At 36.6% G+C, this 72089-nt stretch overlaps 1 long non-coding RNA gene across 1 annotated transcript; it reads left to right on the top strand.

Annotated features, from left to right (window-relative positions):
- Positions 1-37194: 37194 nt before the first annotated feature.
- On the top strand, positions 37195-61937 carry LOC128854354 (uncharacterized). Its single transcript, XR_008453391.1, has 4 exons — positions 37195-37247; positions 42048-42174; positions 56285-56414; positions 61866-61937. It is a non-coding gene; the product is annotated as an uncharacterized LOC128854354 (long non-coding RNA).
- Positions 61938-72089: the final 10152 nt, after the last annotated feature.

The raw sequence follows: 72089 nt of genomic DNA, 5'->3' as shown, positions 1-72089 counted from the left end.
GACTACATGGGAGGAGCAATGCTGCTGTCCATCACCACAATTTCTGTGCCAGAGGATGTGGAATGTCTAAATGGCTTGACCAAGCAGTGTGTGAAAACTCTTTCCCTTTATTCCATGCTTTTTTCAATGTTTTTTTTTCTTCTTATAACAAACTGTAGTTACTCATGTACAAGACAGAGTAACGATTTAAAAGGTCAGAAAGGTCCATGAGCAGATGTCAGTCCTAACAAAGCAGGCAGTGATTTGAAGAACTTCTGAGAACTGCAGTGTTTGCAGGTGAGCATTTTCATGCCAGCCTGTGTTTTGGGGTCTGCATGCTACTGTAAATTGAAAGTAGGTTTCCTTGGCACCGGGAGTATTAACAGGTCTGACATAAAAGTCTGTTATTCTCTTTCACAATGTTCAGAATAGGAAACATATTACTTGGGCAGCTGAAATGTCTCCATAGCAGCCTACCATTACATTAAGTAGGTAGGGAGTCTAATTTACTTCTCCCTTTATGCCATCTCCCAGTTATAAAGACAGGAGATATTTTTGCATCCATAATGCTTCTACCTGCAGCATAAAGTACTGATGCTTATCTAAACTTACAGAATGGATAATATATTTCATATTTAGTATAGATGCTTTATAGGTAGATGCTCCTGCATGAGTATTGGAGAAACAAACAGTATGTAAGGAAATTGATTCGTTGATTTAGTAAATTGATTTATACAAATTCAAAAAAAGAAGTGTGATATCCTCAATTCCGGTCATAACAGTTAAAGCAAGTAATAATAAATTCCAACCATTAGTCAATCTTTTTATGTAAATTATGTTACAAGTACAATGATTTACATGCCTAACTTTCTTAAAAAAATGTAATTTCATGTTTTAGATATTTTATATGGTTACATTAAAAAAAGAAAGGAAAGGTGATGAAAATAAGGAAGGGAAAAGTGGAGAATATTACTGAACAGAACTTTGTACATTCAGACAATGACATTTGAAAAGGATGGATAGTCTCTAATTTCTTCTCTACACCAGAAAAATGTTAAGCAGATGTATTCATTAGGTGGCAAAGTGTTTGTTCTATATATACATTATTTCTTTCTGTAACAGATACCACCTTTTTATTAGAATTTAGTGTTATGATCTAAGAATACAGTATTATTAAACATTACAAATGCAAGAATGATTTTTCAAAGAAAATTCATAACATAATGTGACAAAACTGTATTAGTTTTTTTTTAAAAAATAGAGTTCTTTAAAGAGGGAAAAAACCAGGGAGAAAGATAAAACCTCTTTTCTAGTTGTCAAAGTCACTTCACTTTCTTAACTTCTTAAATGTGGATTGCTATTTGAAAAATATCCCTGTAACTTCGGCTGAATATAGTCAGATCTACTGATCTATATTCAATTTTGTGCAGCAGATGTTGGTCTACGAAAAAGGTTGGAATGTAGTTTGGCATTTATGAAGGAGAGAAACAATGGTCTTGATTTTTAGGAAAAAATCTTATCTGAATCTAAGCTATGGAAGCTGAAATGCAATGTTCAATTTATGATCAATTTTTAGTAACAATATATCACTTTCTGTAACAGTGTCAGATGCACACACATATATATGTAATTTTGCAGGAAGGCAACAAAACAAATACTCTAATATTTCTCTATGTTATAGCAGTTTAAGGAACAAAGCACAAGAATATCTTTCACCTCTGTAAGTTACTGGGTTCTGGCAGGAGGAGGAACCTCCTAGGCTGTAGATATGGGCTTAGCGGGAGTAGTGCAGTACATGCTATTTCAGCAAAGGGAATGTTGTAATATGTATTGTGAAAGTGTATTATTCTTCAAACTGTCATTCTGACATGTTGTGCAAATACATTGATGATACAGAGTAGTGGAGTCATTCCTCAGACTGCTGCATGGGAATGTTAACTTTTACAGTGTCATAGAAGAGGAAGACTAGATCATTCACTAACTCATCATGAGACTGAATTGATGCCTTTTTTCTTCTTTACTTGATGTTTGATTCAAACTTATTGGCAACAGAATGTCTTTAAAATGTAAGAAAAGGACACAGTTAAAAACTCAGAAAGCAGTAATTGAAGGAATTTACCATATTTTTGTTCAAGAAGGGGAAAACAAAAAGCTGGAAACTTCATTTATTACAGTCATGAGCTATAGAGCTGGGTTTCACACAAGCTGCAATTTGGAGACTACTCAAAATATCTGAGCCATTGTAAAATTTATTTTGAAAATCAATTAGGGTCAGTAACTTGCCAGCTAATTAAAACAGAACCAGTTTTAATCCAACCCAGTGAGGGTGAGGAAAGGGAAAAAACCATCAAAAATCAATAAATATCTAATTTTGCACACTTAGAAAAGGGGCCAAGTTATTTTCTTAAAGGAAGAAAGCAAATTTAAGAAGTCCCAAAGTAATACTAGCAGTGCTGAAGTTTGTATGCCAACATTTTACTTCTGAGTTTTTGCAGCCAGGTGCGGAGAGGTGGGCCTGTGTGAAACTCATGAGGTTCAACAAGTCCAAGTGCAAGGTCCTACACCAGGGTTGGGGTAATCCACAGTTTCAATATAGGCTGAGGGATGATGTGATTGAGAGCAGCCCTGCAGAGAAGGATTTAGGGCTGCTCATTGATGAGAAGCTCAACATGAGCCGGCAATATGTGCTTGCAATCCGGAAGGTCAACCATATCCTGGGCTGCATCAAAAGAATTGTTGCCAGCAGGTTGAGGGAGGTGATTCTCCCCTTCTCTTCTGCTCTTTTGAGACTCCACCTGTAGTACTGTGTCCAGTTCTGGGATCCCCAACATAAGAAGGATATGGAACTGTTGGAACAAGTCCAGAGGAGGGCCATGAAGATGATCAGAGGGCTGGAGCAACAGGCAGATTTGGGGTGGTTCAGTTAGAAGAAGAGAAAGCTTTGGAGAGACCTTATAGCAGCCTTCCAGCACCTGAAGGGGGCCTACGAGAAAGCTGGGGCGGGGGGAACAGGACTTTTTAAAATGACATTTAGTGATAGGACAAGAAAGAATGATTTTAAATTGTAAGCAGGAAGATTTAGATTACACATTAGGAAGGCATTCTTCATGATGAGGTTGGTGAAACACTGGCACAGGTTGCCCGGGGAATTTGTGGATGGCCCCCTCCTTGGAAGTGTTCAAGGTCAGGTTGGATGTGGTCTTGAGCAGCCTGATCTAGTGAAGGTGTTCATACCTGTGTCGGGGGTGGCTGGAACTAGATGATCTTTAAGGTCCCTTCTAACACAAACCATTCTATAATTCTATGAAGAAACAAGGTTTGTTACAAATACTTTACCTTTCAGATGAAGAAAAACACAATAACAACAACATCCCATGAAATTTCTCTTTGTTCGTTGTATTCCCCATGCTTCAAGAGCAGTGCTCTCTTTCTATCACTTGCATAGCTCTTACTTTTGGTAAGGGCTTCCCTTTTCAAAATATTTGTTAAGATAGTTTGGATAGCTAAGATGCAACGGGTCAATTTTTTTTCTGTTATCCTAGTAGCTTTATACTGATGTGTTGAGTCAGAGCACCAAAGCAGAAAGAAGGTGTGTTCACTGGCTTAAAACCTCTTATTGCTGATTTTTTTTTAATGTTTTTAATAGTATCAAAGTAAATGCTCCTGGTCAGCTGAGTTATATTACTCCAGCTAGTCCTGCTGCATGGTGAGGGTTAAGGATTGCGAAGCATGTGATTCACTTAATCTTTTCCAATTAATTAATATTAAACCTCCTTAGATCTGAAGGTTATGTGGATGACAAGAACAAGGTTATGCAGACATGCAGAGTCTTTGTCTCCAAGAAACCTGGAGGCTGCCTAAAATAAAAATTCATTTTGACCTTGCTTCAATAAGATGACAATAAATGATTTTTGATTCAAACTTGCTAAGTTCATTGTATTTTTCTAGCTAATGGATACTTGATGTCTGTGTGATCATAAATGCCTATATAAAACTCATTAACACCCTGAGTCAAATATTGATTATTACTTAAACTGAATAATAAAGGAAAGTTTTCTATAACTTCTAAAATATTAACAATAGACATTTATGTGTATTTATATCTTCAGGTAAATGCCTTCTATCACAGCTAAACACCTTTGAATTAGTGATGATTGACATAACATTATATTGCAATGTAAAAATCAAGGTTCTAACTCAAGGTGTCATAGCTAAGGAAGCGCAGGTCCTTTCTTGGTCGTGGTTGTGCCTTTACTGACCAGATCCAAAACTCCAAGAAAGGAAATGAAATGGTGAAATTACATGCCCTGAAATCAGAACAAAATTACTTCCTTACTCTCCTCAAAAAATAGCTGTATTAAAACTCTGGATTGAACATTTCTTGTTAGCTTTTCTGTACACACTACTGTCAGATGCATGTAAATTGGTACCCAATCATTTTCAGGGACTGAAAACTTTTAACATGTCAGTTTCTTTGCCTGAAAAAATATTGTTGGTAATAATCTTTCCTTAATTCAGAACAAGTACATTATGAAGCCAAATTTTTATTTTGATATGTGCTTTGGGATGCCTGGATAATGTAACAGAACTGCAAGATCATATAATACCAGAGTCAAAATTAAGTTTATTGCTACCACACACTAACTTGTGCCCCACTAGAAGACTATTCAATTTAGTAACCGAAAATGTAGCAATTTCATGACCTGTAAAAAAATCTACAAAACCTTTAGAAAATTAAATCATTAAATCATCACTCCAAAGAAGCAGATTCAACTCAAACCCATAGTTAGGACTTCTTGAGGAACAATAACAGAACGCTACAGCTTCTAATAATAGTATTGTTGGAAGTACATATATGGATGGGTTTTCTTTCTCATTTAAGGAAGAAAATACAGATATGTGGGTAGGCCAAGTATATATGCCATGGATATACTGAATTTTGCACAGAATTACTTTTGAGGTGTTACTTACTCTAAATTCCTGGTCAATAGTGGTGAAACAAACTAGCATAAACACAACAATGGAAAGTGTTGATAACATTTTCTAGGGTGGGAAAGATCATAAGTGCTGTGATAGATATTGACCTATGACCATAATAGACAGTTTTTCATAGTCTGCTTTTAAAGATCAACATGTATGGATTATATTAGTTGACAGCGAAGAAATATATCCCAAATCAAATGAAACTCCATGGGAAAAGTTCTGCTTTCTTTGATCTGACATTTTAGTTCACATATCAGCGGCAAAACCTGTCTTTCATTTTAAAAGAGCAAGGTGTCTGGTCTATCTCTATAGTTATACCTATGACAGTGTGGTAGAATAAGAAAAAAGTGATACATACACTGGAATTACTTTTTTTCTCCTCATTTTCTGTTTTCTTTCTAAAAGCTTAATAAATTAGTAATATAGAACCCAAGAGCCTGGAGTACCATTACCTTTTCTTTGTTCATTTTCTTAAATCAGTATAGATGATTCCAAGTGAACAAATTATGAAGAACGGAGATTAAAATTTGTCTGTGTTGTGAGCTTCAATGCAAGTGACTTCCAGATCATCTGAGCTCTCTTAACAGAAAGAAAGTGGCATATAAAATGAGGTTCAGGCTCTTTGAAGGGCCCTGTTTACAGATGAATTATAGGTAAAGTATTTTCTCCATTTGCTATCTTGAATGCTTGATGTATGATTTATGCAAGACTAATGTCAATGTTCATTATGTTTCTCAAAGACAGTGAAGAGAAACAGTATGACTATAGTCATTCAGGTTTTTATTTATAAATATTAGGTTGCATTTTCCATTATTATGGAGTAGGATTTCCTCTTTTTGCTTTTACTCATTCAGAATATTTTTATTATCACAGATTTATCAAGGTTGCAATGTAAATATTTAAATAAATTCACCCTCCTGCAAGTTTTTTTCATGACACAAGTTATGCCTTAAAATTTATATCTCTCTCAAGAAAGAACTTAGCTAAAATGTCTCACAGAAAGCAATAAATAGAAACAACTGCCAAGGACAAAACATTAGAACACTATTAATGATGAGTATTTAAGTGGAACAGTTGAATAACAAGGAACACAGCCCTAGGATTTATCCAGCTATGGCAGATATGCAAAATTTGATTGGTCTTTTCTCATTCCTAAAGTTTAATCTGTTATTCTGTCAGCAGCAGTGTTCTTTAATCATCTTTAAGCCTATTGTTGGACCTTGAATATTTTCAGACAAACTTTTTCAAATCATGAGCTTGATAGATGATATAGATCATATTAAATATAATGTCTCATAATTTTGGATGTCTGTTCTAAGGTGATGCTGTTTTGTGTGTGTTGTAACAAAAAAGTGTGGCTTCTGTGAGAAGATACTGGAAGCTAAAGATGTCACTGACCCTTTAAAACCTACAAGGTGACTGATAGTGTGTGATGGCTAACCACAAAACTACAGACAGAAGGTTAGCATTGCTAAAGTTTATCAAACAGTAATAGTGATCAAGACAGTTGCTAAGATCAAGTACATAACAAGAACCAAAATTCTGACCCAAGGTAAAAGACTGAAAAAGCCCAAATTTCATATTGATATTTACAGCTTGGAGAATGCAGACTGGAAACAGGAGTGGCAAGGACTGAGTCTGAAAGAGTCCCACTTAGTGGATAAGGGAAAACCTGTGGATGTTGTCTACCTAGACCTTAGTAAAGTCTTTGACACCATTTCCCACAGTATTCTCCTGGAATAAAATGGCTGCTTGTGGCTTGGGTGGGCATAATTTTCACTGGGTGAAAAACTGGCTAGATGGCCAAGCCCAGAGAGTTGTGGTGAATGGAGTTAAATCCAGTTGGTGACCTGTCACAAGTGGTGTTCCTCAGGGTTCAGTGTTGGGATCAGTTCTGTTTAATACCTTTATGAGTCATTGGGATGAGAGGATCAAGAAAGTTTGCAGACACCACCAAGTTGGGCAGGAGTATTGATCTGCTTGAGGGCTGGAAGGCACAACAGAGGGACCTAGACTGGATCAATGGACCAAGGCCAACTATTTGGGACTCAAGAAGGCCAAGTGTTGGATTCTGCACTTGGGCCACAATAGCTCCATGAAATATAACAGGCTTGGGGATGAAGAGCTGGAAAGCTGCCTGGTGCTACATGACCTGGGGATATTGGGCCATAGCTGGCTGAATATGAGTCAGCTGTGTGTCCGGGTTGCAAAAAGGCCAGTATGTGGCAGTGAAGGCAAAGACACCCCTCATGGTGCAAAGAAAATCAGTTTATTGTGTGCAACTAAAAGCTTATATACCCTTGTCTACCCCGTTAATAGCTACCCCAGTAAAATTCCACTGCTAAAGTCTCCATGGTTACAGAGATAATGTACAAGGACTAGTGCTGGAGATGTACCCTTTATCTTCTTATTTGTCTTTGGTCCTTGGACTTACACATTCCTTTAATGATTCCAAGGTCTTAAGCCAGCCAGCAAGCTCTGTGCTTGCTGCTAATATCGCAGGCATGCCAAGGCATCGGCTGCTTGCATTGGCATACACAAGGCAGTGGAATGCTTTATGCCGGTACTGATTCAGAGACACAGTCTTCTCTTGTCAAGTTCAAATCCATGCATGCTTTCTCCCATACCAGTAGCAGTGGCTTGTATCAGAAATAGTGTGGGCAGCAGGACTAGGGAAGTAATCATCCCCATGTACTCTGTGCTGGTGAGCCTGCAAGTCAAATCGTATGTTCAGTCTTGGGCCCCTCACTACAACAAAGACACTGAGTTGCTGGATCATGTGCAAAAAAGGGCAACAAAGCTGGTGAAGGGTGTAGAGGATAAATCTTATGTGCAGTGGCAGAGGGAACTGGAGTTGTTTAGTCTGGAGAAGAAGAGGCTGAGGGGAGACCTTATCACTCTCTAAAACTGCCTGAAAGGAGGTTGTAGTGAGGCAGGTGTTGGTCTCTTCTCCCAACAGAATGACAAGAAATGGCCTCAAGCTGCACCAGGAGAGGTTTAAACTGGATACTAGGAAATATTACTTCACTGAAAGGGTTGTCAAGCCCTGTAACAGAAAAGTGGTTGAGTCACCATCCTTGGAAGTATTTAAAGTCATGTAGATGTGGTACTCAGTGACATGGTTTAGTGGTAGACTTGGCCATGTTAGGTTTATGGTTGGACTCAATGATCTTAAAGGTCCTTTCCAACCTAAAGGATTCAGAGATCTATTATCAGAACAAGTGGATGGGATATTTGTTATAGTGGCTAATGGAGGGTGTCTGTGGCTGTAAATGGATGGATTTTGCAAAATGTATCCTTGTGTCTCTGGGCAGCCCTTCAGACACACTGAGTTGTCTTATTTCTGAATCCTTGAAATAATCTGGTTCTATTTTAGAATTTTTTTCTGAAAATCTTATTATGAATTTCGTAGACTTAGGAGAACTTCATTTCACATAGTCTTTGTAAAAGTGGCCAGCTCTAAAGTAAACTATGTCTTTGAAATAAACATTAAAGATTTTTCAGCACTGCAGTTTGAATGTAATTCAAGCCTTTCAGAAAAGCAAATTAGAGAAGGGAGAAAGCTTAAATCTGTTTATTCATCATAACATTAATACTTAGGTTAGGAAAGGAATTTGCCAGTAGACATCTATTTAAGTATTTTTATTAAGACTGTATGAAAACACAAAGAGAAAAATACGATTCTTCATATGATGATGGGCATTAATCCATATTCGTCATCAGTTTAGAGCCTATTATATACAGAAATGGAAGTGTTCTATTCAGCTTGGGTTGAGTTGTTCATAATTCTTTTAAGAAACTAATTAAATGTCTTCTATACAGCAAGTAATAGGGCTTGCTGCCTCTGAAAAATGGAGCTTTGGCCAAAACCTATCAAGTTCTTTAAAAAAGTCTGAAGAATAGCAACACTACAATATATTGTATAGAAACCTTAAATCTAGTGTTTGGGAGGGAAAAAAAAAGAAAACTTTCTTTGATGAATTTATGAAGGGAAAGATATATTACAGGATGAAAATCTGGCTTTCTGAATTCTACTTTGCAGAATCTGTGATGTGGGGAAAATATATTTCCTTGCTAAGAGCATTAGTTCTGTTTTAAACAATATGTTTAAATGGAAGGTCAATGACCCTTACAAAACTTCAGAAAAATCCATTTTCAAAAAGTAAACTAGTTTCTAAGGAAGGGTTTGATTCCACCTTTTCCTCAGAAACCTCAGGATCAAATTATGTTAGCCCATTGTACAGAAATCTCTTCATGCGCACTGTAGAATTGCAGCTAATTGTGTTTCAGTGGTGCAATTAACAATTTGGAATGAAAAGTATCCGGCATTTGATCTCAAAATATGAGCCAGAGTTCACAATCCAGAGAAAATCTTGCATATTTAGACATGTATTTTGTATTGTTTCAGCCTCCAGTTAATTAACAAGGTTTGTCAAGCCTCTTTTACTATATGTGATACTTTTCAGAAGACAAACTAGACACTTTCTTCCTTAAGATCTGATAGACTTCATTGGATAATATAGGGCCTGTCATATCGAGGGAAGCCTCACAACCTGCTTAATTTTGCATCATTTTTGCAGAGCTGCCAAAGAGAATGGTAGAAAATACATTTTTTAAAATCTGTTGAGAGTGCTTGAACCTAGTGTTCACTTTGGCCATTAGTCTCTTATCCTTAGTTTTTTGCCTGGAAGGTATTACATGAGTTTTAAAGGTCATACAGGAAAGCATAAAATGTAAAAATTAAACCTGAAACAATAATCTGTAGTGCTGTAAATGTTTCTTTCTTTAATTACTGTACCATTTATTGGAGCTGCTGAGATTAGTGGCTCAGGACTGTATAGTCAAACAAATGCTTGTACCATCCATCTGTGTCATCCAAGCAAAAATAACCAAGATAGAAGAAATGTGAGTCTTTCATTGACATACAAGTCCACATGCCTTCTAGGAACGCCAGCCTTTATCTGTCTCTCTCCCTCCTTGCTTTTCATCAAGAGGCATTTTTCTGTGTTGTTTCATAAACGGGAAGAGCTTAGAAAACTCATTTTACTTTCATACAACACAAAGAAGCAAAACACGTTTTTTAGAAGTGCAGCATGATTCCTTTTATGATCTGAATTTTTTTTTAAAAAACCTTCTCTGGACCCTACTATGGTATCTTTACCATTATAGCTCATAAATTAAGGTAAAACAGAGGGTCTACAACTAGATGACTAGTGGGTGAATCAGATAGAGATGAGTATGGTAACAATGTGCAGTGTCAGTACAGAAGTGAATCCATTTTGTTTAATTTTAAAAAATCATTTTATTGAAGATTTCACAATTCCATATAGCAGATACTTTCCTGCAGATGTGAAGAATAATGAGATTAAAAACACAGAACACAAAACAAAATTATATGTAGGAAGGTGTTTTATGTTATGCACAGCTCAATAACTGTGGACCTTATTTGTTCAGAACTACTTCAGGTATTCTGAGGCAATATCAGTGAAAGAAAATCAAAAAAGCTACAGGACTACTCACAGGGACAGTGAGTGTATAGTAAACGCAATCCACCTTTCTAAAAGTGGCTATTTTCCTATGTAACATACCTGCTGTACTTAAATCTTGCTCTGAATATGTGACGGTCATTTAAGTCATTCATGTTTGTGCTTTGCTTTATTCCGTTCAAAGAACGAGTCAGGAAATGTTTGCATTTTACTATGACAGTGGCCCAGATCAAAAGGATTTGTGTGTACCTTGAGTTGTCTACCTGGGCAAACAAATTACACCCCAAATTTCACCTCAGTCCTTTTGCCCCTACCCTCTTTTAATGGGAAAAGAGGAATCAATGCACATCAATGCTTTCCCAGACCTAGTAGTTTTTTGTTATCTGGCTTGACCATTGGAGGAATTAAATCAGTATTCCCTCATAATGACATCAGCATTTGTGTAAGGAGTTGCAGCCTTGTTGAGTTTAACTAAAACAGGAACAGATTTCTCTCTAATTGCCTCAGTATCAGGAACAAAAGAGATTGCCAGATAATTTGTGGTGTATTCTATTTACTATAAGGTCTCTGGCATTTCTTGCATAATATAGTACTCTGCAATTCTTCAGATAGAAATCTTAGTATTTTGCTGCCTATTTTTTCTATAATTTTACATAAGTGTGACTTTTTTAGAGCCAGACACATCCTGTCTAGAGGAAGAAGAACTGAGACATCAGGTTTTTAGTCCTCTCTACACCATTCTAGAGATACAACTATTTTTCTGCACGGAATGATTCTACGCTATTCACCCTGCTTTCAAAAAAATGTCTCTAAACAGTAGCTGCCAAAGAAGAAAGAGGCCTTGCCTAATTATGCCTTTTTATGTGCAAGAACTTAGAGTTTAATTTGTACTACTTAAATGTTAATATTGTTAATGGGCAATATTTTTTTTATTTTCTTTTTAGGGAAAAAAGAAGTGAAATGAGAAAAATTGTTAACAAACCATTGCTACTACACAGGGAAAATCATGAACCCACAGTAGTGAGGTAGAAATTCCGGCAATCATTTTTCCAAAATCTTGATACATTGTTTTCTGTTTTTTCTATAGAACTTGTTCTTTAGTGTAGTTAGAACTGTAGAACATACAGTAGAAAATATCTGAAAAACAGCTTAAAGGAGTTTGAATTGATGCTGAATCTTGGTTTTTTTTCATTTCCTCCCCTTTAATATGGCATAAACATTCTGAAACTATTGTTTCACAAACAAATTTTTTTGTAGTAAATGTTTGGTAACAGTTGAAGTCTTCATAATCAAACTGTTGAGTGTATTTTGGCAAGTTAAAGCAACCTTATTGTCACTTAAAGATACTCTCACTTGCAGAAAATACTGCTCAAGTATTCTCCCCTAAACAGACAGAAAAATCGCTCAAAAGAACAAAGACTTCCTGAAGATTTTCCTGTCAGTCCTGGGATGATGTGATTTTGCTTTTCAGCATCCACTATCATGCTTTCCTACATCAGAAAATTAACACAATATGAACCAGTTGGAAGACATGCAAAATTCAGAAGCAGTTTTTTGTCTAGAAAATAAAGCAAAACCAAACCCCACCCCTCAAATTCTCAGCTGGCAGAACAGCTATTGGATGTAGCTTAGGCTATTCTTAGTTATGGTGAGATAAAGTATGTATGTTAGTCATATTGTGTGGTTGCATTGTCAGCCTGATCACATCTAAAAATCAGATCTGGCCTTTCAAGACGTAATAAACCACTAAAGGAAGGCATTTCTGTGCCTGGATACTGCCCTTCCCACCACTACAAGCACTTTTCCTTTGCTGTTTCCGGTCGTGAAGTGGCTTTCTGCTATGTACTGCTTATGTCTCATCTGATTCCCATCCAGACTCTTTCTTCTTTCTCAGCTTCATTTCCTTGCAGCTATCAAAACTGTCTGCTTGCATGGTAGGCTGCCAGGGTATTTGTAACAGGACTCTGGTACACTTACTCCCTATTAGTGATGCTCTCAACAAGGTTTTTACAGCACCATCCTTTTCTTACCATGGCTCAATTCTAGAGAAACTCAGTTTTGCATCTCCTTAGCTATAACTTACAAATAGGTCAATAGTAGTCCCACCATTGCTTGCATTCCATTAGCAAGCAAATACCTGAGTAAATTTTTGCGTGGACTTAAGCTTCTTCCTTAAAATTCTGTGGACTTGAGCCTTATTTGTCATGGAGTGTATGAAAGGCTATATATTAAAAGACAACTGTAATGAAGCACAAACTGTTTTGCAAATACTGTACTTTAAAAGCTTTAAATTGTGTGATCAGTAATTTTATTACGAATCTCTGCCTATCATCTGTTTTTACTTGCTGTTAGGTAACTCTTGGTCTCCAGGACTTGAATTTTAAAATCTTCTGAACAATTTGATATTCCATTAATGTTTTAAAATGAGTCTGAAAGAGAAACACTATGTCCAATGCTGCCCAGTTGTTCCTTCACAGAACTCTAACTTCTCAGGCATGGAATGGACTCCTCACTGTGTAAAGTAAATGAATCTGCTGATGAATTGTGGTAGAACAATGACAGCTTCAATGAAACTGAACTGAAACTATCTGTGAAAAACAGTTGGTTTCAATGAAACTCTAGACTTAAAAACTTTTTTATTTTAATAAATACTTGAAATGTTGATGTGATTAACTGACATTTCAAGGGGAGAAGATATAGTTGAAAACACTTTCTTTTAAAACTTTAGTTCACTATTTTTTAAAAAAGATCAAACAAAATTGGTATGGAGTGAAGCATGAAAAAAAATAGACCTAGTCATCCATAGTTATACCTGTTTTGAAAATTGAATATTCATGGAATCATAGAATCACTTGGTTGGAAAAGACCTTCAAGATCTTTGAGTCCAAATGTATCTGTCCACTACTAAACCATGTCCCTGTGCACTTCATCTACCCATCTTTTAAATACCTCCAAGGGTGGTGACTCAGCCACTTCCCTGGGCAGCCTGTTCCAGTGCCTGATAACCCTTTTGGTGAAGAAATTTTTCCTGTTGTCCAATCTGAACCTCTCTTGGTGCAACTTGAGGTTATTATCTCTTACCCTGTCACCTATCACATGGGAGAAGAGATCAATATCCACCTCACTAAAACCTCCTTTCAGGTAACTATAGATAGTGATAAAGTTTCCCCTCAGCCTCCTTTTCTCAAGGCTAAACAACCCCAGTTCCTTCAGTCGCTGTTCATAAGACTTGCTCTCCAGCCCCTTCACCAGGTTTGTTGTCCTTCTCTGGACATGCTCCAGGACCTCAATGTCTTTCTTGTAGTGAGGGGCCCAGAACTGAAAGCTGTATTCGTGGTGTGGCCTCACCAATGCCACATACAGGGGCACAATCACTTCCCTGGTCCTGCTGGCCAGTTTCTGATACAGGCCGCCTGAGCAGACTACTGAATCATATTCATCTGGCTGTCAACCAACATCCCCAGGTCCTTTGCTGCCAGGCATCTTCCTAGCTGCTCTTCCCCAAGCCTGTTTGGGTTTTTTTGTGTCCCAGGTGCAGGACTCCGCACTTGGCCTTTTTGAACCTGATAATGTTGGTCTCAGCCCACGATTCAGCCTTTTCCCTCTGTAGACCCTCCCTACCCTCAAGCATATTAACCCTCCTGCCCAGCATAGTGTCATCTGCAGTCTTATTAAGGGTATGCTCAATCCCCTAATCCAGATCATCAATAAAGATATTGAACAGAACTGGACCAAACACTGAGTCTTGGGGAACACCACTTGTGACTGGCCTCTAACTAGATTCAACTCCATTTACCACGACTCTTCGGACTCAGCTACCCAGCCAGATTTTTACTCAGCAGAAAGTATGCCTGTCCAGGCCAGCAGTAGCCAGTTTCTCATGCAGAATTCCATGAGAAACAGTGTCAAAGGCTTTACTGAAGTCCAAGTACACTACAACCACAGCCTTTCCCTCATCCATTAAGCGGGTTACCTTGTCATAGAAGGAGATCAGGTTAGTTTGGCAGGACCTCTCTTTCATAAACCCATGCTGACTGGGCCTGATCATCCACTTTTATTGCACATGCTGCGTGATAACACTCAAGATGACCTACTCCATGACCTTCCCCAGCACCGAGGTCAGATTGACAGGCCTGTAGTTTCTCTGGATCCCCTCTTCAAACATATAATTGATTATAACATCAGCCAGCCTCCAGTCAAGTGGAACTCCCCCAGTGAGCCAGGACTGCTCGTAGATGATGGAAAGGGTTTTGTCAAGGGCCTCCACCAACTCCCTTAATACCCTTGGGTGGATCCCATCTGGCCCAATAAACTTGTGAATATCAAATTGGCTGAGCATATCTCTAACCCCTTCCTCATAGATCATTGGAGCTTTGTTCTGTTCCCCCTCCCTGTCTTCTGGCTCGGGAGACTGAGTACCCAGAAAACCTCTTACTTTACTATTAAATACTGAGGCAAAGAAGGTATTAAGTAACTCAGCTTTATCCTATCTTTTGCCACTATTATCTCCCTGCATCAAGTAAAGGATGGAGATTCTCCGTTGCCCTCCTTTTGTTGTTAATGTATTTGTAGAAATATTTTTTTATTATCTTTCACAGAATTGGCCCATTTAAGTTCTAGTTGGGCTTTAGCTTCTTCTGATTCTTCTGATTTTCTCTCTGCATAATCTCACTTCACCCCTGTAGTCCTCCTGAGATGCCTGTCCTTCTCCCAAAGCTCATAGACTTTCCTCTTTTTTTTTTTTCTGAGATCCACACAAAGCTTTTTGCTCAAGTAAGCTGGTTTTCTTCCCCACTGGCTCATTTTTCAGCACATAGGGATGGCCTGCTCTTGCACCACCAGGATTTCCTTCTTGAAGAGTGTCCAGCCCTCTTGGGCTCCTTTGCCCTTTAGGACTGCCTCCCAAGGAACCTTATCAAACAGCCTTCTGAACACTCCAAAGTCTGCCCTCCGGAAGTCCAAGGTGGCAGTTCTGCTGACTGCCCTCCTTACTTATACTAGAACTGAGAGTTCTGTCATCTCGCGATTGTTGTTCCCTAGGTGTCCTCCACCCGTAACATCTCCCCAAAGGCCTTCTCTGTTCACAAGCAATAGGTCTAGCAGGGCACCTTCCCTAGTCAGTTCATTCACCAGCTGTGTCAAGAAGCTGTCTTCCACACACAGTCCTGGAAACTCCCAGACTGTTTCCTCTCTGCTGTATTATACTTCCAGCAGACATCCGGTATATTGGAGTCTCCCACAAGACCAAGGGCTAGTGATTATGAGACTTCTCCCCGTTGCTTGTAGAATATCTCATCAGTCTCTTCTTCCCTACTGCGTGGTCTGTAGCAGACTCCTATCATGATATTTGCCTATTGTGTATTCCACTGATTTTTACACATAGTCACTCAACTCTGTCATCACCATCATTGAGTTCAAGGCAATCAAAGCACTCTCTAATATAGACGACTACCCCACTGCCTCTCTTTCCTTGCCTATTCGTCCTGAAGAGCTTGTAGCCAATCATATCAGCACTCCAGTTATGCAAGTCATCGTGTTGTGGGTATGTTCACTATTAGTTTTACGGCCTAATATTGGATCTAACCCAAACTTTTCTGGTCATGGAAAAGTTTGCAACATTAATATTTATTTCCTTGGTTTTTGAAAGACTAGATATAGGAAAATTTGAATAAAGATTAAATACAGTCACTAGCAGAGAGGTTTTAAGTGAGATTGAGGGAGAACTTGGGTGTTGGTGTAGCTGTTGACCTTGCACATCTACTACCATGTATATTTGGAGTGCATTTGTAGAAATATACATCTATAACCATAGGGCTTTGAAAGTGCTACGAAGATACATGAAATAGCACAAACTCTGAAGTTAAATTTGTATATTATTTTAAATCATCATAATTTGTTACTAGCATGTTCTGCAAATGCTGCATCCATACACACATGTATTTCAATGATCATAGGCATTTTGCCAATGAGAATTTGAGTAGATTAAAAATTACTATTTAGTGAGAGCATGGATTATTTTTTAACCGCTCGTAAACTTAGAAGTACTAAAATAGCTTCATTTTTAGACTGGAACTCTATGAACAGTTGGGATGAATAATTCATTTAACCAATTAATGTTATTTTACTCTTAATGAGTTATCTATGAGCAGCAGAAAACTTTCTTGATTTTAATCATTTTTCAAAATCATTTTAGACCAAATTCTGCTGGTAAGTTCCTGGCTTCCAGGTGGTTTATTAAGAATACAGGTATTTTACTAAGAGTATTAAACAGATATATTTTTTGAAAACTGAATGTTCTTTTTGACTGCAAACAAAATTTCCACTGGTGCTAAATCTCTTCAAAGCAGAATGGTTTGACTCAAGTGAGACCCTTAAATGTTGTGGGCTCAAAATTCATTTCCAGTACAGTTATTTACATTGAAGTGGTTTCACTGGGTAACTTGGGGTTTTTTTTGGATGCCAGTAGAGAGTAAATTAGTATTTTATTGAGTCTGACTAAGAAATTTATTGGTCTTTTACAGCATTAGAAATCTTGAATTTAAACATTTCTAGGGAACCACTTCATGTATTTCAGGGGCTCCCAGCTTTCCAGCTGAAGTGCCATTAATACACTATGTATAACAATAGCAACCTCGATACCCTGGAATTGGTAAGTATCTTGTTTGTATTAAAGAAAGGTGATGAGTCTTAAGGGAATAGACTTTCACCACAATGATCATTGTTGACAGTGCACTAACCAAAGTCTTGGAATATCCATTCCTCTTACGAGGCTAAACTTTCTTGAAATCTTAATATTTTTCTGTTTATTTCAATAAGTTATCACTAAATATGAATTCTATCCTCCCAGTGCTCTTCAGTTAAATATCATAGAAAACAAGTCTTGAAGGAATCTTGCATATGTGTATCTTTTCTGTGCACAGTATTTTGGAACTTCCCTTCAAAGAACGAACTTACTTGAGAAATTTTCCTTTAAGCAAGCCTTTCTTTAAAGCTGTGAAGTACTTGACAGAGAATAATTTTGAGGAAGACAATTTGGTTAAGGAAATGACATAAATGAAGTATTCCTGCTGTTGCCACTTTGTGAGCACCCTGAATTGCCAAGTATGGATGCAATGTAATACCTCCTGTCGTGCTCCACAGCCTCTGTAGTGACGAATTTAAGTAAACTATTTCTAATGAGTACTTTTTATAGGCATTTAAATAAAAGCTTGTCATCATCTCTTCTTCCATTTGCAAGTAAAGCTTGATGAACTGTTTGCTAGAAGCAATATTGCTAACTAGTCTGTCCAAATAAAGACGGTACAAGGTCAATAACAAATTCTTTGGTGTTGTTCTCATCATTGGCCAAGTACTGCATAGGCAAAAAAAAAAAAAAAGTATTAATTCTAAAATTGCTGTATAACTTGTCATTTTGGAAAATGATATTAACTTTTTCCTATATAGTGGAACATATTTTTTTTGTGTGTGTACACACACAGACAATACAAAGTCAATGACTCCTTCAGTTTTTCCACTGGGAATGTTGTATTTTCTGCAGACTGAAGTGTTTATAGAGTGAAGTTGATAATTTGTCTTTGTTATACTGTTCTGTTTCCTAGATCAAAGATGAAAATATGGCAATGACTCTGCCTGTCATACCTTGCACTGCTACCATAATTTTGTTTATAGTAAATATTTATTTGTTTCTCTAACTCCCTCTCTTGCCTTCCTGACAATGTGCACTGCATCCTAGGTGGCTATATGTGTTCAATAATTTATTCAGTCTACTCACTGTGTCTTATTAAAATTTAAAACCACTCTGTTGTAAGGATTTTTGTGTATGTGCAGTTTTGGTAAGCATTTAGCCCAGAAGTAGAAGTGAACGATCAAATCTTATACTGTGGTTTTGTACATGCTGTATAGTGGTACTGATGAGCAGCAAGCTGAACGAATGCATGGGTTTTATATAGGACATGAATGAAACACTGACTTTGAGAACCCCTAGTTTGTTTCTGTGGAATTCAAGTAGATATTTTGTCTCTGTGCATCTCTTCTTTCTAAAGTTTCTAAAACCAAAACCAAACACACAAAAAATCCTCACCCCTAAAATCAAACTTGATATATAAAGTAAAAACTTAGAATCAGCATGAAATGTGTCCCTTTGCTTTGACACCCTGAGCAGAGTCATGCAGTTGCAATAGTTAAGCAGCAGTTAAGATAGTATCGTACTGACTACCTTGAGTACTGATGAGTGCTGAATCATAGCAGGAAAAGCTTTTGCAACTCTTACCTTATCCAAGAAAGCAGGAAATGATACGAGGGAGGTACCTTGCACCGAAGCAGATCTTCCTATAAGTCAATAGTTAAAACGTTGCATTCAAATTCTACTAGTGCAAAAAGGAACATACTATACATGTGAAGCCAAGAAGTTACCTTTAGCCCAATTAATATTCTAACAGTTTAATTGTGCAAATTATGAATCCAGTTACAATGACAAACTTGTATATAATAATCCAAATTAATACAGAAAGGCCTCAATACTGCTCCACCTGATAATAATTTATAATTGCTATATAGGAAAACTAATAGCCATCTTTTCCTTGGGTGTGGTATTCACCCTTCCAATGTCCCTCTGCATCCTAAGGATAACAGTGTCTGTATTTCTTCATTTTCCTCATGAAACGTTTATTCATATCTATTACAACAGAGATAGCTTCTTTGGTATGACGGAATCTCTGTGCCTATATATGCAAGCATTGTGTGACTAAATACTATGCCAGATATCCTTTCAATACATTTTAGTTACTTGATGTTTTCTGATTTCTATCCTTCCTTTAGGTCCAGCTTCTCTTTCTGCTTCAGGTAACCTGAATTCTAACTGAAGTTCTTAGAATTTCTGTAACAGTGATGCAGGAGATCCCTTCTCATTCTGTATTCTTCATGAATCAGAAAGAGAATTTTGATCAAGGAGTGAGAAACTTTAAGGAAATAGCTTTGCTTTGGAATTGGCTTAGCAAATGAGAACAGAATGTTCTTTAGGACAGCAAGCAAGAAGACAAAGATCTTACATCTGTTATTGCCACATCTTGCTCAGAGCAAGCAGTGTTTCTGTTGCTGCCACGTGCAACACGTAACGGAGAGCTGTGCATAGAGATCAGAAGAAACTAAGAGCCCACCTCTTCCATCTTGTCAGATCGTGCAGCAGAGAAAATGCAAGTGGGGAAGAAAAGCAGTCCTGTTGTCCCTCAGTAATTCAACAGGGATTAAGGTGTGTCCTGGTGACATGGAAAGACACTGTCGTTGTGATTGACATTAAAATGTCACTCTTCTGTCCAGACCCTCTCACCCTCACTACCCCCAGTGGTAGTTCTAACATTTGTGTACAACACCTCATGTGCCCTAACAGTACCAACTCTACAATCAATTGTTCTTGATCAGACTGCAACTTGAAACAGCTATGAAGAGGTGATGCAAGTACTCATAGTTTCATCTCAGCAGAGTACTTGATTTCCACTGCCTAAGAGCTAAAATAACAATGTTCTTTTGTTGCCACTCAAGATAAAGCATTTCAGTACTACTGATAGGCCCATTTCCACTTCTTCCTGCAGCAGGCTTGGCCCTCATGGCTTAGTTCTCAGCCTTTCTCATAGTCTTGATCTCGGTGCTTAGATAGAAGATTTTACTCTCTGTCTTTGTTCCAGAAATCAAGATATCTAGCTTCAAATCTGTGAGAAAAGAGAACGCACATCTGTCTTCCATGAGGCCTCAACCGCTTTATAGAAGGGTATAATTTAAACTATCAATGTATTAATTAACTAACTTAATTTTTTATACTTGTGGTCCTATGCCTATAAAGATCCAAGAATTTGGCTAAATCAATTTAATGCATTCTTAAGTAGAATGCATTATTTCCCTATTCTTCCATTATTTGGATCAGCCAACATGTCACAAAAAATCCATTCTTTTAAGGATTGCTAATGACACAAATTAAGTGATCCTGAAAGATTAAATAGTTGGTGTGCTTTTCATTGATTTCAGAAAAACATTTAATCTGGAATCTCATTTGCTTTTCATTCAATTGTGAAAAATAGTTTATTCTGGATCTTTCAGGTCAGGCTGAAAAATGGATGACCATTTATCTCTTGAAACACAAAGAAAATAACTGATGTAGGGAAAAAACATAATCTTTCAATTGTCACCCATATTTCTTTATAATTTGATCAAGCATAGATGCCTACTAATGTAAACATTTGTTTCAGGTTTAATTTTAGTAAAATTTCTAACATGAAATTAGGAAGACTTAGTCAGTTGCTAACCACATCTTCAAAATAGTTCACAGAGTACTAATCCTATATCAATTCTACATGGAAGGGCCTATTTCTTTATAGAGAGCTCTGTGAAGCCCATGGAGTCTTTATTTATCAGATAAAAGTACAGTGACTGACACCTTGGAATTAAGTAGCATCTCCTAGGGAGTGGTAGAATCTCTAAAAGGGAAATGAATTTTGCTGATATTTAATGGAAAAGAAGGGATGATGGACAGAGGAGACCAGCAAGCCATCCTGAAATATGTACGCGTGCATATTTTGTTATGCTTTGGGATGTTTCTGCTTACAGTTACAAAAATCTCTGTGACTAAATGCAGGAAGCATTACATTTTTTGATAGCAACTAACTTTTCTGGGTTTGCTAGGTTTGTTAATAATTTCTGCATTGCTAGTCACCAATGGATTGTTACTTGGTATTACAGACCTCATGGGCTGAAATAAGGATCTAGTCAAATAAATTATTTTTGAGAGGTAAAAATTTTTTCTTAATGTTGTATTCTTGAAATTGAAAATTGAAGAATAGAAGCTGTTACTAAACTACTGCAGTTAGCTAGATGGTGGATAAATTGGGAATAGCTAAGCAGAAGAGCTATGCGAGATGGGTGATAGGCATCTCATTCAGTTGATGTGGATACAGAAGTGAGGATGAAGACTGCTTCATCACTAGGGCTTCAGGAAGTGGGAAGTAGCTGACTGGTTGAGCAGTTGCCGACTAGAACTGCATGCACAGTTCAAAAGATCTTTTCTAAAGTGCAAGGACTACACAGTTTCCTCCTCATTCTTCTTTTCCTCCCTCTTCTTTTTCACCCTTCAGTGCTGTGCTCTTGAATAAGACATTTGGATTCACTATTTAAATAAGGAATTTTTACTCATTTATTACCTATAATTTTTATTTCAATCTTTGTTAGTGGAGCCTAAGATTTGAACTTAACCCATGTCGATGCCAACCAGTTCCTGGAAGAATAGTTACAACTAGTATACCATAGCTTAATGTATGTGTACTTGTTACTTGAATAAACAATCTGCGATATCCTTTTCATAGACTTAGAACAGGACATAGGAGGACTGAAGCTCATACTAAATAAGACCTTGGGTTTTTTTATTATATGTATATGCACTGTATATGTATATTCATAGGTAATCCTCCAAGTTCTTTCTTAGCTGTCATGCCATGAAAAAATTCACTGTTCTCGAGTTGCTTTTCTAAGCTACTTGATACAGTTAAAACAGCTCATTGCAAGACTTGCAGATTGCTGAAAATTCACAAATACTCTTAAAGCTCAAAAGATGCTGTCAAATAGCTTCTGAAAAATCAGTAAATGTACCTAATGTGTGATCAGAATTAGCAGGCTCTCTGTTTTCCTTTACTCTGTGTATATACCTGCCTAGAAATTAGAGATGGATGTCAGAGAACAAAATTTTCCTCTTCTTTATGGAATTCAAACTTAATCTTGCTCATGTAGGGAGAGTTTCCAGATGAAGATAATGCCTACCCTGGGAGGAAGGTGTACTCCAGTACTAGCCTTCATGCCCTCCAACTTCCTACCATGTACACTTCCTATCATGTACTCCATCTTTAATTTCCCCATGAAATGCTTTGTGAGGGACAACAGTCCAGTTTTGCAATCAGCTGAAACAGGAGGGTGCTCTTAGGTTTCTAGTTCTAAGGACTGCCTGTTCATTTCACATGAAATTGCATTAGGATAAATAAATATCTGTTGTAAGAGAATGTAAATTTGCACATACATTTAAAACTCTCTGAGGAAGAGAAACCTTTGAGTTTTAGGGTTTTTTTTTTTTTTCCTTTTTTCCCCAAACCTTCCAGATAAGCATTGCTTGTTGAATCATATTTTCACAGACTATTATTCCATAGCATGTCTAAGGCAGGGTTAGTATGAGTAAAATATAATGACATACAAAGTGATGGTCTGAATGTTATGGCTGAATCTCGTACAATGCTAGGCATGCAAGGGGCTGAAAAGCAGATAACCTATATCTGCTGCTGCTTGGAATTGACTAATTATGTTTAATGGGATAGCAAGGATCAAAATCTTCCTCTGACAACCCTTACAAGTACAAGAGAAATAACTCAGGAAAGCAGTAGTCTGTAAGACACTGAGCTGCTGGAAGCTTTATAGCAAGTAAGAAAGAAATATGACTTGTCAAGGATTGTTCAGGGAAAAATATAAATAATTCTTCATGTTTATATTGTTAATAGGATGTTCAGTTAGTGACGTGGATTTGGAAATAATTTGACTAAATTTATGGGTCAAGAAATTGATGTCACTATTGGTGAGACAGATGGAATCAGACCATTCAAATGTCATTTCCTGAGCAGCTGCTCTTCTTTACCTACATTTTCTTCATAAAGGATATTTATATTGGTGTTAGGGTCAAACTGAGGCCAGCCTTAAATTAACCCTGATGCACGAGATTAGGACTTGTTCATCATGCATTAGCATTCACATCACTGTGGAGAGTAATTCATGTTTACAAAGCAAGACGTTTCTCAGAACCGGGCTTTGATACCATTTTTGCTTTTCCATTCTTGTCTTTATTTCTAAACACGAAAGAGTACAAGATGTAAGGGAAGATGCTGAAGAGCTGGATAAAAAATTGGAATCTGCAATTGTAGCAGTGGAATTCTATGCTGAAAGCATGTAAGTAAATCTCCACCATCCTGCAATAAGGGTTGAAGTGGCATTAAGAAGAATCCATAGATTTTTGAGTCCATAGAAGTTTAACATAGATTTTATAATTGAATTGACAGCCTTTAAACAGCAACACGGCTTAGCAAGCTAAAGTATAAAAACTTAACATGCAAGGGCCCTAGAGTAGTTTTAATATGATAATAGCTTTGCAGCTGCATTTCAATCTGTCTATTGAATAATTCTTTTATTTCTAGTGTCATTGACCATCTCTTGGTTCAACTTGTTGCAATACCTTTTTGTGTGGATCTCTGCCTCACAACAATCAGAATAAACATTTCCCATGACACTTAAGCCAAACAGAAATATCTGTTTGCCAGTTGTTTCTAGTGAACTACCTACAGGAAAGCTTTCATGATATGCTGTATTGTTCCTTTCTATCACTTCACTCTCATAAACATAATTCAGCTTTTCTTTTCCATGAATGTGTAATAATAAGTGGGTAAGCAGGCATTACATGCACAAACACACAGAGATAAGGAAACAAAGCATATTTTTAGTATGGTGGAATTTTGTTCTTGAATATCTTGAAGAAAATGGAAAACTCTAAGGGCCAAATGGTGAGGGTTAATAAATCTTGTATTGGTAAACATGATACATTGTAAGTCAAAAACACAAATACACATATGCAATGTACCTTTATATAACATAACAACTAAGATATCACAGGAACATATACATATTTTTTCTCACTACATATTGTTCAACATTCAGTTGTGAGTATTCACGGCTGGTTAATTAGAATAATTCATCAAGGAGTAAATGAAAGGTAAAGTATAACCTGTTGGTCAGTGAAAAAAAAACCAAAACAACCAAATATTTCTCTTTGCTGTGTAAATTTTTTTTTGATCACTGTAAGGCATGCAGAGAGGCTTTTGCTTTGTTGAAAAAAGTTGGGAAATCATGGATTCACGAAATTGTGTAGTCATTTTCTCTGGTTAGGAAAACTAAATTTAGATACTTTAGTTATTTGATAAATATTGTGTACAATAATCCCTTATAATGGGAAATCTTAATTTCTCTCTTTTTAATAGATATGTCTAAGTGAAAATATGTGGTGAATTTAATTTCACTATTTTGTTTTTCAAAAACAATATTTATATATAAAGCTCTTAATGATAATATTCAGCTATGTTTCTCACAAAGATTATTTTGAAATAATAATCACACAAATGTAGGATTATGCTGATATTAAACAAATGAAACCTTCCTTTGACCAAAAGAAGGAATTCAGCTTTGATTACAGAATGCTTGTTTAATTAAAGAAGTATGTATTTACTTTCTTATTATTGATTTTCATGATTTGTTATTTCATTGAAAGACTTTTGTATGGAAATTAGATTTCCCTGTCTGGTTGAACAAATGTCAATAAAAATGTTCTACAGTCATTCACTAAATTTTTAACTGAAGTCACTTTGATTATTTTTGCATCCAAAATGCCATTTTTCTTTCCAAGCATCCCAGCAAATAGGGTTACTGGAGTGAATACTTCCAACTGAAGCAAATAAAGAATGTTTTAAAAAATTGTGGTTGAAGTTTTCCTTGAGAAATCATTCAAGATGATGGTTAATGAGGGAACAGATGTACTGCAAAGGTGAATCTCAAATGCACAGGTCCAATTTTATATATCAATTAATTCCACTACCCTTCTGGTATCTAAACTACTCGATACTCCTGGTCTGTAACCTGGCATCTGTAACATTACCCCTGCAGTGTCATTATGTATTCAGCTTGAGCATAGTGAATGAAAATAAAGGGTGCAACCTCATAAAGTAAGAGTTAACTAGAGGTTAGTCTAAGAGGCAGGACTGTAGAGGATACTGTGTTCATACAACTTGTTATGACAAGTGCTTTTGCAAGCAAGGAAATTTCTCACCTAAGCACTCCCTGTGAGTTCAGCATGTGAAAAGAAGGTCCATACACAAAGATATTACTTTCTGTATGATTAATATTGGATTCTGAACTCTCATCTATCTTAGGTAATTTTTTTTGTGGAATGTGTAGTTTTTCTCTGAGTTCTCTTTAGTGCAACACTATGAGTTTGAAAGTGGTTTGTTCAAATAAGTTGCTCCCTATCAGCATCCAACAAATTCATTGCTTCAAAACTCCTTCTATTAAAAATGAATAATGTAAGATATATTACGGTTGTAAGAATTAAAATGGGAAAAGAAAGTTTGTATAATTTTATATTTGCTGTTAAAGACTGTTGCCCTTCATTTTGAGTCAGATTAAAAAAACAGACGTTCACCATGATCTGTTCTATTGAAATTGAGCTTCTGATTCCTTAATTGCAAAGGGAAACTAAAATACAGTAGAAGCATAAAGTGGAATTCCAAAGTTGTGTTTTGAAGTGGGGTGAAACAAAATAAAAGTAGCACTAAACAAGGGTATATGGGAAAGAATAAATTGTACATTCTGTGTAACTTTATGTTTGCTATGTACAAGTACTATGCTTTGTGAATTACTGCAAGAGAAGGATGAGGGAAGAAAATATTTCAGGTGGAAATGTGTTAGTTTTCTGTTTTGAACTGAGCAGCTGTGATGATCCATCATATCAATTTTTGAAAACTATTTTTTATATAATGACATAAACAAGATACATTTCTAAAAAGAAAAGATTCGACTATTTGGTGAATAACTGTAAATTTGTGTGTTTTGAATGAGGCAAATATATTCATTATTTAAAAAGAGTTTCTCAAAGTAAATGAAGGCTTTGTATTCAGAGTTAATTTGCTATCTTTCTGCCTCTCCTTTTCAGTGAGTTGAAGTCTGTTGGTACTTTTTTGCTGTTTAGGACTGTATTTTATCCTCAAAAGTCATTGCTATTAATATTATTTTCAGTTGAGGTTTTATTCTTCAAAAGTGCGTTCATCTACATCTAAGCAAAACTTTTTATTGCTTAGATCTAACCAATAATAAAAGCTGCTATGTATTAAAAAGGATGGATTCTTCTAGTTTATCACTATGAAAGATCATTAAAATTTAGATTAAATTTAGGAGCTAGAATGAGATTAAATGGAAATTAGAAAGTAGAACATTAAAAACTCAATCTAAATAGTGGTATGATCTTAAATTTTACTCAAGGACTTAATATACTTTTCTACAGGGTCAATCATAAATGGCTGCGACACTTTAAGAAAACAATGCGATGACTCAAATGGAAGATAGCCACTGAACCAAAGAAAGAAATTAATTAACAGTCAACAACAAAAAAAAATTGGGATATATTATTATATATTGCAACTTTCCAGTACCTGAAAGGGGACTATAAGATGGAGAGGGATTATTTATAAAGGCTAGTGGTGATAGGATGAGGGGCAATGGGTGTAAACTGGAGAGGGGCAGATTTAGACTAGACATTAGCAAGATTTTCTTCACCATGAGAGTGGTGAGACACGGGAACAGGTTTCCCAGGGAGGTTGTGGCTGCCCCATCCCTGGAGGTGTTCAAGGCCAGGCTGGATGGGGCCTTGGGCAGCCTGATCTAGCAGGAGGTTTCCCTGCCCATGGCAGGGAGGTTGGAACTAGATGAACTTTAAGGTGCTTTCCAACCCTAACTATGTCATGATTCTATGATTCTGTGATTCTATAATTCTATGTGTTCTTTGTTGAATGTTAATCTCTATTCCAATATCATAGTTACAACATAGCATTTCTACAGTGAAGCTGGATCATCTAGTTCTGACTGGGCCAGCACAGCAGCCTTTGGGTCATCATAGATATAGTCTAAGCCAGCAAACAGCTAGTTAGCGTATTTCAGAATATTTGAAATACAAATGTCATACCTTGTTCAATTCTCTGTGCTAAGCCATGGGGAAGTTCTTCAGAAATGCTTCTCTTTCTACTGGAAATTATGTGATTTCTTTCTCTACATGCCTAATTTATACCATCGAGGAAGAAAATTTACATCATGTCACCGAAAAAAAAAGAATTAGAAATAGCTGTTGAAATCCTCCAGCTTCTGGAATATGCTGCTTAGTGGCAAAGTCGATGCAGAAACAGTTCCCATAATCTGCTTAGCAGATTAAGAGTAAGAATTTTCCACTACTTAGAAACAGTTAACTTATGTGTCATGCAAACACGATCACTTTCACAAACCACATTTTTACTCGTCTTGCTTGTTCACAGTTGGGCACAAGACCTCAAGGGAATTTAGATACCCTGGCATCTAACTACCTGAGCATTTGTCAAAGCACATGTGCTCTGTGATCATGCAGCACTGTTGCATAGCTTTAGCAGCCAGTGCTTGAATGCAGTAAACCCAGAGGACTTTCAGAACAGCTTGAATTCAAGCCTCCTGCTTTTCTTATTGAGCATGCTGGCACTTCAGATCCCTTGAAGAAAAAGCCTGTAACAACTTGTCTGCTAGCATCAGCCACATGTCTGTATAAAGCACAGACTGATATACAACAGCAGACTTGGGCTGACAGTGTATATGCTCAAAGTGTCCACACTACATGAAGACATGCTCTTTAACATGTGTACTTGGAGCTGTCAAGACCTTAGCTTTAACTCCTGATGTGGTCCCAAACCCAGCGAAAGCCTGCTTACCTCTATGTAGCCCCTCAGTTGTAGATGTCAGGTAATCTAAACTTAATCTGAGCCTAAAATACAGTTTATACAGAGACATGGACTTTGAAGCTGCTAATTCCCTAGTAAAATTTACAGCTCTGGGGTTAACACCCCACCCCTCTGAATACCTAAAAAAATTTTTTTTCACAACCCAGTTTACAATTTTCAAGATTTTCAAGATTATCACAGGCCTCTTATGCAGTACTGAGAAAGGAAATATTTTTCTACCTAAACTTTGCACCGAAAAACATTGCCTAAAGTAGCTCATTAAAAAATGAAGCATGATGTCACATCTTTCTGTTTCAGCTAAAAGGCTCTGTAGCCATGATCCAAGAGGAAGGATTGTATAGGCATGGCATACTGAAGAGATAAATTCTGTTGGGAAGGTAGAAAATTATCCTATCTTCTCCTTTCACACTTCCCAAAATCTAGACTTAACTTGTGCTGCATCATTTACAAAGCTGTGCTTTGAAGCACCAGCACAGGGTTTGAGAAACAAGGCTCAATTCTTTTCCCTGACTGGAAGGAGTTGAATTTACATCTCCCAAAGTGGCTATAAGTGGACCTGGGTCAAGGAGGCTCTTGTTTCTTCCTGCTGTAGCTGTTTCTCTTTTTATGGATGACTTAACCTTTCAGTGAACCAGTGACTTAGAAAGAGCAAGAGTACAAGTGGGTGCAGGAGTAAGAATGAAGACAATGCTGTATCCATGTACTTGATACTGTACCTGAGAAATGGGTATAGTCCAAGAAATAATTGTGATTATTTAATTTCTCCTCAAAAGGCCATTTGCCATAATTCCAAAAAGTTAGAACATTGGTAAATATATCCTAATTGGTGGAGATATTGAATACATCGTATTGGTGGAGTAGGAAAGGCAATTAAGTAATTTACATAATCTAAGAAAACTGGAGTCTGGACTAAGCAGGAGATTCCATTTTACTATTTAAACTCTCTAGGTTCAAAGAAAACAAACAAACAAATACAAAACCAACCAAATCTCTTTGTTAATGTGACAGGTGAATCAGACTCTGAAATATCTTATCATTAGAAAAGTTTCACCTGCAAATTTAAAAGTGAATTACATTTTTAACTAGTTAATTTCCTGAATCTAAGATATTACCAAAGCAATAATGTCAAAGACTGCACTTACTGTTACTGCGAACGGATCTCAATTAATTTTTTCTTGAACATGCCACTGTGATGTCATATACCTTGCTCTACTTATGCAAGTCAGCTACCTGTTGACTTTAAACTTAAGAATTTAGCCTTGTGAGAGGTATCCCTAAATGGTACATATAACGTGCTTTTGTGTTGTGATCTTCTTCAGACCTCCTGAAACTATTAAGGGATCACTTGGAGGTTGAACTTAAAACCCTTTCTCATGCAAATGGTGTAATTCTTATTTCCATGTGTAGTTCCAAGGCTGAGCTGTGGGACAATCTTCTTCCAAAGCCAGCTGAAACAGCTACCACCAATGCAAGGAGTTTGTGTGAATGGACATTTAATGATTGAATCCAATGGGGTTATTCCTGTGAAACAGGCCTGCAGGATTTGAACTTTGAATCCTCTATGTTGACGGTTTCATCTTCTTTTTTATTCTGTGTTGTTCATATCTATTGTCCTGTGGAGAAAATATATTCTTCCATAATAGCCTCACCCTCTTTTAAACTGTCCATATGTTTTTGGTGTTTTAAGTGTTTTGAAACTTGTCTGTTGCTTTGCTTCCTAAATTCTTCAGGGCTGTGTCCAAATTATCATTTTAAATCAGAATTTTATTTTATTTTTTTTTTTTTAATTCTTGCTAGTAGTTATGCAAAGTGATTATGAACACTACTTTAATTGTGCAGGGGAGTGATTTATTTGATGACAATATTGAATGGTCTTTTCTCTGAAAAAGCTGCTACAATTCTTGTCTAGTATGCCAACTGCAAATTTGGGATTTTTTTGTTTTTTAGCCTCTCAGCTACCATAGTTTCTCTACTGCATGGTTTTTAGAGGTTATATAAAACAGATCACATACAGTAACATTTAAAGTTGTGCCTACAGAACGACAGACTTATTTTACTCATGGGATTGATGCTGCTTACTGCCAGTACATGGTCCTTCCAACCCCAATATTTCATGCTAACATAGAAGAATTCCTCAGTATAATTGTAAACACCTAGATGATATAATGAATGTGGAGTTTTTTTTCAGTATCTAAGTCTTTTCAATCTATACTTTTTTTGCTTCTCATCCTCATATTGGTTTACTCTTTTTTCATCGTCTCTGCAGTGTCTTTACCTTACTTTTTTGTGTTTGCATCTAAACAAGCAGATGGAATGTTTTTGCAAGCTGTGTATTTCATAGCCTTCAATGACAGCTAATGTTTTCATTACTTATGTATTCACTTTCCTGATGAGGTATTCCACAATCATAACAAATTAATGAGTGACATACAGTGTGCAGATATTTGTTTGCTCTTTGACTAGTTACAGAGAAACAGCTTGCATTAGAAAACCAAAATATGTAACTCTGAATTCCTGCAATATTGTCAAGCTAAAGATGACATAGTTTACTGAATTTTGTTCCTATTTCTGAATGCTATAGAAAAGATTGTAATTCCACTTCCAGCACTCTAGCATGACCTGTAGAAAAGTTCTTTAAAAAGGCTTGTTTTGATCTAATATTATGTATTTCATACTCTATCTCTATTAGTAGTGCATGTTTTATCTTTTCAGCTAGATGAAAGACCTATTATATGTTTTTTTGAGTAGGTACAGGATTATTTTTTCCTTGATCTAAGTCCACAAATCAACATTATAAAACATTTTCCTTCACCTTATACAGTATCTTCATGGTTCCAAGAAATAAACTTCCAGATTTGGAGTATAGTTAGTCTTTCTAAGCGGTAAGAAGAAAGCTTATAGCCAATTGGGTTTTTTTTTCTCATTTTTTTCTCTTTATTGTTTTCTTTACTGTAAGATTCCTCTTCCATGGAGTAATTCAAAACCTTACTGGATGTGTTCGCTTTAGCAGGGGGGACTGGACTACATGATCTTGAGAGGTCCTTTCCAATCCCTACCATTCTGTGATCCTGTTGTATTCCTGTTGATTGCTTCTCACCTTTTGCCTTGATTGGAATTCTTACCCACTTTGCAGAGCTGTAAAAATGAAGAACACTATCATCTCCATCATCTTCCTCTTATGTATGTTTTAATTGTAGAGGTTTAATTTTAAGCTGTAACTTTTTTTGTGTCAGCAGTTCTAGCCTTCACATCCACAAAGATAAGATTTCTTAGATGAAGTAAGCAATATTCCTGCTGCATTTCTCCTGCAGAGTACCAAAATTGCAACAGATATAGGGTAAGTAATATATACACTCATCATGTATAGGTACTTGCTCTTAATATAGTCCTGGAAAGCAAATCTTTGGCTTCTGCTTTACAACAAAACCGGGGTCAGCAAAACCATTCACAATGGTGCAGAATTAAGGCGAGGTTTTGCACTTCACAAGCGTATGACAATGAAATCACTTTCAAAGGGCACAGAGAGGATTCACAGTGAACATTACGCTTATGTGAGGTAACACAGATTAGGTGGACACAAGACATCAAAGATCCAAAGAAAGAAGATAAGGGAAGGAAAGTGAAATGGAATACACAGAAATGAGATATCGTGAAAAAAAATCAAGAGCAGGGTGAAGATATAAGGCATACAAGGTACAGAGGCAGAGGTAAAAATTATCATAGTATCATCGTATCACAGTATAGTTACGGTTGGAAGGGACCTTGGAGATCACCTAGTTTCAACCCCCCTGCCATGGGCAGGGACATCCCAATAGATCAGGCTGCCTAAGGCCCCATCCAACCTGGCCTTGAACACCTCCAGGAATGGGGCAACCACAACCTCCCTGGGAAACCTGTGCCAGTGTCTCACCAATCTCATAGTGAAGAAATTCTTCCTAATGTCCAGTCTAAATCTGCCCCTCTTCAGTTTTTACTCATTCCACACAAGCCTTTACGAATAGCCCCTCTCCAGCTTTCATGTAGGCCACTTTCAGGTACTTAAAGGTTGCTATAAGATCTCCTCTGAGCCTTCTCTTCTCCAGGCTGAACAAGCCCAACACTCTCAGCCTGTCCCCATAAGGAAGGTGCTCCAGCCCTCCAATTATCTTTGTAGCCCTCCTCTGGACCCGTCCCAACAGCTCCATATTCTTCTTACACTGAGGATTCCGGAAACGGACACAGTATTCCAGATGAGGTCTCATAAGAGAGGAATAGAGGGGCAGAATCACTACCCCTGACCTGCTGGCCTCGCTGCTTTTGATGCAGCCCAGGATACAGTTGGCCTTCTGGGCCGTGAGCACACATTGCCAGCTCAGGCCGAGCTTCTTATCAACCAGCACCCCAAGTCCTTCTCTGCAGGGTTGCTCTCAAGCACGTCATACCGCATCTGTACTGAAAACGGGGATTGCCCTGGCCCAGGTGTAGGACCTTACACTTGGCCTTGTTGAACCTCATGAGGTTGAACCTCAGAGGCCCACTTCTCCAGTCGGTAATAAAATGGAATCTTTTCTATTTAGATATCTAGCCCATCTTTTCACTTAGAAAAATAATCTACTCACTGTTAAACACCAATAAGATTCCCTTTATTCCTCTTTTCACCATCATATTTGGCTTTTCTATCAGTTTCTGAAAGAGGTCCATTATTTATCAGCTTTTTTGCTGATATTGTTTGGCAATTTTCTTCCTTTAACAGAAATACGAAAAATGTGGATGTTTAAGAACAGAAGGAGGGGTTACAGATTTACTTCAATTTACTTTAACAAGACCAGTATTTAGCAACACAAATTTAAAAAGACGTCTGAAAATATGATTAGTTTGACATCATTTCTTGTTTGATTTGAGCTTTTTGTTTTTGTTTTTGGTTTTTTTTTTTTCTTCAGTTCACATTGCTTGCAGCATCTTATGTCTTTCTCTTCAAAAATGTTTAAGACAGGTAACACTGAACTTCCCAAACAAGCTGCCTGACTGTCAAGTGACTGTCTCAGTTGATGCAGCACACTAGCGAACAGGTGCTATAGAATTGGCATCCAAACAGGCAGACAAGCCGACCCTATTGACAACTGCTCCTGCCTCAGCATATGTATTGTCCTCTTGGATTGTCCCATTTGCAGCTGCTTCAGTTCCAATGCCACGTCATCATTTTACTTGCTCTACTGGTTCCTCTTCCACAACTGAACTTCATCCTTCATGAATTGCATCTCAATGTGTGTGCCAGACAAGCTCTTCAGCTGCTTATGGTTCCTTCCCTATGAGCATCATTTCAACAATGTCTTCAAGAGATACTGGGCTGCTATTGCATATCATCATGATTATTTAAAACTCACTACACATAAAATACCACATAATGATGCCCTTGAATACAGAATGGTAAGAAGTACATAGAAATTAACTTCTTCTTATGAACCTTTAAAAATGGTTTGTGCTAGTATGCTTTGAAGCCTTGTCTGTGAATTTGAGATCCCGAAATATGGGATTTAGAAAGCTAGGAAGAGCAATGGCAAAATCTGTGACAAAACTTCAGTAAAATCATAGCAAAATAGAATATTCTGGCTTTCAAACCAACAGTTACACTTGCAATCTACGTGGAAATCAGACTCCCTTCTCATTCAAATTCTGTTGTATAACACATCACTTCTGTATGCTGCTAGGGCTAATGTATGAGAAAAAGGATCATGCAAGGTAACTGGATGTCTTGTTTTGATGTTTGGACTACAAAAATTGTGAGTCAAAATTGCTTTGCCAGTCTGCCTTATGGCCATTTTGTCATATAGTTTTCCACAGGTGAAATGTTCTCAAAATCAGAGCTTATTTTAGTTTTTCTGCATGTTACTTCTTTAGCTAACTGTATGTATTATGGACTATATACAAGAATAGATTTGGTCACTCATTTCACAATGTGGACAGAGTTCACTTACCTACATCCAAAGCTGGGCTTCAGCTGAGGTTTCAAACTGCTAAGTACACATTTAAATGTACTCCATGATGCTTATTAATGTTAAGATTCCCCTATGATCAAAACAAAGCTTTTCCTCATTTCCTTCCTTTCAAAGGTACACTCAAGACACACTTAATGAATCGTACAAAGCTAATTTTTTTTTTCTTTTACATAGCCTGAGGAAATGTGTACAAAATCCCATCTCTTCCCTCTCTGCAACACTGACCCTGGACAGGGACCATCATCTTCACGTTTCTGTTCCCAAGCCATTATGAGCTTTCCTACTGTAATAAAGGCTCAAGTTTCTTATGAAACCAAGACATACTGATTATGGTGCTGGTTAGTGACTTGTCTTAGAAGAATACAAAGTGGATATATTTACTGAAAATGCTAGAGAAAAACACAAACCCAACACCTTTGAAATTCCTCTTGGAAAGCTTTTTGCATTGCATTCAATGATTATTTTATGAAAGGGCCCATGTTCTGATAAAAAGTGTTTAAATGACTAGTTGGTTGGAAGAAACATCACAGAGCAAATGTGTTGCATCTTAAATATTGTTATTAATAAGTCCTGCGGTCTTTAAAGTGTTTCATATTTGGCTTTGCAACTTTATTTCTCTATCCAAAATAACAATGTGCTAAATTCTGTGGATGACGGAGAACAGAGACTTACTCCGTATTAGATTTTTCCATTTTTATCTTTTACTTATGAGAGAAAAAGTCAGTTGATCAAAGATAGATTTAGCACTTGATTCCAGAAGGCATCTTTTGTAATTTATAACAGGATTTTGGGGATACATTTCAGTTCTTTTGGAATGCAAGGTGGATTCCCAGCAATGAGCGAGTCCTCCATAGTTCAAAGCAGACAAAATGGATATATGTACATATTTCAGAAACCTTCTGAGTTGAGTCTTTTTTCCTCTTTGCATGAATGTTAACGTCCATATTCATTTTTTTGTCATCCTTCCTTCACTCCTCTCAACCCTTGGTTTGTTCAAAGTACCAGCTGTCTGTTCCCTAAATTGTGGACATCTATTTTTATTTCATACACTGCTCTATTTACAGTACAGTGTGGCAGTGATAATCGTTATTGCCCACTTACCTGTCTCTTAGAAGTGATGTATTGCTTCTTAAAAATTTTGAGGGGGTTTTAAATCTGTTAGCAAACTGAAGTACCGTTGTAATAACTTCTCTGTTAAGAACTTTATTAAAATAGTTATGGTAAGTAAAGTGAAAGATTACCAGGTGCCCTATGTAGGTGTCTGAATTAATTTTCTTCCTAATAGCTGATATAGTGTTGTGTTTTGGATTTAGGAAGAGAATAGTGTTGATAACACACTGTTACAAAAAACTGTTATTGCTTAACTCAGTAGGCAGCTAAACACCACACAACTATTGGCTCACTCTCCCATTTGTAATGGGGGAGAGAATCGTAAAAAAGGTAAAACTTGTGGGCTGAGATAAAGATAGTTTAAGAGAACAAACAGAAAATTATAATAATGACAAAAGAATATATAAAATAAGTGATGTGTAATGTTTACCATCCGCTAACCAATGCCCTGTCAGTCCCCGAGCAGCAGTCATCACTTCCCACAGGCAACTGTCCTAGTTTTATTTTTCAACATGATGTCTTATGATGTGGAATATTCCTTTGGCCAGTTTGGGTCAGCGGTCCCGAATTTGTCCTCTCCCAACTTCTTGTACGCCCCCAGCTTCCTCTCTGACAGGGCAGAATGAGAGGCTGAAAAGTCCTTGACTTAGTGTAAGCACAGCTTAGCAACAACTAAAACAACAGTGTGCTATCAAGATGGTTCTCATCCTAAATCCAAAATGCAGCACTACACCAGCTACTAGGGATAAGATTAATTTTGTACCACAGATGAAACCAGGACAGTATCCACTGCTTATTCTATACCATCTACATCATTCCCAGATCCCACACTTTCCAGTACGTCAATTAATCACCACAACCTTTCCTGTCCTTGGGTATATATACACATAGATATCATTCCCTACGAACTATTGTCCATCACTTTAAAATGTCTGTGGAATTCATTTAGTTTATGACTCTGGGCTTCATCTCTCTTAACCGTCCTTCAAAGCAGGAGACATCGTGTGTGGTGTTGGAATGCTACATGCTGAAGCTAGTTCTGGTTCCATCACAGCTGTCTACCTTGTTCAGTCTCCCAAAGGATCCTTCTTTTGTAGGATTGCTAAGGGTCAAAGAACAACAGATGCTGATTGTTACCACAATATTGCATTGGCAGTAATATCACACCAATCGAGACTCTCTGATTCCCATTGGTAAGCTGATTCCTTGTACAGCCAAGGAGTCATCATCAAGAATATCTCACCCTTCAACAGTTCCACATGGTCAGTGTGCAAGTATAATGGGGAATGGAGACTAACAGTACACGTCTGTGGCCTGAATAAAGTCAAGCCACCACTGAGTGCTGCTGTACTGGACATGCTAGAATTTCAATACAGCCTGGAGTCAAAGGCAGCCAAATAGTGTGGCACAATTGGTATCGTTAACGGATCTTTCTCAATGTTTTTGGCAGCAGAGTGAAGGCCATAGTTAAAGCTTCTGTGGTATGGAGGATAATGGCTGAAATATAAATGTGGGGAGGTCTGACAAAGTGTTTATATTGATTACACTCCCACAAACCCACCAAGGCAAGTGCTATGTGCTTGCAATTATTGAAGCAACCTCCAAACCGCTGGAAACATATCCCATGCTCTATTCCACTACCTAGAACAATATCCTGGGCCTTGAAAAACAAGCCTTATGTCACCCCAGAAAGAACTGGATCAGAAAAGACTCATTTCTGAAACAACCTCATGCAAAGAGCTGTTCAAGTAAATAGTATAAACTTAGAAATCTGGTTTGACTGACCTAGGCTTTTGCCAAAAACTCACTTATATATCATTTTACAATCAGTACTAAAATCACAGTATCTTGGCATGGTATGTGTTCACTGCAAGCTGTGGTAACCATATTCATCTTTAGGCAGCGTTGTACAACCATGTACAGAAAACATGATCTGTGCTCTTTTATTATTGATCAAAATACCATAGGGTTCAAATTGACTTTTTTTTTTTTTTTAATCCTTGGAACAAGAAAAGGCAGTTCATGGGTTTTATTCCTCTCTCATTGCAGCTCTAATCCCGAAACAAGGTCCTCTTCCATAAATATCTGGCTGCATCCTGAGTAGTCCTACTGACTTCAATGTAAGTCTTGCTTAAAGCTTTGCATAGTTATGTGTATTTGGGGCTAGAATTAACTCATTAACTCTCTGACCTACTTCATAAAAGAGTAAGCTTTATGAAATTTTCACCAATATTCATGTACATGGTTTTTTTCCTTGCCAAGGTGTGCATTACTGTAATTAACATTGATAAATTTGACACATTTGAATGAGTGGTTTCTATATGGATAGGTAATGGATCTCAAAGTTCAGGTTCTTTGAGTGTGGCAGATCTATCTTTCCATAATATAACTGTATATGATTCAATAAAATAGATCTTAGAGTGGAATGAATTCCTAGAAATCATTCTTATTTTGTGCAGAGGATAAGCTTTCTGAAAGACTATCGGGAAGTACAAGAAATGTTCTTTTTCTGTGGCATGCAAAAGGCACTGTACTGGTCAAAAATATGTATTTATGTGTTTATAGTGAGCAAATTCTGATATACTTAAAATTGGCAGAAATTTTCACACTGCTCTGAAATTAAAATACATTTCTATGAGACTTACAGTTATAACAGTAATCATAAATCTTATATATTTGAATCGTGTGCATTTAAATTCATAACAAAGGTGATGATGGCCTCCCTGAGACAAAAATAGGAACAGCTACAAAAGAAACACCAAGATCAGGGGGATCCTGTATCCTTCCCTGCCAGCTTGAAAGCAGTAGCTCAAAGGAAAGTAGTGAATGGAGGCAACACTCTGGGTGGCAGGTAACTCACTCCTTGCCCAACTCACTTTCTTAAGTGCTTCTGTACAATAGATATCAGGCTCTGAGAAAGGAAGGCTAGTCAACAGATGATGTGGATAAAGGTCCACCTACATCAGAGATGTTGCCAGGGTCAGAAAGGCCTACCCTCTATACCACAACCATCTCCATAAGGAAGAAAAGATGAATTACAGTTGTAGGTGACTTCCCTTCTGAAGGGAACAGGGGATCCAATATGCCAGACAGATACTCCTCTTAGGGAAGTTTGCTGCCTCCCTGTGGCCCAGGTTAAGGGCATCACCAGGAAACCTCGCAACCTGGTATGGTCCTTTGACTATCGCCTGTTACTACTCTTCTATGTGGGTGGTGATGAAGCTGCAACACGTACTCCAAGTGTGATCAAAAAAGACTTCAGGGCCTTGGGACTGTTGCTGGGAGACTCAGGAGCACAGGTTATTTTTTCCTTTCTCCTTCCAGTTGCAGACAGTAACATCTGAAGGAATAGATGGAGCTAGGCTATAAAAACATGACTCTGTGGCTGGTGTCACTGCCACATTTTGGGTTTTTTTTATAATGGCACGGTCTACATTGCACCGGCCTTGCTGGTGACAGATGGAATTCACCTTTCTCAGAGTGGGGAGGGTCTTTGCTAACAATCTAATGAGGTCATTGTCAGAACTTTAAACTAGACATGATGGAGGAGAGGAATAATATCAACCTAGCCTGTGACAAGTTGTGGGAGTGCATGCCAGTGTTAGAGGAACAGGGTACTTGTGAGGGCCCACAATCTATTGCTCTGAAACATGCCGGCTACATTTCAGGTCTCACAGAAATAAAACAGGGACTTCTGGGGTTAAAGGAGCCAACAAGGAAACACCTGTGAAATACTTCAAAGGAATTAAGGGGTGTTGTTCTAAGAAGGTGACACAAGTTGAAATGCTTCTACACCAATGAATGCGGCATGGGCAACAAACAGGAGGAGCTGGGAGCCACTGTGATGCTAGAAAGCCACATCCTGGTTGCCAATACTAAAATATGGTGGGATGAATCCCATGACTGAAATGCAGCTATCAATGGCTACAAGCTGTTCATAATGGACAGGAGAGGAAGGAAGGGCAGAGGGGCCCTCTACACCAGGAAATAGATAAGAGTGTGAAGAGCTGTCTCTGAAGAATGGCCATAAGCAGGTTGGAAACTTATGGATAAGAATTGGACACTGAGGCAAGAAAACACTTGGACACTGATGACCAAGCCTTCTTACTCCAGCTACAGGAGGTATCGTAATCCTGGGCTCTTGTCCTTATGGGGGATTTCAACCGCTCAAACATCTAATGGAAAAGTACCATAGCAAGATGCAGGCAATCCAGAAGATTCCTGAAGTGTGTTCATAACTTCTTAGTCCAGGTAATAGTCAGCCCTACCAAAGGGGATCTGATACTGGACCTGATAATCACCAACACAAGTGAGTTAATTGGTGTCAAGATTGGAGGCACCCTGGTTGGCAGTTATCATGTGCTGGTGGAGTTTGCAGTCCTGAGGGATATAGGCTGTGAGAAAGTTTCAAAAAGCATTGGAGCAGAGAACACAAACCAGGTACCTTCAATTTCCTGGTGAATTCCTTGATATCTTTGCCCACAGCTTTTCTGCCCCAAAGTTACACTCTATCCATTCAGAAAAAAAATGAAAAAAAAGCAATCATCAGAAGAGTGTGAGTCTTTTCCATGAAATCTAGAATGGCAAACAGAGTAAGGCACTTCATTCTCAATATGGAAGTGGGGTTTTGAAGCTACTTGGTCAAGACAGAGAAATAGAACATCTCCCATAGAAAGATTAAGTGTTGTGAAGAAGTGAATTAAGAAGAACATCACAGAAAACTTTATTTCTTTAGAGAGAATTTTACTGATAAGACAATCTATTGCTGGTTTGTGGACGAAAGGCATGGCTACCTTTCTCTGAGCAACAGGCTCAGGACGATGAAATCTTAATGGCTGAGAGAAACAACATTTAACATATTTCACTTTTGACGGAGTTACCTATGACTTCAAATGCCAGCCTGATGTGCTAGCAATGCTGACTGCCTGGGTTGGAACTTTTAAATCCATATCTGGAGTGCAATTCTTTTCAGTATGTGAATACATATAAAAACTATAAATCATTATTCAACATATCTTTTTTCCGCATGCAATGAGTTGCAGATGCTTTTTCTTGACACTAAGGTCATGTTAAGGTTTTTTGTGTTTGTTTGTTTGGATTTTCCCCTCCCCTATTCTTTGCTGCTCCTCTCTCCAAGGATAATGCCAAAGATGAATTCTGTCCCACTTCATGTACTGTGCAGAGCCACTGGACACATTCAAATGAGCTTAATGGGAACTGAAAGGAAGCTGATACTGTTCCATAGGGTCCTTAACACATGTGAAGCCTGAAGCTGTTCTGGTTTCACATTCCAAATAAAGGAATTCATGTGATTTTATTAATAAGTAGCTTTAGCTTTATTAATGGTGTTTGTAAAAAGTACTCACTTACCTCCTAGTATTCTTCACACTGAATGCCAAAAAACACAATGTTTTTCTATGAAGGAAAGTTTCAAATCAAAGATTTACTTGAAAGACACTTCTAAAGATGTTGCCAAAAAACCTGTAAACAAGCTGAATCTCTATCTTTTCTTCATTTGGGCAAACAAGACCTTGAATTAGGGTCTCAATTCATTCCTTTCCTGGGATTCAGATGAATTTGAAATGTAGCAATCAATAATCTGATTTACAACTCAGCCAACACCTTTCATGTCTACAGCTTCCCATTAAGACCTCATTTATTACAGCTTTTTCTCTGCTGAGACTTGGTCCCACCATTACTTTGTTAGCCTGGGAAGGCTGCCATAAGGGAGTGGGATTCCTGGTGCTCAACAAGGTTTGGTTCTGGCTGCTAAGGTGGGTGACAGAGAACCCCTACCACCTGGTGTCAGTTCTGCTCAGCAGATTTTGTATCGGTTTACACTCTACTCAATGATAATTGACATTTCTGTCATCATTTTTCCACCATCTTTGGGTGTATTGTTATAGTTGATACATACTATAGATTGGGAAGAATCCTTGCTCATCACAGCTGTCATTTTCCTCTTTGGTTCTTCTTGTTCCTTTTTCCTACGCTTTTAGCAGTGTAAGTCATGCTGCTTATATTGCGTATGCATCGACAGATTTTTTGACTGACATGAAAATTAATTCAGAGGAAGAGAAAAAGAACATTTTTGTTCCTGACACCTCTTTATTTTTATCTTTGCATGCCATCTTTGACAGGCTTTTAAATCTTGTTCGTATTTTAAAAGTATCTTTAAATAAAGAGCAATTTGTTATATCAGAAGTGTGTTACTACTGCATCTCTCTTTCCAATTTGTTCAGGTCTGCACTAAGAAAAGTTTCTCAGTGATATGATTCTGACACTAAACAAGATCCTTGGAGTTCCTGTAAATATATACCTTTTTTTCTTGTATGCTTGAGGTATATGGGGCAAGGAATTTTTCCTCTTCTGCCCTTTACCATGCTCCTTCAGGACTGGACAGGCAGAGCCCTAAAAAATATTCACAATTTATGAAAATAAGAGGATGGTCCCAGAAAGGTCCATAACTAAGAGCAGAAAACTCATTCTCATTAAGCAAACATGCATGCACATCTATTGTCTCAGTATCAGTAATGCATCAGCTACTGCAACGTGACTGTTGGATTTCAAATCTTAGTTATTGTCTCTCAAACAACTGTTTCTGGTTTTCATTTTTCCAGTTAAACTCATACCCTTGCAATTTTACTTTCTTTGAGAAAAAAAAAGGGTTTGTTTGCTTTTCTCTTTTTATGTTTACTTACATTGGGATTAAAATTACCTGTGACCTGCCACCTCCCCAGAACATGAGCTCTGGAATAATTCTGTGAATTCTGCGGAAACAGAAAAGCAATTTTATAGAGAAGAAATTGGCTTCACATTTATACTAGATGGATTATAATCTTGTGTGGACTTCTTTTTTTTTGCCAAAAGATCGCAATTCTCAAGAACAGTAGTGACCTCAATTTTTCCTCTTGTGATAGAAAAGTATTGGATGGCTTGTTCTTGTTTCCTGTTGAGACATTGTCACCTCTGAAACCGTACCCACGGACTGCACAGTGGTGTTCACCCCAAGGATTCAAAGGCATCGCAGGAATTTTTGTGATACAGGTAAGCAGGTTTCAACAAGGAAAACAGTGTTTATTGAACAGCAAGCAAGGTATGTGACTTAAAAAAAGGAACAGTGACAGTAAAAGAAAACATAAAAGTGGGAACGTAGGTACAGAAGATATGGAAATGTCATTCAGACAGGAGCTATGAGAAAGGAAAAAAGATGGAAAATTAATTCTAGTTATTCAGTTATTCCTTGTCATTGTTTTTTCCCGTTTTTTCCCATTTTTTCCCTAAAAACTTTTTTTTTCCAAGAAAGAATACGATTTAATACCGTAACATGTCACAGATACTTTGGCTTGCTTTCTGCAGTAAATTTTTTAGAATAACACATGATTTAATGCAAAATATTATTAAATTATTTGTTGTTCTTCTTCTTCTCATATAGATTATTTAGTCCTTGTTGTTGTCTTGGTTAGTGTATGTGATGTTCTTTGCTAGACAGGAAAAAACATACAAACAACATGAAGAGTGAGTTTTCATTACGATTTGTATACTTTAAAATTCTTTGCACTCCACAGGCTTAGTTGTGCTTGATTTGTGTTCCTGAACAAACAAAGGAGAACAGCTTTGGAAAAATCAGCCCTTTTGAAGCCAATGAAAAAAAATTCTCTTTAAAAAATCAGTTTCCCCCCTTGAGCTCATGGAGCTCAAGGAGAATTTTAAGTGTCCAAGTGACACAAAATTTAAGACATAACACGGCCGGGCAGAATAACAATTATGGGTGGCAATTTGTCACTGATCAACTCTCTTCTTACTGGTCTGAGTAGAATGATGCTCTCTTGCTACCTACAAGCTAGGAGAATGAATTCAAACCTCCTGTCTTGCCTACGGATTAATAGTTGCCTTAGAATAATCTTTCAGTGACAGTTTCTTGTATCAATATTAAGTGTAAGTAATGAAAAAAGAGTAAACTTTATTAGCCTGTAGACTTTCACATTTGCTTTCTGCCAGTTGCCTTGTTTGCATTTTAGAGAAGCTACAGACTATTTCCTACTGTGTATCCTCTGATATTGGTATTGCAATTTTAAGGAAAGCTCCATATACTCCTGCAGTTATGCAAAATAGGTATTAAATTGCAGGGGTTAAAGCTAGGTATGTAGCAATTTTGTTAAAATAAAGGTTAAAACAGAGTTTTCGGTTTAAAAATAGAAAGCCTGAGTCGCAGCGTTTACCTCTTGAAATGAATTTGTGAATCACATGGAGATTTGCTAGCCTGCTTGACAGTACTTTTATTTGCTTGAGAGTTAAGTTTATTTTTCAGTAAACTTATAAAAATGAAGTTTTTTACTAACCTTCTCCACCTCAGAATGATTATTTTTGAATTATTCATTTCAAAGCTACGTGCTATGGACAGATTACAATTCCTACCACGTTCATTTCTCTGACTTCTTTCCTCCCCTTCCTGAATGTGCCTGTAATACATCATTGCTTTCCTTATTTCTGAAGTCTGGAGAATGAATATCTTTTAAACACTTAAATAAATAGTTGTGTTTTTCTCTTTCTTGTCACCTGCTCTGTAATTTCTGTCAAGATTGACCTTCCTACGTCTAGGGTATTTTGGAGACCCAGGAGAAGGATGAGGTGGCTGTTTCCAGCTGATCATGGGGTCTTTTTCTGAGGAAGGACAATTTAGCAGGACACCTGACAATCTCTTTTCCTTCCACCATCTCATCCAACTCATCTGCTGGCCCAGACTTGGAGAAGCATTGAAAAATGAGAATATTGCACTTGAAGCAGAGGCAAGAATTTAAGCTGTGTGCTGTTATGAATGTGTGCCTTGTTTCCTTTGTCTGCTGAGACCAGCAACGCAACACAGCTGTATTGATTTTAGATCAAGAAAACTGGAACCTGAATTTCATCTTTAAACAAATTGCTAATGAAATGAATGAGGCAATTCAACTCCAGAGATATTTTCATACCAAAGTTTTTGAGACAAATGCTTCTAATTTTCTACCTCAAATGTGTCAATGAGAACACTTTGAATGAATCCCTGGAAAAGGAGTAAAAATTGATAGGTCACATTACAGACAGTATGTGGTTAGGTTCAGTAGTGAAATGTTTTTCAACGCTGAGGAGGTAAACATGGGAAAAGGTACTTGGAAAAGTGTTGTTGGTAAAGAAGCACACTGGATGTGATAGTTTATTTTTCTTCTAAGCTCTAAGTTTCACGCTTGTTTATCCCATGCATAGAGGACAATCCCATTAACAGCCACCTATGTAAAAGCCTTCTTTGATCCTTTCAGATCATGTTTCTGAAAGCATATGCTTCTTTTGTGTGAGAAGATTTCCAGGACATTATTTTGTTTTAGTTCTGAATTATCTATTCTGAATACCAGTTTAATATGCAGAATATGGAGAGAATAATTTCTTTTCAAGAAAAGTTATCAAATACTCTATCATTGAATTGTGCAATAAGGTTATGGGTAAATCATAATTTTTCACCACAGCTGATGGAAGGAATAAATCCATCTAGGTATATCTAGGCAAAGTATTTACAGCTGCCTTAAAGAGCCCTTCTAACTCATATTTCCTGTATAAATCAGTCTTGTTTATAACCTTGACAATACACCAGGACTACAAAAATAAATAAATAGATTTCTGCCAAGTCAGGCTGAAATTCTCTTAACTTATCATTGTCTTCAATCTCACAGGGAGTGTTGTCTCTGATTAAATACAATTTTAATATTACCAAATATTTTAGGAAATAAAATAATTAGGAAATAAATTCTAATTACATTCTAAAAATGTAATTAGAATGATACCTTCATGCTACCAATCTGAATTTTTACTCTCGTCTATAAACTTGACCACAATATACTGTAAATATCTGTTGACAGGCAATCTCAGAACCAAGTCTGTCTTCAGGTTTACGGTTGCAAATTCCTTTTAAATTCTTTTTAAAACCATTGTATTTGAAATATCCTTCTTTTAAGTTAGGATACATCTCTGTAGGACTTGCCTAACACTTCACTGAAGGTTTTTTTCCCTGTGCTAAAAGGCCAAGAGAGCTAGTCCTCTTTTTTTTTTTTTGTTGCCTCTTTTGAGCCTAACCTGAAGTGCCTGCTGTTTCTTTTGAACATTTTTCATACTTCCATTGACATAAGCCCTGACCCAAATGCTTATTGCAGCTTATCATCTGCCTTGTAGTTTCTCAGGCATAGAAAGCACAACTGTCATAATCTTTTAGACTTTATTGATGTCAATATATTAACAAAATATCATGCTGGGAGGTTTTGGTCAGCTTTCCTTTTTTTCTCAGAACTGTCCCTTGGTGATACAAATATGTGTTGTTGACAAAAGAAGTTGTTGGTGTCTAAAGATGAAGTACTGATAAAAACCAAAAGCAAACAAATTGGCTAGCAAGGAAGAAATAGTGCTCAAATACCCTTGGGTGGTTTGAGTACTTCATGTGAAATGAGTTCAAGTTTGAGAGGAAAACTGATACCATCCTCTCCTCTTCTATCCTCTCCTCTCTGAAATTTTGATTTCACCTGGCTCTGCAGGCAACTAAATTCTAGTTTCATCAAATTCTTCTCATGTGTTCATCCATGTAGTCTTGTGAATTAACATGGTTTTACCAAAAGCCTGCCCTCCAGAATGGGAAGTTATTGTGTCTACATTCTTTACAATTTTTGTCTGTTTCTTGACTATGCATAAAATCATACACAAATTTCCTATGCTGGCTAATACCTTTAAAAACTCCCAATTCATATTTAATTATTGGAGATGTTCATTACTAATATCTCAGAAAATTCCACTCACAGTGAGCAACTAATTCTCATTACTTTAGAATGACATGAATAACACCTGAGAAATTAGAGTTTACATTAGGAAAAAAAACTAGGCAAAGAGATAGTAAATAGGAAGCAAAAAAATAATCTCAGAGGCTCAAAGCTGAAGGCATAAAGTTGTTAAAGGCTGCAGGAATGCTTCCCAACTTCAGTACTTGGCTTTATAACTACAGTGTTTATTTTTGGGGGAGGGAGAGAAGGATCAGGGGGAGATTTTAAATGCAACAAATGTTATATTTGCAATTAAATGGCATTCCTACAGAAAAGCTATGCCATAGCATATTCCATTCTAACCTGAAAACTTCTCCAAAGAAGAGAGGGAGGCACTGTTAGAGTCTGCCGTTCTTTCTCTGGACCACTGAGAGGTCCCAGCTTTCTGCTGGATGTGGTCAACTCCCAAGGGTAAGAGGAAATTCTGGGGTGTTGATTTAGTGTGGTGAAGAGACACTAGTTGTTTGCTGTCCAAGGGGCTGAGGCAGCAGATGTCCAGTCTCTCCTTTTGTCTCCCCAAGATATCAAGGTTATCTAAGTAGAGTCTATAATCACGTCTTATTTCTGTCTGAATGTATTAAAACCATAAGGTGATTCTTCAGTTTCCTTTCTAATTAAAAGTCAGTGTGATGTTATGGCTTTCAAAAATATACTCCTGATTTACAGGAAAATATAAAAGTCGGAAGAGAATTGGGTCATGTAATTTAAAGATCATTATTGTCATTCACTTTGAAATAATACTTCCACATTGAAATCCAAGGTACATTATTCATTGTGATTTGTACTTTTAGAAATGGAAGGTGGGCAACAATTTTTTCAGGCCTCAACTTTTAGCTAGAGTGAGTTATTATAAATGTTGTAAGAAGAGTATTAATGGAAGTAAGGAAAAGATGGTAAAAAATTAGAAGTAAAAATCTGTGAAGAAAACATTTTATTCCAAACAGGAAGCAGAAATGCATGGAGGAGAAGGGAAAAACATTAGACCACAAAATATTACTACAAAACCAAGATTCTCTGTTTAAAGCGATATATTAATTTTTTTAAAAATACCCAACCCAAAACTTACTATTGGCCTTGACAGAACAAGTGTGTGGTTGCAGATCAACATAATAGAGTGTAAAGGGTAGTCTGGATGAGGGCATACTGGAAGATGTGGGTTTTTCAATTAATTAAAAACTTTTATCTAAAAGAAAGGTCTAAAGTAGGCGGATTTTGCCCCACTTCCCCCTCCTCCCACCTCCCAAACAGGAAGATTTCCTTTTAACTAAAGGAAAGATATAGCAAGCACTGTAGGCTGTACATTTGCACTCCTCCCAGCCTGATGTTTCAGAATTTAAAAGTCGTTCAGAAGAACCACTAAGTTTGCTGTGATAGTTAAGTTCCTAATTATCTGAACAATGAGCAGAGATATTTACTTTTCTAAAAATATTTAATATCCTTAACTAAAAATGGAATAACGGCTAAGGAAGAAGTTGGACTACACCTTGATATTTATCTTCTAACAAGTAGAAAAGATGCAAAAAGAAAACACGACTTTTCCTGAACAGATCTCAGAGGATCTAAAGTAATGAATCTCTGCCGAATTAAATCAGATGCCTCTTATCCTGTCTACTTTCTGTTATATCTCAGGTAATGGCAAATCTTCAAGCAAGGAGGTGAGAAAAAATGGTGGCAAGGGAGAAAATGAGCAATTCATTCTTCCTTTTCTTCCTCAGTCCTGAAGCAGTGCTACTCAAAGCCAGTTTAGTTGGCTTGGACAGATTCATTGCACTGTAAAAGTGGATTTTCTTACATTCTTTTCTCCTCTGTAGCTAAATTACGGGTAAGAAAGGAAGCTAATGGGAGGAAATGTGAAGCAGGTAGAGATGCTCCTGCTAAATCCTTGTCATAGCTACTGTTTCAGGTGCTGGTGGTAGCAGAAAAAATTGTAATCTGCTTTTAGTTTTCATTGCAAATGGTATGCACTAGAGAGAGTAAAACTTAGAGCTTCAAGTCATTGTAACAACCCTAAATATGAAACAGCTACTTATAGTAAACTCTTCCTTTTCTGCATATACATGTATTTCAGGTTATGTGTCGGTGTATATATTTATATTGTTTTTTCTTTCTCATAGTTATTTGATGTAAATTTCTGACTGATACATTAAATTAAGAACCTGATATTTTATAGGAGATGATATTTTTTTAGGTGATATTTAAGCTTTTTTTTTTTTTAGATGCAGTACTGTTTTATACTTTTTCAGTAACGTGGAAAACAGTTGCATGCAGTCAGAAAAAAAAATCCAACCCCCAAAATAATTTTGAGCCTTTGTGTTATTGACGTCCACAATCAAATTAATTTCCATTAAATAAAATCATTGAGTATTCAAGAAACACTGCAAAACAGAGTCAAGCTGACCTATGCAACTACTCTTCCTTAAAGATTTGGATTTTTTTTTCTACATTGATCAGGCTTGTTCAAACACCTTAAAATTGAGCACTAGGAAACATGTGGACAAACTACCTGTTCTCACATTGTCAAAAGATAAATGACAAGATTTGAGATCTCTCTTTTTTCTTTACAGACCAACAAAAGAGCTTTAAAAAGGAAAACATTAACATGAGACAAACAAACTTCCTAAATTAAGACAGAACCCAAGAGACTTAATTGCTTCATCCCCAAAGTTGCTGACTAAACTGGAGAAGGCAGAGGTTATTTTTAGAAGTCCCGAGTAGGTAGTTTCACTGTCCTGTCCCATGTAGATAACATGCTCCTGCCTTTGCTATGTACATTCATTTCACTGTCTTGTGAGCAAAAAAAAAAAAAAAAGCAGAAAAGGCAAAATCGTCTTTCTGATCTAGAAGCTGGAGAGGGCAAGTTCCTTTTTATACCATCACAGTAGCCAGTTGCACAGAAGACCGGAAAAACTGAAAAGGATATTCAACCTTATAATAACATTCTTGAGGGCTCATGTTTACCAACATAACCCTGGGAATCTGCAGAGAGAGCGAAAAAGGAAAAGCAGTTTAGGAGTTCAGTCTCAGTCTCCTGTTGCAAAAATGGAGTCTATCTTTTCTGATCCTTTTAACCATATTACTCAGTGTATCAGTACAGTTTGCATTAAAATATTTGTCTTAAGGTTTCTCTCTTACATAAAAAAAAGCTATGAACCGCAGTATGTCTTCAAATGAGTTTTCTCCCTACTCAATAAAATAATGTTATAAACTGTAAAAAAAACCCCAGAACTGTCATAGAAAATCAACTGAAAGTAACACCGAAACAAACTCTTTCAGAGGTCAGAAAAACTGCTTCCTGGTGATATCAAATTTATGTTCTACGTTCCAAAAGTGGGTTTTTTTTCACAAATATCCTTCTTCTTTGAAAAATACATTAATTGTCTTCGTTTTTTAATGGGGAATATAAATACAAGAGTTCATCAATGCTGATTATATTTTCTGTTCCTTTTTCATTGAAACAAAAGTAGCATATACAGGTGAATTTTTTTAACTAACCTGCACATCCTGGCCACATGCATTATTTCTCATATGGTGAGACAAATCTCATTAGATAGAAGCAGATGGTGACAGCTTCCCAGTACTATCAAATCAAATTGAGAGAGCAAAGTAAACATTGGTCCCAAGCTTAGAAACTAGGTGAATATTCTGCCTTCTGAAAAACTGTGCCAATTTCTTTAGAAACCACGAACAAAATAGTGTTGATGAAGAAATAACCATGTATCTCTAAAAAAATTTCTTAGGAGATATTAGTTTGCTGGAATTATGAGACTACTTTGTACTTAATCTTCTATATCAATAAGGGTTTCATTTAAAAAGACTGAATATTCTCCCTCTGGTCTTTGTGTTGAGAAAGTGCTCCGATCAACAGTAATTCCATGTCACCTGAGGTTCCCTATTTGAAATTCAAGAACTACAGGTAATATTTGCACTGTTTCTTCAGCCTCTCTGTGGAACAATAACAAACTCTAAAATATGCAGTAAAAATATTGTTACTATATGATGAAAATCCATGTAGTAAATATCATCCAAGTTTACCGACTTACTAGCAGCACCAAAATCTGGTTCTGTAATTTTCTCCTTTTATTATTTTTTTTCAGGTATTAACCTTGCACCGCGGTACATGAGAAACAACTGAAGGAGGAAAAACAAATACACTGGGAATATAATATATATATTAGATTGTATCAACCTTAGTTATACTTCTGATTTGGTGTATAAAGTATAAGGAACAAATGTTTTCATTGATTTAGGACTTGGAGCATACTTGCTAGTAGGAAAGGCTAAACTGAACTCTTTTAGGTACAATGAAATAAAACTATCTCCTAGGATTTCACTCTGGCAAAACACACTTGCTTTCCTCTTTCTCTACTTCATGCAACCTCTGTGGGCCTATACAATTGAATCTCTTCTGCGTTTAGCCCATGCAGGTATGTTTGTTTAACCAAAGGAGTGACTACTAATGGAAAAGCAGGGCAATTGACTGAGAAGTGGAACTTACTGTCTTGCAGAACTTTCTATCTTGCAGAATTGTTGCATTTGACAGAATAATATAAATAAAAAGGCTTACAACATTAATGCTTTTATATGACAGATGACTAGTGACTGGAGAAGTGGAAGAGGTTTTATGAGAAGAGTGGGACAATAACATAGAATTTGTGTGATATTGTTATCTTATATTTTATAGAGAGAGAATAACTCAGTTCAGGCAGAAATGTTTAGCAGTCCCTTTCACATAGAATGCTCTTTGCTGACTTCCAGAGGGTGACTTATACTGTAAAGGATATGTTGCACAACCTGCGCATGTCTTGATATTCATCATAAAATAAATGTTTTGACAAATTAATTTGATGTAAAAATATCATGAACAATATCACGGTAAAATGAAAAGTGTTATGACTAACGGTGTTCAGAAATGAGAAATTGTTGTCCTTAGTGCAGTCAAAGCTGGTTTGTATTTTAGATTTTTGTATACCCTGGACCTTACTGAAATAAGTTATACCACCTAAACTCTAGATAGAAAAATGTTATTTCTCTAACAGAATGTGTGCTGGACATGTTAACGTGGGACTAAGGGAAAGAAAATCCTTGTGTTGATGAATAACAATTATAATTTGATACTGTGCTTTATAGGAGGGAATGTCAATCTTACAGTGATTCCTCTTGTCATTCAATCAAAATCTCCTGTAAATTTAGGAATGTGAGAAAAGCAAAGAAATTTACTGCTATCTTCCAGTTTGAATCTATAATCTCATTAGACTCATGAGGGAATTCACAGTCTGATTTACTTTTCTGCCCTGCCTGAAGAATTTGGAAAGACAGAGTCACATCATTTTAAGAATGTCTTTTGGAGTTAAGCTTTTTCTCCTTAGTAATACCAAACACCAAAAACATATATTTTAATAATTAGAAGCTTACTTTTAAATACCTCAATCAATGCTGAACATATATGATAATTTAAAAAAAAAGTTATAATTTTTGTGGCATGGACTATTAAATAGTTTATTTCCCTGTTTATTTTATTTTTTTTATCTTTATTGCACTGTCATCAGACAATGTATAGCATGGATTTCCGTTTACTTCCTTGTTTATGGCAAGGATGTCTTTTGAAATTTGACTGTATTTCTTAGATATCTCTTTTTACTCTTTCTCATCATTCATCTTTCCGCTATAGTGTCCTTTTCCCCAAGTCTTGGCTTTTTGACTGAATAGACATGCAGAGAAGAATCAGCAACAATTTGGGACTCTTGCTGCTACCTCTGTCTCTAATCTATTTCTCATCACTTCTAAAATCTGAAGTTCCTTCTATGTTTTACAGGGGTAGAATTGCAACAACATTAGCCCTGTCAAGTTCTTTCCCAAATTCCAGGTTACCTTCATGTCCTCCAACATGGAGGTTTTTTTTTTGCTTCAGGGGAAAAGCACATAAACCATTAATTAATCTTCATATTTCAAAATTGAGGATTTAATATTTTTAGGTTATCTGAAGGGTTGTCAGGAACAATAAAATGAGAGGAAAAGATTACTGTATACTTATGGACACTTTATTGCTTTAACAGTAAGAGATGAGAAGGTGGGCCATACACAATCAAACATTTAACAAAGAAATTCAAACTTTGATTTTAATTTGAATTTTCACTCTCTTCACTACACATTATTCTGACATCTAAAAAAAATTAAATTTCTTTTAACCACGAAATACAGAGCAACTAGAAAGCGTATGCCTACTAATGTAACAGTATTTCTGAGAAGTTCATAATATCTCTTTCGTTAGAGCAGTTATTTCCTCTTCTTCATTGCAGAAATAATCTTCCAGCACTTCTTATAGCAGGAGTGTTTTGGTTCATGGACTCATGCTGCAAATGTTCACGAAGTACTAACATAATATTTCAATAGCACTAAAACCTGCTCAAGTTTACTTGCCAATTTGTGCCCTATTCGCAAGCAAAATATGCCTTCCTTTCAAATAATCTGCTGCTTTAACTGATCATTTCCCATTCGTTTAACAATATATGCCAAGTGCCTACAAACCATGTTTTATCCTTAGACTATCTCCTCATTATCCTGTATGGTAACAGTGTTAACCTCAAAAGAAATGAATAACTTAAACAACTCAAATATCTAACTGGTAGGTTACCTTGGAAAAAATACAAAATGTGAGTACTAAGGCCTATCTAAAAAAAACACTGATGAGTTTTTTTCAAATAAACAGAAATGGAAAGCAGCTGGAGAAGCTGTGTTTTAAATGCCGTGTGTTAAACAATATCTATTATTTGTGAACTGAAGAACTGGAAATATGTTACCATAGTGATAATGTTGGAAAAGTATAATTTTCTAAAAAACTAATTGGAAAATAATGGTCTTGATTCCACAGAAATGATTGTGCATTATATCAATCAAGAAGGAATGGCTAGTTTTTCTTCAGGATGCCAAAAAGTTACAGGTAACCAAGGAAAAGAAAGAGGCATTTGTGTTTGCAAATTTTATCTGCATCAACATTAGTTAAAAATATTGTCACTGTTATTGTTGAAAGATTCACATAATCTAGCAACAGGATGAAAAGTTAGCACGGTCTTCCCCAAATAGCTTCTGAGACTAGTTTGTGAAAAATACTCAAAATGTATTTGGGAGAAGAGATAATTTTAATAATCTTGGAACAATGCAGCTGAGTAAAAGCTGATAAGATATGATGATCTGACATCCTCCCCCCCCAATAATTAAAGATAAAAGAAGATAATAGACTAATAAAAATTAGCTCAATCATTTCTATATTTCAGTCCCTACACTCAGACTGGATAACTGTCATAAACACTAATGAATCTTGCAATCTGGATAGAAGATTTGTTTTTTCCCTACATGCCTCAATTGTGCCTGATGTATATGATGCAGAGAAACTAGTTCTACTTTTGCCCCTGGAAGTTCAAGGCAGAGTTTGGAGAGTTTTTTGTTGTTTTGATTCTTCGTGATTACCGGTACCTCATACTTGAGTTTTTTCAATTTTCTTTTGTGGAAAATGTACAGTAGCATACAATTACTTTGGAATACTCAAGATTCTTTATGGTAATAAGAGCTAATAATCTTAGGGAAGTTAATGAACAAAGTCCAATATTATTTCCAGAATGGATGGATCTATGCAAATTTTAAATTCTAACCACAGCATGTATGCTCTCTCCGAATTTTTTTAATGAAGACATTCAATATCTGAGAAACAAGACAAACTCTAGTACTCAGAAAATATAGTACATATCTAAGATAGCTCAATATAGAACAATCGCTTAGCACTAAATAGTGCTTTACGTCTTCAAATCACATTATTGATAGCCACAGCATTAGCGTATGGTAGGTTGCTACTTGCAGCCTTGACTATTAGCCCACCTTACTGAGATGGTAAAAAGACATCTGTCTGGGACTGCCACATTACTGATGAAATGATTCCTTTGTCACATTTGGGAGGTGAAGAAATAGTGTTTAAGAGGAACCCAAAGTTATTTGTGCCAATAAACAATGCAATAAAAATTCAGCATGTTTACAGTTTTGTTTTAGAAATGTTTGTCTGCAATTCATATGGAGTTACTCATTACTGGATATCAATAACTTGATTATGCAAAGTAACAATCTGTTTCCAAGCTTCCAAAGAGGCCAACTATATTTTCTGCATCTAAACTCCTTCATTTATGCACTAAAAGTCAAAAAACGTGGAATGTTCTTCTCAAAATCCCATTATCACAAGATACATCAACATTTCCTCGGTTACCCCAAAATACAATAGATTTTTATTTTTATGATTAAAAAATTATTAACTTCAAACAGAAGAAAACCTGATAATGAAGATAAAATAATACATGCCTGAGAAGTGTAAAAACAAAAAACAAACCACAAACACTTCTCCCTTCAATAAGAAAAACCTCCAAACCACAAACTAATTTTCTTATCTATGCTTATCTATGTTTTTCCTCATAACTGTTCTATTTTGCATCCCTACCAGTTCAATAACTCTCAAACAGCGTGTCATAATTATGGCTGTCAACTCTCTAAACAGTATAAATCTGAACTAGTTTGTTTTCAAGTAGTTTTCACAATGCCCTTTGAGTGCAGAGGATAAAAGAATGCATAGGCCATATGTAAAAGACTCTTGTGCCCATATCTCATAGTCTTATTTACAATAAGCAACAAAAATAGACATGTTTAGATGTGAACAACTCTCAGACAGCATCAGAAAGATCTGTAGGAATTTAAAATGAACCAGAAGGGTTCATGAAGGCGAAAACATTGAAGGTTTGTGAGAGCTGTGAAAAAAAGAGTAGAATAGAAACTGTTTCCTCTTTACAGCCCGTGTGACATCAGCTGCTGGGAATCATGGAGAGCATACTTGGAGCTCTGAGCTGAAAACTGTTCCTTGTTAGGGGAATTAGTCTTTTATGAAAGAGATTTAATTGCAGCTATCTTCAAACAAATTGAAAAATAACCAGAAGGTGAGTAAGTGAAAGATTCATTTAATAATCTCAATGAGACTGAGCCTAGAGCATCTGAAGGCCTTTAACAACTGCTAATGATAATACCTGAGAAAATATCTGGTCTGATTCAGAATTATTAATTTAGGTGCAGGAGAGAGGGTAAGAATTGTCACTAATTTAATGCAGGGAATTAAGAAAACACAGAAGTCAAAGTTGCTGGATAAAGTAGCAGTTGTCTGAAAAGTTTGATATGTTACCCAGCATGCAAATAGTCAGTCTCGTATGCCAAGTCAAGACATTGATTTTATTAGAGTTGCACAAGTCTGGGTTCTTGGTGGCTTTCCACAAATCAAGCATGCCTGACTAGAGTCGATTTATTACAAAATAATAATAAGTGGTCTGTACTTAATTTATTACAAAAGTTACAAAGTAAAAACATGGCAAGTACTTACCTCTACAAATGATTGGTTACTGATTTACATAAAGTTACAGGTGATCACATACGACTTCTTTACTATGCAGTTTCAATGAGCAGGAGGTCTGCTCCTGGAGGTGGGTTGCTTATGTTCCTCTGCCAGACTGGCAGACCTGATGACAGAGCCCTATTAATATGTCCTCCCCTGTTACAGAAGTCCAAGACGTACCTTATATCAGATTCTCTATTTTTTAAATTAGTACAGGGTCTGCTGTTTTAATTAGTATAGTCCATTCTGCTGTTTACTTATCAAGATGTTTAGCATAATGCACTCTCCTGCAACTGTTACTAAAATAACTTACAAAACGACGTTTGCTAGTTCTTTGAGACAGAACGTACTTTGTCTTCTGTGTATTTTTTCAAGGAAGAAAGGTAGCTTTTCTATTATCTTGCACACAACTAGTTTACTTACACATTCTGATACCTTCCAATAAATTCCCAAAACCATTTTTTCATTCTGGTCCTGAAAAACATATGTGCAGAGTCCTAGATTTCTGGCATATCAAGGAACAGGCTCAGATGAAATGTGAATGAAATATACTCTACAGTATTTAATATAATCTGAAATCATATGATACAGTCATAGTGATATAAGCACTGTGATATGATTAGCATTTTATCTAAAATCATGTGATCACTTCTTCACCCAAAGGACCAGAAAAGCTAAGGAATGTTTCTACACAAAGGAATCAAACCATGGATTGCGTGTGGAATTTCTCCCTTGCATTTCTCAGGTCTCAAGCCTGGGTCATCTTGATGTGTGGTACTTTGGTGGTGGTGATGGTTATAGTTGTGTCACTGCCAAGAATGAAATAATGAACTCATTTGTCGCTATATTTTCAATTATTATATTACAGCACTGATAATCTTTTTTTTTTTTTTTTTTTTTTTTTACCTTTTAGAGAGTGCCAGTATTCCCAAGTCCAATCAATCTGTTGGCTATGGTACCAAAGTCAAAGCTGCTACTGTTTCTTCACCCTAAGAAGAAGAAAGTCTCAAACAGAACTAAAATGATTTCACCCACACTATATGGTAAGCTTTTACTCAATTTTCAATAAACAGCTCCTCTGCAATCCTCCTTCAGCATTATATTTTATCCCAGCTATTCAGACTATTTGAATATCTATATTTTACATTATTTTCCTCAAACATATTAGTTTGTATTTTTCCTATTTGAATCTCATTTAGTAATTTTCCGCTGGATTCTTTAATCTCACTTGCTCCCATTTCTATTATGCCTTTGTGCTCTCTTGTGTTCATTCTAAGTTCTTATTTATTCTCACCTGCATATTTCATTAACATATTTTTACTCCCACAATCACATTGTTAATTAAGACAGTAAACTGAATTAATCTTTACAGAATACTATTAAAAAAAAACCTCTACACTCCAAATTTAATACTGTGAGCCTTTATTTTACAGTCAGCTCTCAATCCAAGTGACAATGTTCCTCTACAAGTCACTGGGAAATAATTTTCAGTAGAATTCCACAAGCACTTTACTAGGTTCTCGATATATATATTACATTCCCTTTGTCCACTAAGTAGGTAACTGTGTCAAAAAAAAAAAACACTAAATGGCAAAATATGTTTTTTAGGAAATAGCTGTTATACTTTATTACTTGATGACTGTGTTTGGTATTGGGAAAAGAACAATTTTAATTATTTTTTTATAAGGCATTGTCTGCAACGTTATCCAGGATCATTTAAACTCCCCTGGCACCAGGATCCGTTTCTGCAGCTTGTAGTGTTTAACACTGAACCCTCCTTCTCAGGGTAGAATAGCAAGGCAAAAGGCTCCTTCAGACCAACCCTTCTGCTGAGCTATGGCAAAGCTTATGTCAAGTTCTGCTTGCAAATGCTACAACAAAATATGCTGTGATATATCTCCCACAGACAACAAAGTGACCTTTGTGCTACCTGGAAAGTTTCCATCATGCTCTCATGTGGGAGAAGTGCCGCCAACTCAACCTTCTGACTGCAGTATCTGGGAAGATAGCATGGTCCATTGCTTTTGTGCTGTTTTGGTTTTGCTCTTTTCAGAGCCTTCTTTATTTTCTATGCTAAGTTTTTCCCTCCCTAGCAATTTTCTCACAGCTACTTGTGTTCTTTTCTGATTATTAGGCACAATTACAGTAATTCTACTTCTTTTGAAGGGTTCTGCAGTTTGACAGCGGAATCTGATTGGGACCAAGTTCACCTGTGGCTATCTATCTAGCAAATTATGCGTTTCTTTGGGGAAGATAAGTTGGAGACTTGATGTAGTTGTCTTAGCTGTTTAAAGCAACACTTGGCATCAAAAGAGTGCTGCAGTCTTTCTTTAGGAAATAATGCAATGGCTGGAAGGGTAAAATCACTTTTTCACATTCTTTATTTCAGATTTATGCAAAGGCTGAACCGAAAATATTCAAGGGAGTCCCTCCACAAGATTGAATTTAAAATTGTCTCATAGCAAGTACACATCAGGAGAGAAAACAATTAGCTTTAGAAAGACTATTGGAATAGCTGCATTTACGACTTACTAAACAGTTCAATTTCAAGACGGGTCTTTTGACATCCAAGCCATGTGACCCAATGTTACAAACTAAGTACTTAATAAATTATTAAACCTCTGTGAGCTGCTTATTTCCAGTTCAAATAAAATACAAATCAAATATGACATTTAAAGCTTCTCTATAATGTCTATAAAGAGTGGTAAGAAAAACATAGATTTGCAAGAGGCTTATTCAGTGTTTATATGATTGACCTATCAATACTGGAAGTCATTAAAAATACATATCTTCCATATGATGATTCGGAAGAACATTTGTGCTTTAAAATATTGAAAGGTTAATACTGAAAATAAAGCTAATGGCTGTCTCAGTTTCTCCTAGTTCATTCTCCAAATTCCTTTGGCTAGTCATTTGTGTCATACCTCCTAATTAAGGTGTCCGTAAGATATTTAACTTGATTACGCTAGTGTTAGACTGTGAGGATTTTGGTTTGCTTGCTTTTTTAGTGAGGTAAAGACAAGCTAGCTCCTCTGCTTCTTTCTGTAAACCAAAAGAATAGTATATGGTGAGAGTTTTGTTAGTGTTTTCAGGCATTTATAGCCAACAAAATTTAATTTGCAATAGAGCAGTCTTTGGGTTTCTCTAGTTTGAGATTCATGCCATTGAAAGTAAGAAAAGATTGTAAATAAGGCAAGAAGGAACTCTTCTACACACTGGTGTTGGTCATATTTTCTGTATGTGTTGTGATAATATCTTCAGAATTTACTAAGAATGTCCAGACCTCAGCAAGACTGTAAGAGGCAAGTTTCTCTAAATCATCAGAGCGGGGAAAATCAAGACTATAGAGTATATTCATGCCATATTAACTTGGATGTTCTGAATGCTCTCCGGATAAATTCTGCTGGCAAAGCAGTCAAGACAGTCTGACACTTTATTTAGGTGTATGAGACAAGTGCCTAAAATACATAGGGTTGTTATGGTGCCTTAATTTGTATTTTACAATGCACATGTGTTTTAAAACTTAAAAACATTATGATTCCTAATAATACAATTAGGACGAGCTCTAGTTTTTAGTAAATATTCTGGGCCAAAATACTGCTGTTTTTCAATCAAAAGTTTAGCGTTATTTAAAAAAAAACCTCACTCCAAAAAGACAACTTTCTTACCCACATTGTCTTTGACTAGCAACATGCAGAGATACTAAACTCTTAATTGATGAGCTTTTGGCACATCGACATTGTTTCCTATGGTTTTCCTATAGCTACTATTTATCTAAGTCTTAAATTTTATATCCAAATCTAGTTTTTTATCATCTCTGTCTACTGAGATTATTGCTAAATAAATTGAAGAAACTTTGTCCCAAGTCTTTAACGTGTATTTGCAAACCTTCTAGTATGGAAAAAACTTTTGCAAAAAGGCAGAGAACAACTTTCTTTCCATGTCCATGATGAATAAAATAAGAAGTTAATTAGATTAGATTCCAACATGAAAGGACTTAGATCAGATATTATGAAGGTATTATCTTTTAGATTAGATTAGAAGATTAGATATCTTTTGACAATAAAGATATCGAAAGTAACAGAATGAATTGCTGGGGAAAACTGTAGCTGTCATCATGGGACTATTTTATTGATAGGTTTGATAAACACTAGCCAGTCTGAGGCAAGAAGCGAGACTAGACTACTTGCTGTACTTTACAGACTTACTGTTCCATGATTCTATCCCCATAGCTGTGTATGTGTCACAAGTAGTTTCACAGCTGTCAATGAAATAACTCGGAAATGGTAGCTTCTTGTGAAATACTCTCCATGGTCGAGATATTTACATCTGCAGTCAGCAATCATCAAAAACATGGAAAAGTGTATGCTTTTTTAGCACTTTGGTTTCTGCTTTTGGGGTTGTTTAACGTCTATTCTCTAGCATAACTTGCTCAGCATATATTCTATAGTATGAAGAGGTAAATATTTCTCAGTGGCTATGGAAAAAGATCAGATTAGCCATTCTTTGAAAGATTCCTTTTTCTTCTCAAAGCTGCATTTTTATATAAAAGTAATATCCAGCAGAAAGAAAATGTAAAAAAAAAAAAATCCTTAATCATTGACTAGTCTATTTTGAAAAATTTTAAATGAAATTCAGAAAGCTTTGAGATTTCTCAGGATTCTCGTGTTTTAGTTTCCTGTTATATCTCTAGTTACAAGGGGTCTGAGAAACAAAAACTTTAGTGGAATCCAAGAGTTATCTAGCATTCCTGAAGCACAGAGGGCAGTTCTTCATCAGGAAATGCAGAAGCCTGAAAGTTGTTACTTTAACTACCATTGAAAACCCCTACTGCAGCTGGGACTCCTGTGGATTTTCAGCACTAGGTTTTCAGCCCTTGTGACAAGAAAGCTTGAAGTCCCTAGTCCTATGACGGTCCACAGAATGAGATCGTTCTTGAGACAGCTGAGGGAAAACTTGAAATGTCAGGCTTTGGGACAGAGCTGCTCGGGAAACAGGAGCCCAAGAGTCCTTAGAGTCACCTTAGAGTCACCTAATTGTCTGAGCTCTTCATTCTGCCCTGATATGGCATAATAAGAGTGGGTGGCTGTCACCACTACTTGCTTGCTGCTTATCACAAGGTTTTTGGTCCTTTTTTCATAATTTTCATAATTTCACATTTTTCTATGTAAATCTGCTTTTACTTGGAAAACAGGCAAACAGTAGTTTGTTAGGTAAAGCAAGGATAAAAAAAAAAAAACCACAAGCCAAACCTGAAATCTATTTACCTACAAAATCAGAGGTATTTCATATATTATGTCTGCTTCATAATTCTGTCAGCTTTAGTAGTTTTGCAGTCAAATGTTTGTGGAATTTCTAAACTGTACTTCTGTTCAGTGTGGAAGATCCATGAATTGCCTAACAAACTGAATGTATATTTGAAACAGTTACTTTGTCAATACACAATGTACTGCCAAATACAAAAATGTCAAACAAACAGAAAAAAAAAATGAATTATTGTTTAATCTCTTATACTTAGTAGTTTTAGTTGTTCCTTGCAGCAATTGCAGGTAAATTGTTTTCAGGAAAAAACATTTTGATTGACAGCTTTTCTTCAATATCACATGTATTTTAACACAAAGAAAATGACACAATTAGCTTCGAAATATAAATTGTCAAAGTGAATTCAGTAAAGAGTAAATTGACAGTTTTTGTTTAGTTCTAGTTTTTTCTCCATACTTGGGTTGTAGTCGTTAGTATATTTTAGTTGTATTTTTAAAGAAGAATTGGATGATATGAATCTAAATTACTTAAGTATTTCTGATGGAGTGTTTAGCTTAGTTGTTACAATTGCACAGAACATAACCTGCTTATTTTGAGACATGAAGAAATTTCTTGAATGGGAGACCATCTGGAAACCCATACAGAAATAAAGGGGGAAGGAGATAGTGAAAGGTCACAGAGGAAAAGATAAATTGCCTGTACTTAAAATAGAGAAAAGAAATCTGAAAATCCTCTATCCAATTGTATTCTGACATTCAATAAATTTTGACCTACAAGTTTAGGCTCAGTTCCTGCTTTACAAAAGTAATTCTTGATTTTTTTCTTCACTGTGTACTCCCTAATTTCTGATTCTCCTTAGTACTATATGCTATTTATATGGTGGTTTATCCTCTAATCAATCATTCTTACAGACCATCTCAAGGAATATCTACATTGTAATCCCACTCTGTATTCTAGTATATGACACACATATGTAGCTAGCACACAAAATATTTTAATATATTTTTTATATGTTTGAACGTGCTCTATAGATACTTTGTATTATCTTAGCAACACTGCTACCACTGTCATTTTCAAGCTCATGTTCATCATATTCATACTGTTGTGGAAATCCTTGTAATCATTTGAGATTAATTGCTCAAATATTTCAACAAAACCACTGTATTGATTTCAATGGCAATAATATTTTTGTTCTGTTTTTTTTGGTTTTTTGTTTTTTTTTTTCACTGAAGATTCCTGTCTCATCAATCCCACCTAAGTGGACTTACATTTATGCTGAAGTTCTCCTGGCTTGAATCCATGGGTGAGTATAGGTCAGGATAAAAGTACATTTTTCTTTATGTTGGTTTCCAGTCATCATAGAAAAAAGCTTCTTTAAACTCTAGAATCCATTTTTTTTCTAACTTTTCTCCATCTGGCTGACAGACAGGGTGACATGATAGTCCTCTCCCTGCCTTTTTATTTCGTTGTTCTTGAGAGTGCTATACGGTGAGATTATATCCAAGATCAAGTCAGTAAACATTTGAATTGAGAGAAGATAAACCAAAGAAAAAGATTTTTTTAATTATTTGCTGCAGATTGGAAAATCTGCAGGAATCCAACAGAGAATGATAGATTTGCAAGATATTTAGAGCACATCCTTATACCTGCTAGGCCTTCTAATTGTTTCATTATTGGGAAAAACAATATACTATCTCTCTGTGAACATACACAGAGTTTAGGAAACATTTCTCATTAAAGACATGCTGTACTAATAGCTATAAAATAACCACAGAGATGCATTTTTGGGGATGAGGATAGCTTGGGTCGCCACAGGAGATACTTTGATATTAGTCATTCTGCCAATGTTCACAACTTTGCTCAATTTATTGATTCAGTGCTGAAGGAGGAAAAAAGGCCAATCTATCCCTTTTTTCATGATGAAAATCAGAACAACGTGGGGAAAAAAAAAACCTTTCTTTTTTTGCTAGATCCATGATATGCCTTTCTTCACTGACACCTTTAATGATAAGAAATTCCGGTACGGTTTGATGGCTATAAGGCAAGCTAATTAAACAATCTGAGATGTTAAGTTTCCATGAGTCAATATTCAGAACAATTTAGAATATATTTGAACAATGTAGATATAAAGGTCAAGTTACAATATTAATTCTTTCCAGGTAGACCCAATATATGAAAATATATTTTGCTCTCTCTTTCAAAAGTTGAAGCATTCAAATAAAATCAAGATACTTTGCCAATTACCCTTCTATGCCAAATGTGCTGTGCTTACTTCCTTGCATTTTAATAATGTGAATTTCTCTGTCAGATATAAGAAATTCAGAGAAGTGACCTTCCAGCAGCTTCTTTAAGTGGTGCTAAGTAATACATAATTTAACTGTAAGAATAAGGATTTGAGGATACTCAGCATAGGAGTTTAATAAATAATACGTCTGAATACTTTTATGTCATACTTATCATTGTCATATCTGGTCTGAATGCACAGACTGATGTTTTATGTTGAGTTTTAAATTTGAGAAGTACTATTTTTCCTGCTTTCCATAAACTGAATGTTGGTTAGGTGGTGGTATATTCCATTTCTTCTCCTCATGGAACTGAATGTAGTATAGGATAGTATGTGTTAAGATATACAAAAACTTATGAGGATTCTTTATATCAAGTGTCATTCTTTCACTGACCTCTGGAGAATAATATCTTTATTGTTCTGTGTGTTACTGTTCTGTTTGACTTCATTGGTGAATTTCCTGAGGTTGTTTGTTAGATTTAGTACCAAGTAAATGTTGTTTAGATGCTCTGAATTGATTATGTTCTCCCTCAGGTGATTTCAAAATAACCTATTGCAGATTAAAATCACAAAATGCTATGTCACCTCCAGTCCTTATTAAGATAATCAACCTTCCTACTGAATTAATAATTTACAACCTGTTTGCTTAAATATGTTCAATACTAAGTAGTTCTCCAAAAGTCTAAATGTTAGAGTATTTTGATAATATAATTTATCTTGTTTGTCTTCTTATTCAGTTAAGCTTCCTGGATTGGCAAAAGCATATTCATTAAAAGTCATTAGAAAAATGTGGAAGGCCCAGAATTTTCAGTGATATTTTGGTATATTCTAAGTTATTTTTTTCATTAATATTCTACTATTCAAAAGAAAAATTACAGGTGAAAATCTAACCTATTCAATCTTATAGTTATTGGTACATGTATAATTTTACATTATAAATTTACTGGCTCTGAAACAAATTTTTTTCTATGACAATATCTTAACTTCTGTATTTTCTCATAGTTAGTATGGATTCACTTGATTTTTTAAAATAGTATGAAATTATTTAAATATGATTCTAAATAAGCATGCTTTATTGATACTTTGTAATTCCTAATGGAGAGGATGAGCTTCAGAATTCTTTGAATTTCTCTTACTGTGGAGACTCATGAATGTTTCTAACTAGATGTATGGGAAACAAGCTTTTATATTGCCTACCTTTTTCTTTCTTCCCAAATCAGTGGTTATGAAATGAACGGGCAGAAACACATATGAAAAATTTGTTTCCCTCATCAAAACAATCATTTTGCATCTGCTTGTCTTTTTCTGTACCCTATCGTTGCGTCCTAATATTCCCTTTGTACCCACTTTCCTTAATTTTATGTTTCTTCTTGTTCTAGCATTTCAATTAAATATATACCTTTAGACACGGCAGACAAATGGGCTGGCTCAAGCAGCTTGTTTGAAAATATGATATCCTTTGATTCTTATTGTTTTAATTTCCTTGTAATTAAATAGAGAGAAGGATATTTTTATTTAAAGCAATGGCAAGCGTACATCCATAGCTGGATAGTTCATTATAAAGCAAATTGATCAAATAGAATCCTGCTACCAGAAGTAAATTCTGATCAGTTTTTACTTAAATGAGGAACAGTGGTAGAGTTCTTTAAGACTAAAGACCTGTTGTACTTCACTCTTTAAGTACCAACATGTACTTCACTGTAAGTGCATCTGCACTATGGTGAGTAAAAGGATTCCTGTGTGTTTTGTACTTAAGGCCTGACTCCACATTGTTTATTTAAGTAGCCTGTGAGGAGTCTGATAGCCTATGGGTATGAGGAAATTTGTTGAAAGCTGAACTTCAGATTTTTAAAGCCTTTATAAGGCATAGAGAATGTACTCTATAAAAATGCAGGATTTCTAAACAGAAAAAGTTGACAATCAAAAATTAGAAATTTCTTCATTCTTGACCATGTTTTTTTGCATTACTGGTGCAGAATCATTGTTTCTTTTTAAATCAGAGGATGACTTTCCATGCTAGAAATTGCATATGCTGACCTATTGGATAACTAGGCATATCAGTCAATGTTTACTATCAAATTCACTGCATCACATCTAGCACCTAGATCAAAATCTCTGGGTGCTAACATAGACATCATCTATTCTAGAGCTACTAAGCAGTCCTGTCAACTTACTTTTTGAACTTCTTTTACAATGGTACTGTATCTTGGTAACAACTTCTTGCACCAGCCAGCTACACAGAGAAATAGTCAATAAAAAAAAAAAAACTGAAAACAATATATAAGATATCCTCAAAATGGCCAGAGGTATTGAAAGAGCTCCAATTAATTCTCACAGCAGCCAGCTGCTGAGTAGGTCCAGTGTAGTAGTAAAAATTTTTTATCCTCCCTGACTTCAAGGTACTTAGCCACTTTCAGGACTAGTTCTTGAAAATATATCTCTTTCTCAAGCTCCACCAGCTGTACTAAATTCAGCCTTCTGTATTTTTTTCAAAACTGTAACCCAGAAAATAAACAGTTACTACAAAATGCACAGGTCAACAGATCTAAAAAATGTCCATCGTTGCCCAAATTAACTTCCTTATTCAACTAAATGAGCACTCATCCCCTTCAGCCTTGAAAAATTTATACATCAAAAAGAGTCATCATTCACATAAGGGAATAGTGTTTAACTGGCTGAAATACCTCCTGAAAATGTTTTAGTTGCTTTTCTGAAGCCCAGTTAGCAGAAAGTCATGTCTTGCAAAAGTAGAGAGCTTTTTAAATAGAATTTGCTAGAAAGTCGTAGTTGCTGTAGAAAAGAGATTAAAAAATTATTGCTCCATTATAATCAATAGCAAAGTTTCCCTTTACTTCACTAAAGTCCAAAATTTCCATGATCTGATTGTGTTAATACATATTTCTCACACAAGTTTTTCACCCTAAGAATAGTTCACAGTATCACAGTATAGTTAGGGTTGGAAGGGACCGTAAAGATCATCCAGTTCCAACCCCTCTGCCATGGGCAGGGACATCCCAACAGACCAGGCTGCCCAAGGCCCCATCCAATGCAACCTTGAACACCTCCAGGGATGGCGCATCCACAGCCTCCCTGGGCAACCTGTGCCAGTGTCTCACCATTCTCATGGTGAAGAAATTCTTCCTATGTCCAGTCTGAATCTGCCCCTCTCCAGTTTATACCCATTCCCCCTGCTCCTATCCACACAAGCCTTTACAAATAGCCTGGTCTATTCTAGTTCTATGTCTTTATATAGGACAGGGGAACTACAAACAATGTCACCCTTCACTAATTAGGATATAGGAAAGATAAAACTTTGGTAAAGTAAGAAGGTGGATCTGCCAATGTTCTTGTTAATTCTTAACAAAGTTTCCTGATGATATTTCTTCCTTGTAAATAAATTATTTCTCAGAATATTGTGATCTTATTCCTACATCTTTCAACTTTTACTGGAATGCATCGAGATATATTTTTAAATTATATATTTCTATTTCATTTTTCTTAATCTTAAATCATCTGTTGACTTTAATGACATTCTCCCTGGGCTCGGGAAATTATTGAGTTTTTCAATGAGAGTAGCAAGTTCTTTGCCAGTCTCATTCTCACCAGCCGTCAAGGTTCCAGGTGTCTGAGGACTGATCTCATTCATGATTAAGTCAGGACTGTCATTTCTTCCATGCAAATGCTTCATACAGAAACAGAATGAGAAATCCCATAAGGTTAAAAAAAGAAAAAGGAGCAAAAATAATGTCTTATTCCAGTCTCTGTCACTTTTTATCTGTTTTCCTCAGGGTGTCTCTTTTTAACATGTATCCAGAGAGACTGCAACCTAAAAAGGTAAAAGGTTATGCTGCAAGGCAAGATAAAGTGCTCAAAAGGTAACTATTATTGTCCTTATTTGCATATAGGTGAGCAAAAGGTAAACCAATTTAGTGACTTGCCTGAGATGTTCTGTAGTGGAACCACTTTTCCTCCAGAATGAGAGAGCTGATGTGTAGATCCATGACACGCTTACTTTATTAAAGCAATAAGCTCCTACAAGTCTCACTGAGTCTGCCCATGGATCCACAAGCCACACATACTCTGGCCATATCCACTTCTCTTGCATTAGACCAGCAATCATATTACTGTTGGATAAATCAGTTTTAACATTCTGATCAGACAGAATATTAACCAATGACAATGAATAAACTATATATAAATATAAATAAAATAAATTTATATATAATGGTAAATGTAACAACTAGAAAGAGTTAAGCATATAGCTTTATCCATCACAGATTGATCAAAAAATAAAACAAGCCTTGCACAGTGTACTGCTGGGAGATTTGACAAAACATGATTTGTTCACTAAGGTTCCTCATGGGCAAATGTAAGCACGTGTCAATGGCAGTCTTCATCATAAATGCTAGTAACCCGTTTCTCTGAATGATGTAAACGAAGTTGTCTGAGTTTTTGTCCTGTTTAGTCCATAGGCATTGCTGGCCAAAAGGTATCTGCTAGATTGTGTGTTTTAACACCCTGTGATAGAAACTGTTTTGTGAACTGACCTAGCTGATACTACATAGACTATGACTATCAGAATAGGGCTAAGCTTTTTGTATGGCCCACAGTTTTTGAGGTGAAGCACTGAGACTGATCTTCTGAGTGTCAGTGGACTTGTGGATGGGTCCTTTAGAAGCACTCCAGCTTCTTGAAGTTGAACTGCATTGTTTTACAGTCTGCATTGTTTTAGGGTTTGCATTGTTTCAAAGTTATCAGGTAAGTCACATAATGTTATTTTCTTCTTGTGCTATTTTCATTGATTCCAGTTAGATAACAAAAGAAAAATATATATTGTTAGAGTAGTGTTAACACTTCTTAACTGCAAGACAGTGAATACTGGTAATTCCTTCTCTTATTCAGCCCACAAGCTGTTTCCCAATAAAATAATATCTAATTAGAGCACCACTTACAAGCAGCACTGACTAGACAGGATTTTAAATATCCATTTAAGGTAAATACATGTCTATATGAAACAGTATATTTCTTGCTAACTGTTGGTCACTAGATCCACATTCTAATACAGCAAACTAGTGTGCTTTCTGAGAAAACACATATTTTGTTACTATTTATGAGAAAGCAGTCCTACTCTATAACAAACCTATGTCCTGCATCTGAATATGCTCTGAGATAAGGTACGGCTCAATAACATTGAATTTACCTGACAGGAGATACTTTAATTATACTGATACTTCTTCAAGAATGAATCATACCTGTAGTATTTCAACTTACTGGTAAACAGCTGTAGAAATAAAAAGTAACTCTAGGACAAGTCTGCTTAATAAAATGGAGCATTTTCTGCTTTTATATATAGCTTCTGTAATCTAACACATACTGCCTCACAATTTTTAGTTGACAACAGAAATCCAAGTAGAATAAAATAAAGATTTGCTGTTGTTGTGTTGATTCATAGAAGACTGTCTGCATAATCTAGATAAAGGGTGTTGTGGATGCTTATCTTTGATTTACAACTCTGTAGGTCTGCTAATCTCTTGTTCATATAGGTATACTCTGAACTCAGTGTAAAAGAAGCAAAACAAAGTTTGGCTGCACCGCATAACTATTTAATCCATCATAACCAAGTTAAGGACACAGTGATAGCATGCACAAGTACACAAGCCTTTAGTTTTGCGTACCATATTAATGTTGGAGTCGCTACAGCTGATTTGATTTGAATATTTTTAAACATACATTTGTACAGAATCTGAAAAATAGCTGTTTGTCATTTTTTGTTACACCGTATCACAGATTTCTGCTAGGGAATTACTTTTTTTCTATGTGTGTGCATGGCTATTGCTTGGAAATTCAGATAACTTGAGTACTTTTCCTTGTAAGAACACATTTTCCATTCCCTAAAGGCACCATTTATATTCCTTGGTTGTTTTTACCCACCAGAATCTCTACATGATTTTCAATGCTGTCTTATAACTGCTTCTAAATGTTTTTCTTCTCAATAGTACTTAAATCTTTATTATATAGTACTAAAATTCCATTTATTTCCTCACTTTATTGTATGTGGAATGTGGAGGAAAGATTTTTAACACTGTTTTTAGGATGTGGCATATGAAATTCATTTTCATGTGTGGTTTGGTATATGAACTCATAGAGTTAAATTCTTTCCATGAGTCAGGGGTAGGCAATATGTAATCAGCCATGAAGTTTCTGTTTCACAAAGCTGCTTACACTGAATAATTCAATATTTGAGCTTTAATGATATTTGAACAGGAATTTGTATGTAGGCTGTACAGCGGATAGATGAAAGAAAGCAGACAAACTTTTGCTTTCTGGCTGAATCATTAGTATCTGAGCTTGTTTTTCAGCCCGCAGTGGAGTCAGCCCTCTGAGACCATCATGCTGCCTCCCGTGACAAGCAACCTCCACCTCCTACACAGATTGTGCATAGACTCTCTAGCACCTCACAGTTTTTCCTTGAGGATCTAAGCCACCTAACCTTGAGGGGTGGCCTCTCAGTGGCAGGTGAGATTAGGTGTCAACCTTCAGAGAGACAATGATCTTGTGTCATCTGATAAGAGTCAGAGACAAGTACTTTGGAGGTTCATTTTCAGCTTATGTCCCCCATGTGTGAGTCACTGGGGCTGCTGCCTGGGAAGAGTACTGTAGAGCATACCTTGTCCTAGAAGAGGACAGACGATACCCATCAGGGCTTGTCAGTGCCAGGTGGGAGGGAAAGGAGGTGGGGGAAGCCAAAACAATACCAGAACACAGGAAATACATTTCAGAAATGTCTGCACAGGGATTTCTGCCTACACTAGAGCTGACTCTGGGTCACTCTGCACAAACAGGGTGATGAGGGTGGGAGGGATTGTCAGGTACAAGTCCCAAGACACCATTAGTGCTTCGGCCTTCTTCAACCTGCACAGGTGAAGAAGGGGGGTTGTTTGATATCTGTGAGGCAACTGGGAGACTGACAAGATCTCTCAGGATAAAATCAAATGCAGCATTTATTTTGGACACAGACAAAATAGCAAACTAGATACTCCAGTGCACTTCTGAGAGGCAATATCCCACAGCTGCAAAACCAGATTTCAGTCTGGTCAGAACACAATCTGATAACTTGAACACAGACAAGGTCGCCTGGATTCTATCCAACACATACCCATCACAATGCCAAGAAAGAAAATGAAAACACGCTAAGATAAGTAAGAAAGAGAGAGAGAGGGAAGTAGCAGGCTGGGAAAAGGAAAAACGGTCACCACTCCAATGGGCCATGGCAGTTTCTCAGGAACACGTGGTCTGTCTGGCAGTAGATCCAGCATCAATTCTTCAGGGCTGTGTGGTCTGGTTGTTCTTCCAGGCAGGTCTGATTGTGATGGTGGACATGTGCCTTATGCCTTGTTGCAAGTTCTTTTCATAAGAAAGTCCATGCCCTGTTGACATGTGAGGGGTGATCTTACTGTGCATGTGCAGAAGATCCTTCAGGAAGGTCTGTGGCTTCCAGGACAGTCAGATGTGGGGGCAGTGCCTGTCACTTCATCCCCTTCGCCCCTTTCTCTACCACAGTCCCAGTCCATTGCAGGCAGGGGGAGTGGGGCAGGAGAGCAGTGCTTACTCGTACACCTCCTCCTCCCAATGAACCCTGCACCACAGACAAAGCCCTCAGGTGCAAACAGGCAGCCCCGCACTCATACAATGATTAAGACAACAATGTCAGCGAAGAAGTCATTCTTTACAGGGATCCACAGTGTCAGTGGCATAACTTTTATCTGCTGTGGTGCTTGAACCATAGCCACGTTGATGATGCCCCTCAGCTGCCTTTAATGCCTGTATCCTGAACTGCAAACATGCCCAGTCAGGCTTAGCCATGCATGGATCTGGCATGCTGCAGCACCCAGCCCTGATATGCCACCTAACGCAGCCTCATGTGAGGCTGTGACATGTGCTGCTGCCCATGGCTACACTGGAAGGGACAGTGCCATGCCTGTGTGCACTGGGGCTCATGAGGAGTTGGTGGATGGAGGCTCAGCATACAAGGATAGGGGTGAATGTCCTGTGGATGATGGGCTGATCACGGCATGTGCAACAAAGAAGCTGGTTGCCTTCAGGCAATATAGTTTCATGCTGGTCTGTTATGCAGCCTGGAAATTCCTGCAAGGGACCTGAGCTACAACAGCACCTTTGACCCCTGGAAGCACTAATGGATTGTGCTGGCATCCTCAGTCCTTCAGAAACAGCCCAGACACCCATCTGCTTTAAAAATAACTTAATAACGTGGAATATACAGGTGTTTTGAAATCAACCTTAATTCAAGCTAGTGTGAGGCAACAGCCATTTTGTAAGTAACAGCTGCACAATCTAAGAATAAAAAGAAAGCATCCTTAGCTCCAGAAGTCTTGGTCTCACTGCCTTAATGTACTTCGTAAACATACTTATATCATCCATACAGTCAGAGACTAAGTCCACTTACATACCTTACAGCTCAGGTCATACTGAAAAATGTCCTCCAAATATTCTTAGTTTCATAATCAATTTATTTCCAGACTGTCCTGGAACTTCTATGCAGATTCACATCCTAAAAAAGTTATTCTACTTCCCTTCAGCTTTCCAAAGATGAAAATATCTTTGGCAAATCATAGGCTGTGGCCTGCAGTTGGTAAAAATAAATTTTTAGCCTGATTTTACTAGATGTGCAGAGGTGAGAAATGAAACAGTTTCGTCCATGCTTGGGAAGAAAAAAAATATAAATTGATAAATTTCATGCCTCAGACTTAGAATATTAGATCAACTTCCAATTAAAAGACTTGTGTAATGTAATACCATAACTGAGATTAATGAATATAGATTATTATTGACTGCTAGTTGAGACTAATAGTCAACCACTCTGGGGTAGCAGTGAAGGTCGGGTAATAGTGGGACTATGTTGGTTGATAGCCATGCCTAATTTGAAAGACTATAATGATGTACAGTTGCAACAGTTAGCATAGAAATGTTTGTAAAAAAGCCTTTTATATAGGTCAAATTTTTTCAGCTAGGCCAATCATAAGTAATAACTTATTATTGGAGAATACTCTGTCTCCAAACAGATAACAAATAGAAATTAAAGTTTGAATAGGAAGCATTATTGCCATAACTTTCTTCCTAGAAAATTAATCTGCTGAAACATAGAGGAAAATAG

Source organism: Cuculus canorus, chromosome 1 (genome assembly GCF_017976375.1).
Source record: "Cuculus canorus isolate bCucCan1 chromosome 1, bCucCan1.pri, whole genome shotgun sequence".
NCBI classification, from domain to species: Eukaryota; Metazoa; Chordata; class Aves; order Cuculiformes; family Cuculidae; genus Cuculus; species Cuculus canorus.
This window is presented reverse-complemented; position numbering and strand designations above follow the sequence as displayed.